At 39.4% G+C, this 72,089-nt stretch overlaps 3 protein-coding genes across 5 annotated transcripts; all 3 read left to right on the top strand.

Annotated features, from left to right (window-relative positions):
* Window positions 1-9,076: 9,076 nt before the first annotated feature.
* On the top strand, window positions 9,077-22,243 carry LOC143876989 (SH3 domain-containing protein 2-like). The gene is made up of 10 exons (XM_077378684.1): window positions 9,077-9,457; window positions 12,460-12,576; window positions 12,738-12,807; window positions 12,892-13,040; window positions 15,179-15,280; window positions 15,362-15,556; window positions 16,907-16,969; window positions 17,168-17,320; window positions 20,926-21,000; window positions 21,906-22,243. The coding sequence occupies exons 1-10, from the start codon at window positions 9,398-9,400 to the stop codon at window positions 22,029-22,031; spliced, it is 1,110 nt and encodes a 369-aa protein (XP_077234799.1). The 5' UTR covers window positions 9,077-9,397; the 3' UTR covers window positions 22,032-22,243.
* A 5,440-nt stretch (window positions 22,244-27,683) lies between these two features.
* Window positions 27,684-55,590, top strand: LOC143876988 (LRR receptor-like serine/threonine-protein kinase FEI 1). 3 transcript variants are annotated; one of them, XM_077378682.1, is made up of 15 exons: window positions 27,686-28,067; window positions 28,438-28,566; window positions 29,737-29,970; window positions 30,064-30,199; window positions 31,314-31,385; window positions 31,505-31,576; window positions 34,829-34,900; window positions 35,417-35,488; window positions 35,593-35,664; window positions 41,170-41,264; window positions 46,656-46,829; window positions 49,651-49,983; window positions 51,660-51,905; window positions 54,787-54,920; window positions 55,153-55,590. In XM_077378682.1, exons 3-15 carry the CDS (start codon window positions 29,835-29,837, stop codon window positions 55,369-55,371), a joined length of 1,833 nt encoding a protein of 610 aa, XP_077234797.1. In that variant the 5' UTR covers window positions 27,686-28,067; window positions 28,438-28,566; window positions 29,737-29,834; the 3' UTR covers window positions 55,372-55,590. The 3 variants fall into 3 exon arrangements, with proteins under 3 accessions (XP_077234798.1, XP_077234797.1, XP_077234796.1); XM_077378681.1 differs by lacking the exon at window positions 28,438-28,566; XM_077378683.1 differs by lacking the exons at window positions 28,438-28,566; window positions 31,314-31,385 and having other exon boundaries at window positions 27,684-28,067.
* An 11,817-nt stretch (window positions 55,591-67,407) lies between these two features.
* LOC143876987 (Major facilitator superfamily protein) lies at window positions 67,408-69,405 on the top strand. The gene is made up of 2 exons (XM_077378680.1): window positions 67,408-67,900; window positions 67,996-69,405. The coding sequence occupies exons 1-2, from the start codon at window positions 67,651-67,653 to the stop codon at window positions 69,063-69,065; spliced, it is 1,320 nt and encodes a 439-aa protein (XP_077234795.1). The 5' UTR covers window positions 67,408-67,650; the 3' UTR covers window positions 69,066-69,405.
* The last annotated feature ends 2,684 nt before the right edge of the window (window positions 69,406-72,089 follow it).

The raw sequence follows: 72,089 nt of genomic DNA, 5'->3' as shown, positions 1-72,089 counted from the left end.
ACGGATCGGATATACCATTTACCAGATTCGCATCCACTAAGAGCCGGATATCTCATAAACAGATTCAGATAATATTCGCTTGAAACGGATCCGGAAAATATTCGCTTTAAACGGATTCAGATGCGGACAGTAATCGAATTTTCGAATATCCATTTACATCTCTACTTGCAGTGTAAAGAATTGTCAAGAAATACACTAGAATGTGGTGGCCCGGGGAAGAAAAGGGGGTGAATATGTCATTTCCCTTTGTTCTCCCCCGTTTCCTCTTGGGGACACCCCTATAGTGTATTTTTCACAAATAGCAGCCGAACCCTTTTTTTTCTTTTATCTTTTTATTTGCGCCCATTGTAGTGTATTTATGTGTACCCTTTTTAAAGTACAAGGGGGATGTCCAGCGAAGAAAAGGGGGCAAATAAATCATTTTCATAAATATAGACAAAATTGTTTGAGGTCCACTTATTAAGACAATCTAATCCATTCATCTATCTTATCTACACCTTATGATCTTTGCTTGTATTAAAACCTCTTAAGAGTAAATTATTTTATAGATATTAGAGGAATGATAGAATGAATGGCGCCTTTGCAAAAACCAGCTTTAATGGCGTCCCTATTGGCCAATTTCAGCAAAGTGCGTTTATGATGGCGCCAGAAAAAAAGTGGATGGCTCTATAAAAAAGTGGAAACAGCTTTGACTCTTGCTGAATATGTCACTTCCCTGTGTTCTCCCCCCTTTCCTTCTCAAGACACCCCTGTAGTGTATTTTTCGCAAACCGTAGCCGAAGCCCTTTTTTCGTATCTTTTCTTTTATTGGCGCCCACTATAGTGTATTCATGCGTACCCTTTTTAGACTACAAGGGGGTGTCCCGGCGAAGAAAAGGGGGCAAATAAATCATTTTCATAAATATAGACAAAATTGTTAGGGGTCCACTTATTGAGACGATCTAGCTGATCTACACCATATAATCTCTGTCTATGTTAAATACTTCTTACGGGGAAAGAGTTATGTAAAACCCTTTCAAAGTAAATTATTTTAGGGATGATATTTTCAACCCCGCCCAGTACCCATTCGCTCCTCTCTAACGTGATTTGACGTCAAAAAAAAGTTAAAGCTGCACACTGTTCATGTTATAAGGGGGTGAATGCGGACTGCAGAGAGGTGAAAATATCATCTCCCTTATTTTATAGATATTAAAATACAATACATGATAATGAAATGAAGTGAATTTGTATGTTATTAAGAACCACACTATAATCTTATCTAGAACTTTGAACTCATGGAATTACGAAAGGTAAGAAGAAAAGGTCGAGATATGTCACATATGCACAATCGGATTGAGTAGAGCAGGCGCTAGTCTCGGCTTCTTGCAGATCAGTTGTGTTAGGTCTAAAATTGGTAACAGGTTATGGTAGGGCCGGAAAGGCTGATCTGGACCTTAAGGGCTGATCTGGACCTTAAGGACTGATCTAGGCTGAAGGACGGCTGATCTGGGCCTGAAGGGCTGATCTGGGCCCGAAGGACTCATCTGGACCTGAAGGGCTGATCTGGGCCTGAAGGACTCCCTGAAGGACTCATCTGGGCCTGAAGGACTCATCTGGACCTGAAGGGCTCATCTGGACCTGAAGGACTCATCTGGGCCTGAAGGGCTGATCTGGACCTGAAGGACTCATCTGGACCTGAAGGACTCATCTGGACCTGAAGGGCTGATCTGGGCCTGAAGGACTGATCTGGACCTGAAGGGCTGAAGGCCCAGATCAGCCCTTCAGGTCCAGATCAGCCCTTCAGGCCCAGATGAGTCCTTCAGGTCCAGATGAGTCCTTCAGGTCCAGATGAGTCCTTCAGGTCCAGATCAGCCCTTCAGGTCCAGATGAGTCCTTCAGGTCCAGATGAGTCCTTCAGGTCCAGATCAGCCCTTCAGGCCCAGATGAGTCCTTCAGGTCCAGATGAGCCCTTCAGGTCCAGATCAGTCCTTCAGGCCCAGATGAGTCCTTCAAGCCCAGATGAGTCCTTCAGGCCCAGATCAGCCCTTCAGGTCCAGATGAGTCCTTCGGGCCCAGATCAGCCCTTCAGGCACAGATCAGCCCTTCAGGCCCAGATGAGTCCTTCAGGCCCAGATGAGCCCTTCAGGCCCAGATCAGTCCTTCAGGCCCAGATGAGTCCTTCAGGCCCAGATCAGTCCTTCAGGCCCAGATCAGCCATTCAGGCCCAGATGAGTCCTTCAGGCCCAGATCAGCCCTTCAGGTCCAGTTCAGTCATTCAGGCCCAGATCAGCCCTTCAGGTCCAGATGAGTCCTTCAGGTCCAGATGAGTCCTTCAGGTCCAGATGAGTCCTTCAGGTCCAGATCAGCCTTTCAGGCACAGATCAGTCCTTCAGGCCCAGATGAGCCCTTCAGGCCCAGATCAGTCCTTCAGGCCCAGATCAGTCCTTCAGGTCCAGATGAGCCCTTCAGGCCCAGATCAGTCCTTCAGGCCCAGATCAGCCCTTCAGGTCCAGATCAGTCCTTCAGGCCCAGATCAGCCGTCCTTCAGCCCAGATCAGTCCTTAAGGTCCAGATCAGCCCTTCAGGTCCAGATCAGCCTTTCCGGCCCTACCATAACCTGTTACCAATTTTAGACCTAACAAGTTGGTTCCACAATGACTAAATAAGGCGCGAGTCTCAGCCTCTTGCAGATCAGTTGCTTCCACAATGACTAAATAACCTACAACTATTATTAAAAAGGTGCCAATTTAACCTTTCATTTTTATCATTAAAAAAAAAACAAAGAAAGAAAGAAAAGAAAAGCGACAACTCATTGGGTTCCATGAAAACATTAGACATAGAAACATATCTTTTCATGAATTAGAGTCATAGGGTGCCAATGGACCTGATTGTCCAATGAATCTCAAGGATCTGAACATTAACGAGCAGGATTTGGGCACTGCACAACTGGATTTGACCATGCCTTTTGGATCCATATATTAAGGTCTGAAATTATTTCAGATAGTGACCCACAGCCACAACATCTGATGGTGCGTCCCAGATCCGAATAGATGGTGCCAATGTACAGAAAGACCGTTCATATTCATTTATTTATATATTCATGGGATCATTTTCGTAAAATTTAAAGGCCCTAATCAAAGCCTCAAACAGCATTACAAAATTACCGCTTTTGGTTTCATTGACAATTCTCCTCTGGGATCGGGCCTGTAGCTCAATGGTTGAGGCTTTGTTTCTCAGCCTTGAGGTCACAGGGTTCGATCCCAGGTTACATATGAAGAGAAAAAAAGTTCTCCTCTCCTTCTCCTGAATTTCTTATCTCTTCCCTAACCATAGACCTATTTTTTTAGTTAGGAAAGCTGGGATACAAGTACTGATCTAAGACCTAATTGTGTATGATACAAGTAGAACACTCCAATGGACAGTCTAATTCGAAATGGATCCTGGCTAAAAGCACTCCGAAAAGGACCAACCAATAGGGAATCTGAATGGGTCTGACTGAAGACAGGCGGATACGTAAGTGGATCCATTGACCACTAGTTAGTCGCTCATAGTGGGTACTAACCCTCTTGGATGTATAAAATGTAAACAAGATACGCTACCATTTCATGTTCTAGTGCTGAACCATCACAATCGCTTTGGGCCTTGTCGTTTTGGCCATGTTTGTTTTGGATTTTGAGAATCTATTTTGAGTCCAAAACTTTATAATCGTAATTTTGAGTCCAAAACTAATTATTGGGCTCAAAATTGCATTTAATTTTGAGTCCAAAACTGATTATTGGACTCGAATTTGTGTTTAACTGTAAGCCAAATAATCAATTTTGGACTCAAAATCCAAAATTAACAGGGACTTTAGGAATCAAGAGCTACTTGTCTATCATGCAGAAAAATTGGGCCGGATGGACAAGCCTACAAGACTCAAAATATACCTAGAGCAGGGCTTGCCCAACTACAACATCGGCGTTTGGCCCCGCCTTGGATGGACTTCTAAATTCAACTAGACTGAAAGTAGGAGTCACCACCGCTGTCTTTTTTGCTAACTGTGAGGAGAAGCTTCGCTTGAAAGAGTGACAGAAAATGAAAATTGAAACTGATCGTAGTTTCTGAGCCTTGCCTGGGTTAGCGCTAAGAAACATTTCTTTCCATTGTCACTATAGATGATTGTTGACCAACACATGTGGTACTCATGTAAGTGATCCTACCCATTCATCTGATGGGCCCTATTGTAACCACATTTAACGATTAAACTAAAATATTAGAATTGAACGTGTGTGATCATGGGATGAATGTGATATTTGAATCATGTGGAGTGACGTATGTACTAGATTAGAGTTCGACAAAAAGTTAAAAAAGTGTTACCCCACCATATATTTTCTACCTTTGATAGTCCGTGCAAAATTTAGCATAAAGTTACTTTGTATCTCTTGTACGTGGATGATAAAGACGCCCACTAGCAACTTAGCCTGCAAAAATGGTGTCGCCCTAATATTAAATACTTATTTTTTGGGGATTTGCCGGGGTCCGTCTCAAAAGGCATTTTGCGGAATGTTTGTTGCATGAGAGAGCAGCCACCTCATGAATAATGACAAAACTGTTCGAAAGTGAGCATATGTGGCTGTTCTCTAATGCAACAAACGTTCCATGAAATGCCGTTTACGATGGACCCTAGCAAATCTCTGATTATTGATGTATTATTATAGAAAAATGATATGGGCACAACCATGTATTGACATTTGCACTAACTCATCTTGTCGTTTATTATTTACTGAACAGTCCGAGCTCATTACAGTTCCCAACTAGCTCTCGCAAGCCAATTCAGAGAGAAAAAAACAAGCTGGGTTTGTGAAATTATTAAAACATGGGGTCCTGTTATCAATTCGCTCATTATAAAGCTAGAAGCCTTTCGTGCGTGATGACGTGGTCGACTGTGACGCGACCATTTTCAAACTCGGTTACATCACCTCACCGTGCTGGATATGTTAGATTAGACATATATCTTCATCATAGGGGCTGTCAACATAAAAAGATTACCTTGATAGGCAACATCGCAGAAAGCCATTTCGGTCCCACTTTTACATGAAACAGTAGGCCAGTAGCCACCTATGATGTGTTAAATTAATAAGACAAAATCTGCTAAAGGGTGAGACCATGTGACTAGTGTCTGGTGCAATAGTGGGCTGCAAAATGAGTTTATGAAAAATTGCCCATGGAGAAATAGAACTGACTAATCCTAATGCAAAGGGTCGAGAAACTCAACGCCGCTAATCCTGAACAATTGTGGATCCGGGGATGCTACTCATTACACAACCTCATAAGAATGATCTCATTGTTATGGATGCTATTTAGGGCCCGTTTGGATGTTAATAAGATTTTGATTTGGATTTCTCACATTTGCAGCCCTTTTTGTGTTGTGATTTGGATCTGGATCAAATCCTTTGTTTTTTTGTGTTGTGATTTGAATCCGGATCAAATCCTTTGATTTCCAAATCAGACAGTGAATAAAATCAGATTTCCAAATATGCTGTGGAAATAAGTAATTGGAAATCCACAAATTTGGCAGTTTCCTTCACCCTCTTTGCTCCTCAACCTCTCCCCTCCAGTAGGAAGTACCCCCTTCCCTCTCTGTCTCCCTCCACATGAGCTGGCGGATCTATTCATTTTGTATTCAAAACTCAAATCCAAATCCAAATACAAAATAAGAGGTATCCAAACGAGCCCTTAATTAATGATTATATAATAATAAGAGATTTGCTAGGCAATTTTACATAACATAAAAATAAATAAATGACCATGAACGATCATAGTTCAATAGCTAAAATAGTCCTGAAATTTGGAGAATGAAAGTTGGCCAATTTGGAGAACGATACTAGTTCAATGGGTAGAGAACCTCATCTTAATTTGAAGGGAATTTGCTTCTTGGAAGTCATTATGTCAATGGAAAAGTTGGCCAATTTGGAGAATGAAAAGTTGGCCATGAACCTCCCCCAATAAATAATGTCTCACACAAATTCGCGAATAAAGGGATCTGAGCTTTGTCATCAGGAAGTGGTTGTGAAAATGTGAAAGAAAATTCTTTCGTACTCTATTCCTTTACTTTTTGCTTATCATATTGAGTTTGCTTGTATGGAGGCTAAGGAGTCTGTGGACTCACACGATCCGATGGATCTAAAGGATCTGAATAGTTAATGGACAGGATTTGGGCATAGTTTATGTATACGAACAGTGTACACTAGATCCATATCCTAAGGTTCCAAATTATTTCGGATCCCGGCCTAGACGTAGTGACAAAATTCGTAGTGTCCTAAATCTGAATTGAGGATCCCAATGTATGAAAATTTAAAACCCTTACTCAAAATGACAAATAATATTTTATGTTCTTTCTTTTCGTTTCAACGACAATCCTCCTCCTCTCCTCTCCTCTCCTCTCCTCTCTCTCTCTCTCTCTCTCTCTCTCTCTAGAGTTTCGTTCTTCCTTCCTCCCTCAACTCGAAGTAGGATAAAAAAATCACTCTGAAAATGATCAGACTGGAATTCTGTTTGGATGCCACATGCCTGGCATCCTCAAGGATTTCCCAAATAAAAAATGCACTTTTCTTTAACTTCATGATGCTTGGCTGCCAATTGACCGTCAAAATCCTTGGAGACCACTGGACAAGTTTCAGAGGTAATAATTGCATGTCTGGTTGACGTGGCATCAATGTCCCCTCCTTATACTTTCCAAGCCAAATTTCTCAAAAAATGGAGGAATTTGGCTTGGAAAATTATGCTTTTGCTCTTTCTCTCCTCTTTCTATATTGGTAATGACACCCCCCTCCCACTGCTTTACGAGGTTAGCAACCAAACACTACTTATCACTATTCTACAAGATAAATTCTATGTAAATCAAATGTTTATCTCCTCCCTATTGACTACTTATACCACTAATTTACAAGGTAATTACACGAATCCAAATGAAAACCCTTAGGGATTTGAATGGATTGTAATTAACCAAACTAAGGCGGATCTGATCAGAAGTGGATCCATTGAAACTCCTAATGTAGGCCTACAAGCTTTTTTGTTCAGTCTTATAATTTTTTTCCTACCAATGGAGGACACACTTTTGAAAAATTGTTAAAGAGGGCTGATAACCCCTTTTTGAGAGTTTGATAACACCATTTAAAGGGTTAATAACCCCCTTGTAAAGACTTGATAACCCCCATTTTGTCCCTCTCTGACAATTTTTCAAAAGTGGGTCCCCGTTGGCAATTCTTGTATTCTGAAGTCTCTCATTGGCAATTTTTCCATAAAACTAAAAGTTTGCATCACCCCAAAAGAACCTTGCATAGAATATTGTTTCCTTTCTTTTCATTATTTTTTAATAAAATAAAAGGTGACAACACAAAAGCAAATGACAACAATTATCAATTATTTCATGGGGAGCTTAGCACAACCAAAAATAACTTAGCAAAAAGAGAGAGAGAGAGAGAGAAGGCAAGGATTACTAACACCAGTGACCTTGTCCTTGAGATGGTAGTGAGCCAGGGATCACCTATTTGGAAACCATTAACCGAGAAGGATATAAAACTATTTATAGCTATTATTTGCATCTAAGATTATATTTAAAATTATGAGTTCTTATACAATGAACTCGTGATGAATATAGTCGAAATAATGCAGTGGAACCTACAAATATAGGTGATCTAAACCATTCGTTTTTAAGATCCTGACAAAGATAAGATACACCGTGTCTAGAAAACCTTCTCCAATCTATGGAGGTTTCTACACTGGAGAATTTTAGACCTCTACAACTTGAAAGGTTAGGGTCATCCGATGGAGAACATTTTTGGAGCATGAACCATCTAGGTCGGCTCCAACAAACGGGGCGAGTTGCCAATGAGTCCACCTAGCCGAATCAATGTTTGGACCTACACCAAGGTTTTTATGCCCATTTAGAAATTAAGTAGGATCTTCTCATATCATGACATAAATCTTAGTTCTTGTTTGGATTGCAGGAAACATATTTCTGATAGAAAACTCTAAGAAAATTTCTAAATTTCAATAATTTGGTTGGAAATGATATATAAATATGACATATTTTGATGTATATCATCATAAATTGAAGGACATCAGGAGACAAAACTTGGAACTGGTTTTAGCTTTTTCCTCCTTTATCAAAAACAGAAAGAAAGATGGGGACTGGTCAAGCGTGCGTAGGCTTAGATCGTGTTTGTTTTGGATTCTGAGTACCGATTGTCAGTCCAAAACTGATTATTGGAATCAAAATTATTAAGCCCTATTTGTTTTGGATTTTGACAACATAATGCGTCCAAAACTGATTGTCTTTCCGAAACTGATTATTGGAATCAAAATTATTAATTTTGAGTCCAATAATCAGTCAAGGACTCATATATTCGGTTCTCAAAATTCAAAACAAGCCGGGCTAATTTGGATTGCAAGAAAAACATTTCCGATGGAAAAAATTTCTTCGAAAAATTATTTCTTTCTAAATTGAAAGATCTCTGTCACTCTGTTTGTGATCAGGGAGAGAAGAGTGTGGGCTTCCCAACCCGGTCATGACTTTATCCAAGAAGGGGTGAATTCATCACCGCCCTAAGATAAATTGAAGGTCTATCCCCGTAAAAATTGAAGATGGTTGGTTGGTAAGTCATCTATTTTGTTTTTTCTGTAAAATATTTTCGCAACCCAAAAGAAAGTGCGCTACTGATATTAGCACTACAATGTTTTGATAACGGGACTGACACAGTTTGTCTTCTGTTTTAAATGGCTGCTTAGAGCTTTTTGCGAATGGGAATATTGTAATATAGCTTTTGACCACTTGTTAAATAAAAAAGACAAGGTGAGTAAGTCTCATTATCAAAACATTGCAGTGCCAATATCAGCAGCTAGAAAGTAAAACTTTTTCCTCGTACGTGCGGCGGTATCTCCACCCCGTATAGTGGCGTGGGTGAAATCCCAAATAACCTTTTTATTTGCCTTTTTACCATCATCTTTTACCGACGTGCGTCATAAAACCGACCAACCGCCCTTCTCACGTTCCATTAGTCCACCTCTTTTTTCCAGTGACGTGCGTCTTTTTTTATTTGGGGGCAAAGTACGCACGTGCAAACATCTAGTATCGTCTTTAAATTTCCCTGGCGGTTTCACCCTTCACTTTCCACCTCTGGGCATTTGCAGCTTTTTAAGCTACAGGAGTCCTTCTCTTTCTCTCCTCTTCTGCAACAAGACCCATCTATTCCTTCTCGATTCCGTAGATCTAGGGTTTCTAAAAATTCTTAGTTGGACGGACGTGGCTGTAATTCTCTCCAGCTCAAATACTTCGCTAAATTCACCAGGTAGCCTCATGATTCCGCTCCGAGATCTTGCTCAGATCATGCCCTAAAAGAATCCAAAACTTAAAAGAAGGTGAAGCACAACAATTTCCATGGATGCCTTTCGCAAGCAAGCAAGTAAGCTCAGAGAACAAGTAGCGAAGCAGCAACAGGTGCGTGTTCTTACGGCTTGCCTCTCTGTATTAATTTTAAATTCTGTTTTATGTCTTGGGGACTGTTTCAATCTGTTTTCTGTCTTGGTGTTTATTTTCTGTGTTCAATGAGATTGCCATCTTGGAGTTTTTTAGGGGAGCCTTTTTGAGTTGATGATTGATAAAGAATGAGTTTGATGTTATTGTTCCGTTTCTTCGTTTTTTTGTATGAGATTTAGGTTATTTCCTCTTAATTAGGTTTGGCATGTGATTTTGGACAAGAATTATACTTGAGTGAAGTTTGTTCGAGATTTGAAACTCTTGTAAACGAGGATTCTGTTTCTTGATATTCGTCCTGTTGGGACTGGTGTCTTATTTGCACCCATGGAGGGAATCCTTGTAGTCTTCTAATGGAAGAGAGTGGGAGGGGAGGGTCTTAGACGGTTGGCGGGGGGGCGTAGATTTGGGAAGCCTAAGTTATATAATTGGGTTTGATCTTTTGGGCTGTGAGTGTTAGGCATAAACGGATTGTCTTAAGCGATTGAAGATTATCTGAGTATAATCTCTTGTGTTTGCTGCTCATATTTGAAGATAATTTCTATCCCATGGTTGTAGGCATATTTTCCAAACCATGTAAGCTTTGGTCTTCATTGTGCGGTTTGTAATTTTTTTACTATTTCAATCATATATGCTATGTGTAGTGTAGATTTTGTTATGCTTGGAGGATTATTACAACTAAGTGTTTTCAGATTCGTGATTGGTGCGATCATTGAAAAACAATCAAGAACGACAGAGTTTTGAAAGATTGATAGAGTCTGGTGGGAAGACAAAAATCTTCTAAAACACATGATGATGTTCAATGTGTTAAGAGTGTATGCCCTAAAATCTGGTCATTTGTGTACTGAATTCATTGTTATTTATAAAGAATTTTGTTTCATGACACGGGTGTCTTATGGAAATGTGTGATGTGCTTATTTACTTTTGACACATGTTCTTCCCTAGATAGCATTGTAGGAATGGTCATGCCCATGGATTCACAGATCCTAAGGGGCGAGGAGATACGACATTCCAGTTCTTTACAGACCTAAAATGTTCGTGGTTGGGGTTGAGACTGGACATCTCTTCCTGGACACAACCAGCATCAGACCTGTTTTCATAATGAGTTGGAGTGGCTTATCTCGGTCACTTGGGCTGTTGACCCTAAGCCGTAGAATGGTTCACGCACTGAATCTGATCATTTACAAATAGCTTGTGGATAAGGATATAGATAAGGCTATATTGTTACTCAGGACCCTTTATATGTCCTTAGACCTGAGGGGTCATAGTGGTTTGTGGGCATGCCTTATGGTTTTGGTCCATCTCAAAGTATTCCTGTAATGGGATCGCTCATGGATGGTATTGGGCCCTAGGATAACCCATGGGATCAATAGGGATGCCAACAAGGAACCCTCCACTTTGGTTGAAAGAGAAAAGTCGTTTAAAGTTTCAATCTCAGCTATGCCCTTTAAATATGACTGGCTAGTCAATTTTGATAAAGTTTTTATCAAAGGTGTTTTTGAGAAAACAGTTGTTTTTAAAAGGATTTGCAAATGCATTTGCGGGCCTAAGCTGATAGATTGGAAGGTATACCGTAGGGTGGGCCTATGGGGTAATTAATGTCCCCCCCCCCCCTAAGGGCCCAACCCAGTAAATATAAGATTGGAGGAAGGACAAACACGTTGGATGTGATTAGGGGTTTTTTATCTAATGGTCATCTTCAAGGTAATGTCCTGGTGGGAACCTCTTGCCTAATGCGATCGTAGTTGGTCTTGGGGCTCTACAAGATCTGATGTTGGATCCCTACATCGATCCCACTCTTAACTCGCTTGACCCATTTTGATCCGTTGGGAATCAGGGTCCCGGATTTATAGAATGCACAGACGGTTCAGATTTATTGTATTAATTACATGGAGGATTTACACTGTACTTATGGTGTATGTGTTTTGGTGCATACACGGTGTGTATTGATTAATTAATTAATTCATGGGATTAATTAGGGGAAAGTTTGAAATTGAAATTGGTGGAGAATTTTATGGAAAAGATAAAGAGAGAGTTTCTAATTTATGGGATATTGATTTAGAAAGAAATTGTTATTAAACTTATTTTTCAAAAACATTTTCCAATCAAATTGGAAAACCGAGCTTTCCTTGGAGGTCCAAGACTCTTTCGCTCCATTAAAGAAGGGGTTGGATGTTTTTGGCTAGCATTCCCTTTCGCTTTCCCAATTTTGTAGGAAGAAGTAGAGGAATTCGATGAGAGGTTGGAGAGAGAGAGGATTTGAGAAGCAGAGAGAGGAAAGATGCGTGGTCTTTGGAAGAGAAGATATAGACAGCTGGCGGGATGGGATGATACATTTAACAACAGCAGGCGTAAATGCATTAAAATGGAGATGACCGGCGGTATTTTTGGACCGATTTGGAGGGGCAAAGCAGGAGGTGGAAATGACGTGGATGCCTTGACAAAATGGGACCTATTTGGAAATTAATGAAGGGCATGATGTAAAGTGAGAACAGGGAACGAAGATTCTTACCTGGTTTTAGAATCTGAGAAACCCTTGGTCTGAAGTCTGAATTAAATTCTTTACATGTACTATTGTTATATGATGTAATCACTTTTGCCGGGGGCACTGTGGTATATGTTCTTAGTAGGTACCACAGTTGTGGTTGTATGCCTTAAGCCTCCAGGCCCCTCTGCTAGTGATACTTCATGGGTGGATATTTATTGCAAATTTGCAATAATCTATCAAGGATGGTCGGAACTAAAGATTAGATAATCATGATAAACTAAATATGGTTATGCCATTCATTTTATTTTGTTTTGTATTTTTTATGGATATTTGTGTTTCTCCAGTATTGTTTCATTTGTATTGCAGTGGAGAGAAATGCCTCCCCACTCAAGTTTCAATTGCGAAATATTATTTCCCCGTGTTTTCTTTTTAACTTTAGTTATATACAGTGACATTAAAGTTCATTATTACTAGGCAGGCAGTTCTGAAGCAACTGAGTGGACGTTTTGGTAGTGATTCTGTTCTTGCTGATGAAGCTGATCTTCAGTGCCATGAACAACTTAAAAGGCTCTATAGTTCTACAAGGACAGCAAAGGTATTCATCATTTCCTGTCTATTAAAGTTTTTTTTTTTGGAATGATGCTGTTTATTATGGTTATTTGATTGTAGTAAATGAATTTTTCAAAATGCAACTTCTTGTGATATATGAAAGAACTCCTCCACTGAGTACATGCCTCGAAATTATGTCTTATGTAGCATTTTCAGAGGGATCTGGTTCGGGGTGTGGAAGGTCTTATATCTGCTAGCTCAAAGCAGATGGGAATAGGTGCGTGCGATATTGGTTCTCAATCCCATCCTTTTCCTGTCATTTTCAAGGGCTGATCTGTACCTCTTTCCTGCTATTTTCTAGCAACAAAGCTAGCTGACAATTGTTGCAAATATGGAAATGAAAACCAAAGTGATGGCTCTTACCTTGCAAGGGCCTCTCTTCACTTTGGTACTTCACACAATATGATGGAAAGAGAGAGGGAGAATTTGCATAGGATTCTTGGCACTCAGGTAATAGTTTCCCCTATTTTTTCTTATCCAGGGAGCATTTCAACAATAATATGATATTGCATGCAGTGCTATCAAGATACTGACTTTGAGAGCACTTCATTAACAGGAATAGCTTATCTTTCAACATGCACACTTGACATGTTTATGCATAGATTGCAACCTGGAACCACTCTGGATAGACATGGCTATGTCCCGTGTTGAATAACATAAAAGGTTTAATACTTAAATCCACACCCAAAATAAAGCCAAGCTCATACCTCAATAATGAGGAGGAAAACAGAATATTGTGCTGCCTCAAAGAGAACACAAGATAGGAAAGAGCAGAACTCCTTGTATAAAATTTAATTTCCATAATTAATTTAAAGCTCCCGCAAAAAGAGTCTTACATTATATAAATGATTTTTCAACATCTAAAATATTTTCCTCCTTGGACACAAACTCATATACATTTCCTACGCACTAACTTTAAAAAACTTCTAAAACACCCTTAAACAAGGTAGAATTCTTTCATGAAAAAATAGGATCTTTCAAATAAAATGAATCCAAATCTCCCCTAATGATATTGCTTTTTGTTCTAAATGGTTTCTAATTGTAAATCAATCCTAATTCAACCTTCCTACCACAACTTAAACTTCCTCAATTCAAAATAGAAACTCTAAAAGCTTCAAACAACATAATTTTCTCTTAAAATGTGGACTTTCTAAAACCCATAAAAAAATTCCTCGAAACTCAAATAAAAATACAAAGTTAATGAAAATTTAGTTCCTTAACCGCCATCAGTCCTTCTCCAATTCATGGTTTGAAGGACCTATGATTTGCATTGCATCACTGGCCTTGCCAGGGTGGCTAGGTTCAAACATAAAAAACCCTTGTGACTCCATTTGATGGAGACCATCATGCGAGGAGGAAGAAGAAAAGGTGGGCTCATTAGGAGTGTTGTAGTATTTTCATAGGGTTTTTATGTTTTTTCATTAGTTACTAGCAATACTGGTAAAAGTTTCAATTGTGTGTGTGTGTGTGTGTGTGTGTGTGTGTGTTTGTTGGGGGGGGGGGTGTTAATTTGAGCATCAGCTCATCATCAGTTAGGAGTTTAATTGGGAAGTCTTGAACTCCAAATTTTATCATCAAATAAGAGGGGTAACGGCAAAATTCCCCGGCATAAAAAAGAGGAAAGGTGGGTTACACATGACGCTTATTCCTAAAAGTAAAAAGGATAAAAATAAAATGAAAAATACTTCAATCGCCTGTGTCAGATAAAATTACCAAAATCCCATACATCGCGGAAAAGGTCCAAAATACCTCATATGAATAAAAATGAGCGGAATGAAAACAGAGTCAAGGTCTTTTTCGACTCAAGAGAGCTCCTCTTTCGGGAGGACCCCTTACAAAAGAAGAGTCGAAACCATAAAAAACTCTCTTCGCCGGGAGATCCATATGATGACTCAAGAGAGTTCCTTTTTTGGGAAGATCCCGTACAAAAGAAGAGTCAAAACCATAAAAAATTGATATCTCCTTCCAGAGATTCATAAGATGACTAAGGGAGTTCCTCTTCCTCCTTCAGAAGGACTCTTACAAAAAATAGAATCAAGATCTTTTCTAACTCAAGACTCAAGAGAGTTCCTCTTTCGGGAGGACCCCTTACAAAAGAAGAGTCAAAGCCATATAAAATTGATATCTCCTTTGAGAGATTCATAAGATGACCAAGGGAGTTCCTCTTCCAGGAGGACTCTTACAAAAAATAGAGTCGAGATCTTTTCTAAGTCGAGGAAGTTCCTCTCTTGAGAGGAGCCTTTACAAAAGAAGAGTCAAACCATAAAAAATCAATTTCTCCTCTGAGAGATTCATAAGATGACTAAGGGAGTTCCTCTTCCAGAAGGACTCTCTTACAAAAAACAGTCATTTTCCGACTCAAGGGAGTTCCTCTTCCGGGACCAACCCTATTTCCAATCGGTGGCCTCTTAAGAACTGCTATAGGAGGTCTTATTCTGTATGGTATCTTTATAGTTACCACTCTTGTTTCGTAACAACATCAATATTGGCACCATAGCTCCATCATGGAAATCTTCACTTTTAAGATTTTCCAGTATTCTTCATATTTTGTATATTTTGGTTATAAAATCCTATATCTACATTTGTAGGTTTCTGAGCCTTTACGGGCAATGATAATGGGAGCCCCTCTAGAGGATGCACGCCACTTGACTCACCGGTATGACCGGATACGGCAAGAGGTTGAAGCTCAGGTATTATTTATTGCATATGGGTGTATTTGTTCGTATAAGACATGAAGATTAATATACTCCAAGTGAATATGCTTTACTCAGGCAGCTGAAGTTGTAAAACGCCAATTGAAATCCAAGGAAGCTAGCGCAGACAATGCAACTAAGCTTCAAAATGCAGAATCAAGATTGTCAGATCTTAGATCTGCTATGTCGGCATTGGGGAGGGAAGCCACCGCTGCTATGATGTCAGTTGAGGTTCAACAACAACGGCTTACTTTCCAAAAAATTCTTGCAATGGTATTGCATCTTGACACTATCCATGGATTCCCCGAAGGATATGATATCCTTGAAGGGAATTCAATCAAAATATGGATACATTCCACAATACAGTTTCTTACTGGTTTTTTTCCTAAATACTTGTATATTTTTGTAAAGGTTTCTTAATTTCCCACATTTCATAGTTGGTGGATGGGCATAATTGTAGCGTTCAAACAAAACTTAATAATGGTGATACTAAAACATTTATTATTTACAGTATTTATTTTTTATTTCCCATTTCTCTGTGGTGTTTTGTGATGTCTTAGTTCCATAATCATGCAGTGAGATCAGATGTCTTAGGGAACAAAGTATTCAAGTCCTAGGTACAAAGAAAGTTTTTGATTGTGAAAGTCATGCACTCACTTTTAATTTTTTTTGGTTGAACTGATGGATGCCTGTCGCCCAATCTTCTTTAGAAATAAAAAAATTCAGATCAGAGACTATTCCTCATCTATTCCTTCAATACCATTAATAAATTCTATTTATGCTTCTATTTGATGCACAATTGTTGCTGTTTATATGCTTTCACTTAAAACATCACTTCTCAAGGATAGATAACCATGCCTGGTAATAGCGGCAGTTAATGATAGTATTTGATCACCCTTTAAGACAAGTGTATGGATACATTTTCTTTAACTTGACCTGTACAATTGTGAATCATTTGGCATCATTATCTTGCATCATTATGATTTAGCTAGGTTTTTCCTGAATAATGTTCTTTTTTACTTCGTAATGTGGGCACACATATATCTCTTAAATTCATACTTGTTGGGAAAAAGGTTCCAAGAACTGCAGCATAAAAACACAATGGACCTGTTCATAACATTAAAGTGTATAATATTGCATAAATACCATGGCCTAAAACAGAACATATACAAAACAATATCAGGATAATAATGTGCAAAGGTTATATATGCTAAAGAACCAATATAAAATCCAATAAAGGTTTCCTTGTCATTTTCATGTTGACAAGTGCACCCGGCATGTGTTCAATAAGCATTTCGTACCAATTTGTTGTTCTAACTTCTAAAGATGAGTTGTCATGTTACATAGAGTCTTACTTTTGGTGTTGCTGCTTCTGCTGACTTCCTTGCTCTGAGTTGAGAAAATGAATATCTTCTGGAATAGTATGATACAGTTTTGTAACTCTCTAACACAGAATAAAGACCCTAATAAAATCATAAGGTAAAGTGAGCAACCTGATCCAAGAGAAACAACTATATTTTATTGAGTCTCATAGTTTCTGAACCAACCAACAATCACATTACTTATGGCTTTGCACATTTGCTGTATGGTAGCTGGACTGACCTCACATCTGCTCACCTTTAGGTTAATGCCGAAAGATCGTATCATCAGAGTGTTTCCGCAATTCTAGATGAGCTCCACACTGAGGTTTGTAGAAACCCACCCTCACTTTCCCAACCCAATCCAGAAAATAATAACAATAAGTGGATTTCTTGAAAGTGATATACCTTTTCTAGCTGATAACAGATACTGGTTTCGGGATATTTGTTTCTAAAAAAATTGTGTAGTTGTTATATAGTAGTTTCTCTTTTTTTTCCCTTTTTAAGTGTTTACTGTTGGAAATAGATGGCTCTGGAGAAGCAGAATATTGAGTTAGCATCACAATCAGAAACCAGAGACACAAATGCATATGTTCCACCTGCTGATGAGGATACCAATCCCAAAGAATCTGGTGAGCTTGGAGCCGCTACTCTCAAAAACATGTATTTCATTGCAAAGGTAAGGCCTGCCACAATAATTATGAAACCATGGTATGTAGAAAACAATAGCTTATGTAGCGATGATTTGCATGAGGTAGAAAGTATCTAAAGAAGGACCAAGGATATGCATTTGAATGCATGCACACACGTGCATGCAGACAAACACAATGACAAATGCCTAGCAGATTTTCCATGTTGACTTGGTAGGATTAAATTCATCACATTCAAATTTGAATCTTCTATAATTGTCCCTTCATCCGATGGACTGTAGTTCACTTATACGGTAAAAGCATAACCACAAAATTAACCCACTATGAAGGAGCAACAAAAAGCTCGGATTTTCGCCCGATTAGCTTGGTGGGCAGCCTTTACAAAGTCCTCGCAAAGGTTCTGGCGGATCGTATCAAAGTGGTTCTTCCTTCCATTATATCGGTCTGTCAAAGTGCCTTTATAAGCAACCGGCAAATTCTTGATTGTTCTTTAACAGCCAATGAAGCCATTGACTATTATCGGAGGAAGGGGGAAGGCGGCATTCTATGCAAGCTTGACATGGAGAAGGCATATGACCGAGTGGATTGGGCAGCATTAGATTTTCTCATGGGTCGTATGGGCTTTGGGGGTCGGTGGAGAGGGTGGATCCGGAACTGCTTATCGTCTGCCTGGTTTTCTGTCCTCATCAACGGATCAGCAAAAGGATTCTTCAAATCTTCTAGAGGATTGCGGCAGGGCGATCCTCTCTCTCCTTTTCTTTTCCTGATTGTGGCCGAATCACTGTGCAGACTGCTGAAAAAAGGAAGTGAGTTGGGGCTATATCAAGGGTTCCTTATTGGTGAGAGTAAGGTGGAAGTATCGCTCTTCAGTTTGCGGATGACACTCTTCTATTCTGTTCTCCGGTCATATCCCAGATTCTCAACCTTAAAGCAATGCTTCGTTGTTATGAGATGGTTTCGGGTCAAAGATCTAATTTCGCAAAATCTCGGTTGTTCGCGATCAATGTTTCTGAGAGCGATGCATCCTTTTTCGCCGGAATTATGGGGTGTGGTTTAGATGTCTTTCCAGCAACCTATCTGGGTCTTCCTCTTGGTGTGGGTCGACCGAAACACAACCTATGGGCTCCTATTATTCAAAGGATTGAGCGACGTTTGGCTACCTGGAAGCGCCGGTTGGTTTCCAAAGGAGGTAGATTAGTGCTTATAAAGGCCGTTCTATCCAATATGCCGATATATTTTCTATCTCTTTTTCAATGTCCCGCCTCGGTTGCTAAACGCATCGAACAAATTCAAAGACGCTTCCTGTGGGGCGGATCAGGGTCTTCCAAGGGGGTCTCCCTGATTAAATGGAGTATGGTCTGCTTGCCTACTAAAAATGGAGGTTTGGGTATCAGGAGGGTTCAGAGTTTTAACCAGGCCCTTATGGGCAAGTGGCTGTGGAGATTTGGCGAAGAACAATCCTCTTTGTGGGTCCGGGTCATTGGAAGTAAGTATGGTTCAGATCATGGGCATTGGGACTCTGTTGATAATTTTAAACTCAAAGGTCTCACGGTTTGGAGGGACATCTTGAAGTTGAAGTCGTTATTTGCTCCTGGCGTCCGATTCAGAGTATATAGGGGGGATCGGGTTCGGTTCTGGCAGGATTCTTGGTGTTCGGATGATCCTCTTCAAGTGATGTTTCCTGACTTATTCATCGTTTCATCTCAGAAAGAGGCCTGGGTATCGGAATGTTTTGCAAGGGAACATGGGAAGGTGGATTGGTCTCCTAAGTTTCGCAGAGACTTCTTTGTTAGGGAGTTAAGCTCTTACAGCGCCCTCCTCTCCTTATTGGATTCTTGCTTCATCAAGTCTTCGGGCGTAGATCGTCGGATTTGGATTTGGAATCCTTCGGGGATATTTTCAGTCAAATCTTTTTATAACCATCTGATCCCTTCTTTAGTGGAGCACGTGTCCTCCTCGGTTTGGAGACAATCTTGCCCTCCGAGAGTTGCTTTCTTTGGGTGGTCGGTTAGCTGGGGCCGCATTCAAACTATGGATTTTTTGAGGAAGCGAGGAATGTGGTTGGTAGATCACTGTCCTCTATGTTTATCCGCTGGGGAATCCATTGACCACCTTTTCATACACTGTAAGGTTGCTCGTCATATTTGGGGTCTTATTTTTTCTCGTTTTGGAATCAGTTGGGTCCCCTCCAACTCTATGGCTGAATTCATTCAGAGTTGGGCCTGGACTCCTTGGAAAAGGAAAGGCAGAACGCTGTGGAAGATGTGTCTCCTGGCCTCATGGTGGTTCTTGTGGAAAGAGAGGAATGCTCGTATCTTTGAAGGGAAGGCTAGATCTCCCTATTGGATTTATATTCAGTTGATAGCTGCGGTCATATCCTGGGCTCGAAGCCTTCCTCTGTTTCGTTTTGTTTCAGCTTTCGACCTCTGGGAAGGATGGTCAATCATATGCTTGGAATCGGCTACCAAAGTGAAAATCCTCCCCTCCTGGATTCCTCCTCCTCCGGGGTCCTTGAAACTTAACTTTGACGGATCGTCTATCGGCAATCCAGGAATGGCAGGAGTAGGGGGGTTATGTAGAATCCACAAAGGGGAAGTCCTCTGGGCCTACTCGGGGCCTATCGGAGTGGCAGACTCAAACGAGGCAGAGGTCCGAGCCGTTCATAGCGGGCTTCTCTCGATGCCTCGTCTGGAGTGCGACAACATTATCGTCGAAGGGGATTCCTTAAATGTTATTCGCTGGCTTTCGGGTAACGCTTCTCCCCCTTGGCGATTTTTGCCTCTCTTAAAGGAAATTGAGGACAGAGCCAAGGGCTCCTCAATAGTTTTTCGCCATGTCAGGAGATCAGCCAATGCGGAAGCAGACACCCTTGCCAAGAAAGGATTCTTTCGGGCCGAGTTTGAGTGCTTTGACTATCTACCTCCTTGAATTATTGCACTGCTATCTTTGTATTATCTTTGTTCCTTCAGGACCACCTCGGTTCTGTTTTTACATATATATATATATATATATATATATATATATATATATATATATATATATATATATATATTCTGTTGCCCTTTTCAAAAAAAAAATTAACCCACTATGGGTGGGTCATGCCCCCAAAGCTCTCCCTTCAGATAATTGTAAGCCTCTGATTTATAGAGATTTTCTCCTTGACTCTGATGTGCCATTTTCCCTGTTTTAGCTGCCGATTTACATGCCACAAATAATGAAATAAATGGGTTAGGATAATCCAGAGGGGGTGAGAGGGGGCATGAAAGACATTTTTGTTGTATGGATCTTTCCAAACTTGGAAACAATTCTGCTGTATTTTCAGGCGTTTGGCATTGATGATGTAGGTGACAGGACCTTTCCTTAGCGTATTGAGACTTCGTAGTGGCTGAACATTCACCATTTATATTATCCTGTTACTCGCCACAGTTTGGATGATGAGTGTCCTTTGGATCACACCAGCAGCCTCAACATACTGCAGTGGCTAAAAATCCATCATCCAATATATGCTTATTATTTTTTCTTCCGGGCTCTTCCTCCTATTGGAATATCATGAAAATACAAATCAATCTTGTCAGAGGTCCCATTCTTATGTAAATTGTTTCATTCTTTTTTTTTTCTTATTTTAATCATGCAGGTTCTACATTCATTTGATGCTCAAGCAGATGGTGAGCTAAGTCTCTCTGTTGGTGACTATGTTGTCGTCCGCCAGGTACTTCACATTTGCCCATGATTCTCGAGTTTGTTGCATGTGTGGTATCTCTTTTGCATTATTTACACTTAAAGATTCTGGTTATTTTTCTATGTTCGTGCTTTCTATTTCTGGTTATTTTTCTAAGTTAATGCTTTCTACTCCCCAGCTTTTTACAAACAGTTGGACATGTTTCAGTTTTTCTTTTTTTTTCCCTGTTCTATGGTATCCTTTCTATGGAAGGCACTGGACTGCTGTGGCTGATGAGGAGAAATAAAGACACCATACCATCTTGAGCTGAACTTATTAAAAAAATTAACAAAAAAGAGAAGGTTGCGTAAATCTCTGACTTACAGATGGGACATTAAGGCTACCTTGGGAGTTGGGAGCCATTGACTTTTACCGTTTCCTAACCCATTATAACCACTATTTTCAGATAATTATATATGACTTCTTGCATGCAAGATTATATGAAAATAATTTAGAGGAATCCAAAGAGACCCTTAATACTTGCAGTGGGACTCTGTTATCCTGTTTCTCTGTCCATAGTTGCAGTAATTCAAAGCGTCATTTACATGTGTATTGCAGCAAGATTAAGAATGCAGATAAGTTGCTTCCCTTGGCTCCTTGATTTTAATATTTTATATTCATGTTTGGAAATCTGTTGATCAATTTGGAACTTGGCTAAGTCAACTCAATTTAGGCAGTTTGGTCCACTTCATTGTCTTATGAAAATCAGCAAGTTCTTCATTGACTTGGGCTACAGTTGAGCTTTCAAGAGTTGTTATTAGCACTAGAGGATTTTTTTCCCTTTTCTTTTCTTCTGAAAAACTGTGTAATGGATATTAAGGAGGGTACAATTACTCTGCCAAATAGGAATTAAAATCTCTTATCCGCTATTTAATCGGTTTATGACGATGAAACAGGTTGCACCAAATGGATGGTCTGAAGGCGAGTGCAAGGGAAAGGCGGGTTGGTTTCCATCTGCTTACACAGAGAGGCAAGCCAAAGCTCCAGCTAGCAAGCTTATCGGGGCCAGCCCCTCCTCCTGAGATTATTTGTATTTGTATATGTATATTCCTCTAGAATTTCTCTCTGTGAGTAGCAAATTTTATTTCCTCATTACCATATTCTGTAAGCAAGCATGTATCTATAGTTTTTCGGTGGATTGCGGACTCTCTTGTGTAAAACGATGGTATTTGTCACCATCACCTGTTGCATGAAATAAGGGATGCTTGGGAAGTCTGGGCCAATTTCCATTCAATGTGTTTGTATGAAAGAGAATAGTATTGGTTCTTTCTAACACAAAGGTTGATGCCAATGGGCACAAATGCCATTTAAAATAGGGAAATGATATTCAAACTCATGTTTTACTAATGACACTTTTTCTCTCAATTTGTTTTACACATTTCAAACTATATGTTAAAAGGCTGTTCCAACTCCCAATACGCCGTCAACAGCCAATCGTGCAAAATAAGGAGAACTGTTATTATCGAAACAAGTGTGTGGACATCAATTCCCTTTAAAATATCATTTTTTGCTGGGGGATTTGGTAGGTACTCTTGCAGAAAGGCATTTCACGGCTGGCTGTTGCCTGAAATGAACGAGGCAAAATCTGCTGAAAAGTGAGCCCTTGTGTCAGCTCTCGTGCAACAGCCAGCCGCGAAATGCCTTCAAGGGCCATCAAATGAATTTTTGTGGTAGGACGTATTTATGTTGGGGTCTTACGACTGAATGGTTTAGATCTTTGAACAAGGTGGGTCACCTTTATTTTTGACAAAATTTCGTGCACATTTATTTATTAAAAAAATTCATTGTGGTCCATATTATTCCAATAACAATACCGTTCTTTTAATGGCCCCATTGTAAATAGGCCTTTCCTGAAAAATCATCTCCGTATGATGATGATCCTAACTCTCTGATTCGTAAAGATTGATTTGAGGGTTTGGATTATCCTATGGAGATGATTTTATGGACGAGGCCTCTTTACATTGGGGCCCAACAAATGAATGGTTTTGATCTTTGAACCAAGTAGGCCCAAGTTTTTTTTTTTAAGAGATATACTTTTGATGGGGTCCACCTTTTCAACGATCTAAACCATTTATTTTAGGCCCACCTTGGGTTTGCCCTCAAAGAGAGAGACGATAAAAGAGATAGTACTTATAAGTGGGGCCAGGCCCCACCAAAGTTCACGTTGAGAGAGAGAGAGTGGAGTGTGTGATGGTTGTACGTCTGAGAGAGAGAGTGTGGAGTGTGTGATGGTTGTACGTCTGAGAGAGAGAGAGAGAGAGAGAGAGAGAGAGAGAGAGAGAGAGAGAGATGTTGCTGTGATCATGGTTTTAAATTTCGACCGAAATCGCGGATTTCGGTCGAGACCGAAACCGAAACGTTCCGAAACCGAAATAGCCGAAATTTACAAAATTTCAGTCGAAGATTCGTTAATTTCGGCAATTTTGGAGAAATTTGTTAAAAAATATTATTTTTTTATTCTTTCACAAAGTTTCGATCGAAATCACTGAATTCGTTCGAAATTTCGACCCAAAAAACCGCTGTTTCGAGCGCATGTACCAAATTTCGACCGAAATTTTGGGATTTCAGCTGAAATTTCAGTTTCTGATAAGTCCGAAATTTTAGTCGAAACCGAAATTTAAAACCATGGCCGTGATGTACCGGTTGTGAAGCCACAACTAGTACAGAGGAGTGAATTTATCACTATAATTGGATATTTTATAGTATATGAATTTTGCTACATTTGAAAATAATGAATAGTTTTGATTAATTTTGGGTTGAAATGCCCTTTTAGCTAAAATCAGTGGTTGGACTGATTCAAAATGCATATTTGACTACATGAGAGAGAGAGAGAGAGAGAGAGAGAGAGCGCTTATAATAAAGCTATTTTATGGATTAGTTAGTGCCAAGCTTATACTAAAGCTGTTTTATTTTACGTGATCATAAAGAGCACATGTAACTTCTTATACGACTAGTTTTGATTATTTGCCAGCCTTTGGGACGCGACAGACAATAGTGCCATTTGGTTCAAATGGAGTGAGCCAAAGCCAGGCTAGATTGCAGCAATAATCTTCAGTCGCAAATGCCTTGCAGTCGATTAACACTCCCATCACATATGGGTTCTCTCTCTCTCTATCTCTCTCTCTATTATCGCCTTTGCTTCATTTCCATTTTTCCCAACCAGCTCCGGCCTTGACTGTCTGCACCCTACAAAAAGTATGATTCCACCATCACTTCTATTAAGCTTACCAAAACACAAACCATTCAATAACAAGAGAGTATTTCTTAGAAATCACACCATTTTTTCCAAAGTTACTGCAACCATACATGTACAAAAGCTAAAAAAAAGGTAAGCTAAAATTTGAAAAAAAAAACCATTATCACAAGGAGGAGCAACTACCCCCCCACCCCCGCGGCGAACACTACAATGCGCGAAGCGCACACAATTCTCTCTTTCCCTCGCTTGCTAGTGATGATTTTTGTTTCTCAAGCTGGGGAGGGCTATATTTATAAAGCCATCGGGTACATGAGACAACTCATACTTTATTGTGGGCCTTTGTAGAGATTTCAAAATTTTATAGGATAGTAATTAATATTTGAATTTTGTAGAAAAAGCCCATGAAGAGCTTATAGCCATTGTTAGCAAACTTGGCAATTTTGTTGGATCGTGTGGCCATCAGCCCTCGATCGGAGATCCGTGATGGTGACGACCATCTATGATCTTAGGAGCACGGGCCGCCATGGCCCAAACGAAAGTCAAAAAACATTAGAAACGAGTGAAATGAATAGCTAATCCAATAACGAAAGTTTCATAAGGGGACTGAAGCAGGCTACCATGAGACAAAAGATCTTCATCCCAAGATAATCCCCAAACACGTAGTGCACACACACATTTATAAATTATATTATATTTATTATTTTGTATTGAAAATTGATTTCCAACTATATGTCTTTATCAATCTCACAGAATGTGCATTGGGGACATTGGGTGAGAATGAGCCTGTCACGTCAGTTGGCGACCAGCTTGGTGTGGGTAACTTATCAGGAGTTGACAGCATCCCACCCAGCAAGAGGGTAGGTGTTGGGTCCTAACAGAAGCATGTATGAAAAACCAAGACAGTTGATCATGGAGAAGCAAACGTGGCTGGATTGTCGGCGCAAAGTTCTTCTGTATCAGTGCTTCACAGTGGCTGGGTCACATCACTGTCCGATCAATTATCTGGTGGTGACAAAAAGTTGGCCCCCACTTGATTCTACTACCTTCTAATACTCAAACCAACCGGGCCCACTCTGCGTGAATGTTTTTTACTATAGATTTATACAAGATTGTACATGATGCGTGCGTCAAGTCCAATATTTTTTCCCGACTTACCTGATACACGTGGTGAGTGGGTCGTTGCGTGTATCCGTAGGGGCTAGTCCTACTCCCGAAGGGGGTGGGGACATCCTACGTCATCAAAAAAAAAAATCCAATATTTTTTAGAAAGTGTAATGGGGTCCACTTTAGAAGATGATCCAAACCGTTCATTTGATGGGCCACATGATCACATCATAAATAGGGTGCACCCCGTACATCATCTCCATAGGATGATCCTTACCCTCCCATATGTAAAGGGATTGCACATTTTGGAAACCTCTACAGATCAGAGGGTTGGGATCATCCTATGGAGATGATTTACGGGGCCTATTTAAGTTGTGGGCAATCAAATGAACGGTTTGAATCATCCTAAGAAGCGAGCCCCAATGTACTTTCAGAAAAATACTGAACGTACTTTCAGAAAAATACTGAACTTTACGCACACACATCATATAAAATCTCATATTTATACATTTATAAGGCTGTATGATGTTCTAAATAGTCCAACAATCTCTCTACTTTAATCACAGAATTAACAGTGGAATATTTTAGTTTTATGAACCACAATCAAGGTGGTAATCAGTTGTTTTCCATTTTCTAATGTTTATAATAAGAAAATAATATTCGCACTCCACTGTTTGATGATGACAATCCACACTTTTTAATTTGCTTTTATGGTTGCAGTGGAGAGGTACAGGTGAAAAGCTATAAAAAAGAGACAATTGCCTCAGATGAAATGAAGAGAAGAAGAGGTCAAGCACCAACACAAAACATGTCTTAACATTTTTTTTATAATTTACTTTTCTGTATCGTTACTTTTCGTAGCTGTAGTTTGTCTTATCAAATTAAGGAACATGAATTCATCCTCTCATGTGATCACTCTTCTTTAATTCACTATCCCAGCACTGGAATTTGTTTGTTTTGTCTTATTAGTTAGTTGATCGGATGTTCTGTCGATCCTGTGAGTCGTTTGCGTTCTGCGTGCCTCGACGACGTTGGTTGCATTCTGTGTGCATTGGTGTTCACTGCGAGTCGTTCAGACTCTGATTGTGTCAACATGTCGTTCCAATTCTGCATGTGTCAACATCCCCAAATTTGACGTTGTGTCATACTGGAAAAGTCATCTCCATCTGTGTAATGGCATTAATGGCCAAAGAAGAAATGATGCTCCCCTCTTCTTCTCAATTGAGTGAAATCTAATTCGAGGAGACGGAAAGTTCGGTCGTCAGCAGCTTGAATTGAATTTCTAATTGTCTTCTTAGCACGCAATAACCACACACACATAACAGCTCACACGTTGCATTGATCAATCATGCCGAACGTCTTAACCAAATTAAGCCAACAATAGGCCACTGAGGACGGGGATGCAGAAGTGGGGTGGAATGTTATGGTCCTACAATGAGGGCCTAGGTATGGGACTAGGTGGGGGGTGGGCCCCACCTAGTATGAGAAAGACCTAAAGGGCCTACCCTAACGCACTAGGATTTTTGGCATATTGGCTAGCGGGGGGGGGGGAGATAAATGAGTTTTTGAGCGAGAAGGTATAAAAATACTATAAATTAAGAGGTAACAAAACTCCACTCAAAATAAGATTTATTTATTATTTTTATTTTTTTAATTCACTTCTCATCCTCTCTTCATTCATGTCTTTTCAAGTCTTTACTTAAATACGCGACAGGGTATTGTAAGTGGCAGAGTAGCCTTGTTGTCACGATCCACTGAGTTTCAGCCCTACGTCGCATCGATTCGTAGAAAAGAGAGAGTATTACTAGGATGGGTGACCTCTTGGGAAGTCCTCGTGCTGGACCCTCGAACTCATAAAAAAAAAGTCTTTCCTTTTCCCACGCTCCCTACCCCTCTCTCACCAGGTATTTCATGGAAAAAAAAAAATTTAATCATGGTTGCCAAACATGACCTCTCTGGGTAAAGCTATCCTCGCGTCAGAACAACCCTTTTAGTTACTGAATACGATAGAATTCAAAAACCTCAAAACCTTGTTTATCCATTAGAATGCAAACTGGCGACCCCACTTATAAAACAATTACACCCGTGATACCTTCATTAGAAAATTCATTTCACCTTTTAAAATTGGGAAGTGAAGCATTTTGGGAATTCTAACATCCTTTTAAAAGATAATTAGAAGAGTGTAAAATAATGGTCTGGGAATGTCAATTTCCTTATTTTAATTATAAAAAAGCCAAACAAATAATCTTCTTACGTGGCCAATAGGTAGTGATATGAGGCTAGTGTTTAAAGAATGGGAGGAGAGATAAATCTGACTTTTCAATTTTCATATCTTGTACTCACTCACCTGCAGACAAAAGTGCACCCTCCTTTTAAATATAGAGATAGAGAGTCAGGATTAGGCCATATGCAGATGATTTTCCAAGGCACGGCCTAACAAATGAACGGTTTAGATGGATGTAGGTGAGGAGAGAGGGAATTATTCATTTTCGTTTTTAATTTAATAGGGTCTCATCGGTCATTTGCCGCCACGTCGTCGTTCACTCGTGCAGGGCGTCGGGCTCGCCAATTCTAGAATCTAGCGACTACCGTCGGTGGCACGTGTGGAAGGTTTGCTCTCTCACGTGAGAAAAACCCTCATTCCTCTCATTGCTTGAAGTTCCTCGCCTTACTGCCAAATCATTACACTCTCTCTCAAGTCTCACAAATCTAGGGTTATTTGCATTTCCTGCAACGGGGTCTCATAGATCATATCAAGGTACGTGTTCTCCTCCACTGATGCAATTTCCCTCTTTTTATGTGATTTTTCGGCAGCTTCTCGGTGCAAATTCGTTCGAAATCATGAAATTATCGAAAATAACCCTCTTTTGGGCCTTCTGTCACTTTATTTTGATAATAGCTTTGATTTCGTCATTCATTGTTCTTCATCTCCTTGGATGTGTTCGTAATTCCGTCTTTTAATGCGTTAGAAGTGAGGATTCTGCGGTTTCTTTGAAGAATTTTATGGGAAATTTTGGTGACAGTTATAAAACGTTCTTCTTGCTGAATTATACAGCTTATAATTACTTGGGGATGTCATTAGGCTACAATTGTGTTTATTAAACTAATAATTGTGAGTGAATAAGCAGATAGAATCACTGAATTTTGAAATCTCGAGCAATGTGTATGCCATTTCTTTGAGGGAAACTTAGATGGGTCTCCCGCAGGGTTAATCAAATGGGACCGTGCTCAGGAAGCTAAATGCATCTAGACAGATCGTATGTAGAATTTAATCAATGTTTACTTTGAGGTCATGAGTTAGGTCAGCTCCCTCCAGAAAAAAATGCTAGTACAACATTGTAAAATTGAAAAAATAAATTATATATATTTAAGAGGAATGCTAGACTGACAGCCGCCCTCGTAGAAAACATGTAAAAGGGCGCCCTCATTGGTCAATACCCATTTGCAGTGGCACAGAAACTTACGATCATTACTTTCATAAATGGGTATTAACCAATGGGGGCGCCATTTTACCTGATTTTTGCAAGGCTGCCTGCCAGTCTAGCATTCCTCTATATTTAGTTATATTATAATGACTAAATAGAGATGCTAATACCCTTGCAAGGTACCTGTGCTCCGGCACTACATGTTTGATATGGATATTGAATTGAAACTCAGAAAATGCTAGAAGTAAGTTCATATTAAGAAGCTGTAATCATAGGACCTGAAAATTTCACCTTAGAAGAATTAATCCTGTAATGGAGAGGTTGTGCAGAAATAAGACCAGGAACGGAGCATGGGTTGGGGAAAGAAGATGGATACAACGAACAAATAATTTCGCCGAAATTGCACTACATACTAAAAAGTATTAAGGAAAATATGTATTAGGTCATAGGATGCGATATTGCGATGGGTAGGTGAAATAGGAATACTACATAAATATTGTACATTTAACACCGAAATTGCACTACATACTAAAAAGTATTAAGGAAAATATGTATTAGGTCATAGGATGCGATATTGCGATGGGTAGGTGAAATAGGAATACTACATAAATATTGTACATTTAACACCCCCCCTCCCAAAATAAAATAAAATAAAATAAAAATAAGTCAATAAATTTGAAGCCACATTAATTGTTAAGGCTCCATAAGTTTTGATCTAGCCTTAAAGTTTACTGAGAAATGATTTTTTTTACCTGCAGTGGAACTGTGGAATTATATATTTATGGTAGGTCGAATCTTTAGTCCATCATGTCCACTTAAAATGTTCTTGTAGAGACACTTTCATCTAATATTTCAATCCATAATTGCAGGATATTTTCGTCAATTTAGGTTTATAATCTGCATTCATCTGATAATTGTACTAAAGGTTTGAAAATATTCAGCTATACACATTCATATGCGTTATGATTGTCAAGGAACTGACCCCTTTCTTATTTTTTCCAGGAAGCTCAATTGCTTACTCACTTATGGTTTTGGTAGATGGCATCTCTCACCAGATAATGATATGTTTGAGCCAACATTTGTGAAGTTTGGCCCATCAGATGATTTTCAGTATCTTTATTATGCTTGAAAAGTGTCAGAATGGTTTTCCTTCATATGAAATTGCAAGGGCAATGCTTCTTTTCGTTCTGCTGGTTTATGTTCTGATAAATAAAAGCACTGCGATCAATCCTGATGGTACACAAACATAGTTATGGTATTTACAAAAAAGTTAACATGATCATTTTCTTGATTAATGGACATTCTGAATCTGAATTTCGTGGTTTCTAGGTGAGGCGCTTCTCAGTTTTAAGACGGCAATTGTTGGTTCAGATGGTGGTCTTCTTCAATGGAGACAAGAGGATCCTGACCCTTGTGGCTGGAAAGGAGTCACTTGTGACCCCCAAACCAAGAGAGTGATTTATTTGTGAGTCTTAAAATAACCTAAGGATTGACTTCACAGCTTTTTGGTCTTGGATTTAAGTTCACAAGAATATTTTACCTCACAGAGGTTTCCAACTGACATAAGTTGGATGTAATTTTAAATGATGCACTGAAAGGATTTCACGGATATAGCTGGTTTATATTGTATGAAGAGACCAATACTTCTGTGAACATCATGAATAAAAGCTTAGGAAAAAGGGGGAAGTAGCGTTTTGTTTTGATGATTTGCGAGGAAAACTGTAATATAGCTTGTTGAAAAGGGTATTGTGATGCATCTAAAGTATTAGTAACTGTCTGAAGTACATATTCTTGCTATCGATATTCTTTTGTTAAATAAGGATTGTCTGGATGGAAAATCAGAGGGAGTCAGTACAGTAAAATCTGGCACTGGTTTGACAATTTATGGCCATTCAAGTACCAAATTTACAAATGATTGCCAGTTATTCACTTGATTTTTTTTAATGATGCCCGTTATTCACTTGATAAAAGGCATTTCTTTTGCCATTTTTTTTTTGAATCGTAGCAAGATTATATTGAAAAACTAAGGGGGTCGACAGAGAATGTCAACCCCAAATATACAACGGAAACAAAAACAGGGAAAAAGAGAAGAAAAAAATACAAGAGGGCCACCAAGTCAAGGAGGCAGAAAAGAAAAAAACTCCATCAAAAGTCTATACTCTTCCCTAACTAACTGATCTCCCATGCTGTTAGCCAATCTTCTAACATGGTTAAAAGTTATCGATGACGCTTCAATTTTATCCAGCATCCCATCGAAGAACTGAGCGAACCCCCAAGCGGGAACCGAAGATCCCCTTAGCCAACGAATAGTATTAGGAGAATCTCCTTCCACTATTACTTTGTTTATAATCTCCTTATCTAGCTGCCGGATACCTTGGTGAACTGCTCTAACTTTGGCTTCACTATCATCCGCTACACCGATAGGCCCATTTCTTTTGCTTTGACACGATATGTCTTTACGATGGTGCATTTGAATTCTCTGGATTCCTTTCTTCTATTCTTGTTTCTTTTGTATTGGAATGAATATTTTTCATTTAATAGCTGTATGCTTAATTTGCATTTGATAACTTATATTTCAGGAGTCTTACTTATCACAAATTGAGTGGATCCATATCACCTGACATTGGGAAGCTAAATCACTTAAAGCTTCTGTATGTAATTCCTGAAGAGGATCCTTGAAATTTTGGGATCTCTAAATAATATTTTCATGATTGCTTATGTTATAAAATCTACGTCGGGTTATTCTTAATGCAATGCTTTTGTGCCGCAGAGCCCTTCATAATAACAACTTCTATGGGTCAATTCCTTTGGAGTTGGGCAACTGCACGGAGTTGCGAGCTTTGTAAGTTCCCAATACCAGCTTTCATATGAGAAATATGCTTTTGTAAATTTCTGAAAAATGTTAAATCTTAGTTTTCCTGTTAGTTTGGCTTTGAATTCAGGATCACAATTGCGGTAATATGGCTTCAAAGTTTTCAAATTAACTTGTGTTCAGGCCTACACGGGAATCTGATGCTTTCTTGGAATCTGATGCAACCATTGTTAATGAAAGATCGTTATAGGTCCCATAGGATATGATGGCTTCATAATCTATAACCATAATCTTTTTTTTTTGTTTGAATGGCAATCTATAACCGTAATCTTTATCTACATATTATTGTAATATGGAACTTTTTTGAAAATCCTTTTCAGTCTTTTCAGTTTGTTGATTCTTATAGTATTTATCAATTGAAGTTTTCTTGTTCTTGTCCGTGGTGATGTGAATATATGCTGTTGATTTTTGTAATGTCTTGCTTTGTGAAATAAATTATAGATTTAGTTTCTCGTTAAAAAAAGGTTATAGATGTGTCAGTATGCGTTGTGAAGGTAGTCCAAATTGTTGTAGGGAATGTCTTATTACATGGCTTCAAACAACATTCATTTGATTTTGCCCATTAATGTCATTGCTAGAGAATCATTCTAAATAGATGTGTATTAACATTGTAAAGGTCACTTGTAATTACCATTGTAACTAGGGGTAGACATGGTTCGGTTCCGTTCGGTTCTGGGTTTATGTATAATCGGTTCCTTGAAATTGGAACCAGAACCGAACCACATATCTGTGGAACCGAACCGAACAAGAACCATATATAATCGGTTCGGTTCTGGGTTTACCCAACCTTCACTAATGGCCCTGTTTATATATGAATTACAAGCACTAACAGTAACAGTAACAGGCACAAATTTGGGCAATGCAAAACTTATATGAAGTATGAAGAAGTACAAACAGGTGGGATAATCATGCACAAATTTTGGCAATGCATGAAGCCATGAACTACAAATTTGGGAAATAATCAGGCCCTAATATCCAAAGCAAACAGGCCCTCATTAAACCAATTCGGTTCTAAGTTCGGTTCTCGGTTCCGGGATCCCAAACCCAGAACCGAACCGAATTTTCACAGGTTCCCGGATTTTGGAACCGGAACCGAACCATATAGAAATGGAACCGAACCGAACCAAATGTGCCGGTTCGGTTCGGTTCTCGGTTCGAACCGGAACCATGTCCACCCCTAATTGTAACTGCAATGTGGTCTCTTAGTAGGACATTCTGTGGGCCATCAATCGTCACTAGCTAACAAAATGTCAACATGTTTTCATGGTGGAACCTTGATGTCTATGGAGTCTGCCGGTTATGACCATTATTGTTACTCCTACTGACCACTACACAAACTTTTGCCATTCAAACAACACTGGAGTGAGCAAAACCGGTGAATTGGGGACTGGCCACCCCATTAGGTCTGAAGATATTTATCATGAATTCGATCTAAATGACTGCACTGGGGTTTATTGATTCTTGTACGATTGTACCTAGACAGCTACTCAGATGTCAGAGTTTTCAGAAACTGTCCAGCAAAGCTCCCTTTTTATTTCTCAGCATGCACTGGAAAAGTGTCAAGATCCTCTATGCTCTTCAACTCTTCATGTAGTTTTTAACTTCAAAATAACTCATTCAGAAGCCATTTCAAAAAATAGCTCATTTAGAAGCTCTACAAGGTAGAAACTGGAACTACCGCTATAGTTATGTCTGGAGAAAATCCTAAAATCATATGTAAGACTATTTAAATCAAAGACTTAAAGCGCTGGGAGGTTTTACTCATGTTCTTGATGCAGATCTGTGTTCTCCATAATTGTTTCTCTTCTCAAATGCTGTCTCATTCATCTCACCTTCAATCAAAATACGGGGACATTGAAAACTCCCCTACAATAGGAGGGTGCTTATATCATGTAGCTGGATTAGCTGCCAAAGAATGGCGATGAGTTGCTAGCATAACTCATATGGATGTGTATGGTCTATCACGACGGACTTGCATTAAAGCCTAGGGAGCTGATTTGGCCTGTGCGTAATCCTTTCTTAGTAGTACATATTTATGGTGCCAAGATGTTACATCCGTCTTCTTATCTTGGATTTCAATTGGTTAGCCGCTAAGACTAGAATAAATTGAGTTGCTTCTCCTCTTTGTATTTCTGGTGGACCATCTCGGTTCCTTTTTCAATATATTGCCATTTCAAAATAAAATAAAATTGAGTTGCTTCTAAACCAAATGTAAGGAATTAGTGATGAATCTTGTGGACCCTGACTTTTCATGACGAACATGGCACCATTCCTCAATTATTGGATGTGCTTTGAGGATATTCTTTTGTGAACTACATGTTAGAAAAGGTTTTTAACATGTTGGATTGGAGAGGAACTTGCCCATCTTTGCAGTCCATCAACTAGACCTAGCAATTTTTACCTGTTTCTTTGCAGGGTTGTACATGGTTTGTTGAAATGTTCCATGGTTTCTCAGACAAGGCTGTACTGACATATGTCTGTGTCACAATGCAACGGATGCAAATATTTCAGCCTTTGAGACCAGCAATGGTCAAAGGAGTCCCCTGTAATGTCATAAAAATGTCCTTCCCATTGGATAAGGATATCCCACAGCTTTGTAACAAGCTTTTGATACTTCACTAGTGTGGTTTGATTGATTTAGGTGTTACTCGGGTATATAGGGAAGCAAGTCAGGTGTGAGTTAAACTTGCAAATTATGGTAAACCTTGTTTTAAGTAAGTGGTTAGAAATTGTATTCCAAGCATTCATCCTTTGTTGCTACTTAGATCATACCAGCACAATTGCACTAGATCCCATCAGAACTTCGAAATTAAGTGTATCTAAAAAAAGGCATTCAGCCTTTGTTGCTACTTAGACTGCTCTCTGCTCTCTGCTCTCTGCTCTCGTCTGCATCCTTTGTAAATTTTGCATTTCTGTTTGGTTTGTTTTTTCTTCTTCTGAAAAATTCATTTAAGTAAACAATACTAACCAGCAACACTTTTTAACGGATTTTCTGATGAGTTGGTTTGTTCTGTTCTTTGAATTCATAAAATGTTATTAAATATCTGTGCAATACTTGCAGAAATTCACTTAATTTCTAAATGTTTAGCATTTTTCATAGCTTGGTGTACATGTGTGTGTGCAAGCATGTGTTCTCACCATTTACCGGTAGTCTGCTCGTATCTAGAAGATCTGATTCTTTTATACTGCAGAAGAAACTTCATATCATATCCTGTTTTGCAGATATTTGCAGGCTAACTATTTAAGTGGATTAATTCCCTCGGAGTTCGGAAACCTTTCTGAGCTTAAGATCCTGTGAGTTATTCCTTTGAGCAATTCTTGGAGCATTATTTCTTCCAAAGTCTTATCCTTTGGGTGACATGCTGCTATATTGAAACTTAGTTGCTAGATACACCATTAACTCAATCTTCAGATTTCCAATCTAATATTACTTTTATCAAAGTATATAGATTTATTTTTCCATCCATTCTTTTGGCTATAGGTTTCCTTAAATTCATAAAATTTATCAGTTACAGAAGATCTATCCATTAGCTCAATGTATTAGTAAATTCTTAATTCTTTACTCAAATTCTTATTTAGTTACATTTGCACACAAATTTTCCATTTGTAATTTGTCACTGACAACGTCAGTTCTATTTCTTTCTATTTTGTTGGAGTTGTATTTCATATGCTTCTCCTAATACCACTTGATGTAGTCCATGTCATTTTAGTGACACTCTCTTTTTGTTATGGTAAACTTAATGGATTGAGTGCTATGTGTGAGCAACTTAGCAACTTTCATTTAATTTTATATCTCTGCTGCTCTGTCAGGGATATTTCCAGTAATTCTCTAAGTGGATCTATTCCTCAATCACTTGGAATGTTGACCAAACTTTCAACATTGTGAGTGGCCTAGTCTTGTTCAACACTTAACCATATCTCTCACATGAATAGTTACTTGGAATTTTCAGCTAAAAATTTTGACTTAGTTTTACATTGTGTTGAAGGAATGTGTCATACAATTTCCTGATCGGAAAGACACCAACTGAGGGTGTCCTCATCAAATTTACTGAAAATTCGTAAGTACTATTTCACTAAGTGCCTTTGTTTATACTTGATAGGGTTAGGTCTCTGAGACTTAGTTATGCTACTCTAAAATAAATACCACTTTCTGATATTGCTACATGTATATGCCACAATCAGATTATATCTCTAGTGGTGATAATTATAGTTGGCTTGCACTTGGTTCTTGAATAAAAATTACTGTGTCATCATCATGAGCTGCTACTTTGGCTATGAAACTGCTGCTTTCTGACTTCTTCGGGCTTGATATTTTGGTAATTTAGGAAAATCACTTTTATCCTTAGATTGCATGTTCAGAAGCTAAATGAACCTCAATAACGCTATTAAATTCGATAGGCAGTGCTACTACATACTCTATTATGTGTCTTTAAATAATTCTCTTCATCAATATGTTCTTACTTCTCGTATATGTTATAAATCTTATGTTAGCTTTCATTGAAAAAATTGTGGTTAACGTTTCCATAGACAACATCACATTTTATGTTGTCTCATTTGTATCAAGATATATATATATATATATATATATATATATATATATATATATTTTGAAATGGTAGAATGATTTCATTAGATAAGGGAGCGGGCCGAGGAGGACCACTCCCGAAAGTACAAGAGAAACAATAAAAATAAAGATACAAAAAAAAACTCTCAAGGAGGGAGGAAGTCAAACCACTCCAATGTCATACGACTAACCCCACCCCTAGCCAAAGAATCTGCCTCCCCATTGGCAGATCTCCGCACATGATTGAAAACAATAGCAGAGCCCGAGATTAGATCATCTATTTCATCAAAGATAGACGAAAATCTCCAAGGAGGCAACACCGCCCCCTTCAACCATCGAATTACATTGAGTGAATCACCCTCCACAATAATGTGATCCATGCTCTCTCTATCAAGTCTTTTAATACCATGATATACCGCCTTTACCTCGACCTCCGAGGCATCACATACCCCAAGAGGGCCAGAATAAACCCACACAACTTCGCTGCAATCATCTCGACATAACCCGCCTACCCCGGCTGGGCCCGGGTTCCCAAAACTCGACCCATCGAAGTTAATATTGAACATCCCAATAGGAGGAGCCACCCACTGCTGAGCAATCTGAGACCTAGCCTCCCTACTAAAGCAGACTTCTCTCCACCAGAGGGCAATAATTTTCATATATAGCCAGTACGGAGATTTAGCAACCCCCTCAAAAACTCTAGAATTTCTGTCTTTCCAAATCACCCACCATGTTGCAAGCAAACAAATTTTCCACAACAATTTTTTTCTTTCTCCACGGCACAAACTCCCAAATCCAGAATAGATAAAGATAAAACCAAGATATGCCAAGCCTCAGAAGTATATAGCTCCATATCTGAGGAGAAAATGAACAATGCATGAAGAGATGACCCACAAATTCACCATCATCCAAGCATAGGGGGCAATGGTCCACAAGCGACATACCTCGCTTCCTAAGGAAGTTAATCGTTTGAATCCGATTGCGACAAACCGCCCATCCGAAGATACAAACTCTAGATGGACAATGAAATTTCCATACCTTGGCTAAGATAGAGGATACATCGCAAGGCATCAAGAATAAATAAAAAGATTTGACAGTGAAGAAACCAGAAGATTCCGTAGTCCATACTCTTTTATCCAACCCATTCCTCTTAATATAGCACCCATCTAGAAGCTTAAGAAATTGGGATACCGACTCTAACTCCCTATCAAAGAAATTCCTCTTGAAGATCGGAGACCAAACCAAACTACCCCCATCGCGGACAAAACAATCACAAACAAAAGCCTCTTTATCGGAAGCTACACTATATAGATCCGGGAACACAACCAGAAGAAGATCATCCGCACACCACACATCACTCCAAAATTTAATCCTGTCCCCCGAATAAACTCTAAACCTAACACACTTGTTAAAAGCATGTGACATTTTCAAAATGTCACGCCACACGGTCAATCCTTTCTTCTTGAAGCGATTTTCAAGATTTTATACACTTGGAACTTCGATACCCAATCAGGTGAAAAATGATATTAGTGTGTAGGTAGGATAATAATATAAAGTGAGATTGATGAATGGAAAGTGGAAGATGGAAGAAGTGGATGAAGAGGGAGAAGAGTTGGGAGAAACATGGAAAAGAGTTATAGAGTTGTGGTCGTGGTGCAAACCGAGAGGGTTCGCGAAACACATGAGGATTTTAGGTGGTCATGGGAATCAAACTTCAGAATTCATATAATCATATCATGTTCCAGAAAGCAAATAAACAAACAGAAATGACTAATTTCAGCAAAGCAACCTATTTATGCTAGCCTTAAAGTTAGAACATCAATGAAAAGAGATTCTATAAAAAGCAGCCATTGCATATAATAGTCCCATTGCATTAAACATGACATTTAAAGGTCCAAATAAACTGAAACAAATCCTTGCGTGCTTTCTGTCCATAAAAATAAAAGATAGGGCTAGGGCCGAAACAAGCTTATTCTAAGTGAAATTGATAACCAAAACAATACTAATAGGGAGAGTTCGTTCCTACCATGAATTGGGGGGCTAAAAAGGTAAGGAAATAATGCCAAAAGGGTCTAGAAAGGGCTCGCCCGGAAAACACAGCAGCACCTTTACCCAAATATGCATGAAAAGAGATCAAGAGCATGGTGGAGAAGCCTGGCGACGTGATCCTCAAGCGGGGCAGCAGCAACCTCCAAGAAATGGTATGAAATAAGCAAGAAAATGGAAAGAAATGAGAGGGAGATCCAAGAAATAGAAGGAGAAAGATGGTGGAAGTAAACAAGAAGAAAAGGGAGACAAAAGGGTCGAAAATGATAAGAGAAGGGGGAGAAATACTAAGAGAATAAGAAGATAGAAAGAGAAGATAATCAAAGAGAAGAAGATTAGTGAAGAAGAAGCAAGGAGAGAGAGAAGAAAGGGAGGAGAACTCACTTTGGCCGTGAGTTGGAGGGGAAGAATTCACGCCCTAGGCATGGGGGAGGATAGGCGAGTGAGATAGAGGGAGAAAGAGACAAGGAGAGAGAGAGAGAGAGAGAGAGAGAGAGAGAGAGAGAGAGAGAGAGAGAGAGAGAGAGGAGAAGGATTCACGCCCTAGGTGTGGAGGAGGAGAGGCCGTCGGCTCCCTTGCTTTCATGATTTATGATTCTTAAAAAACTAGGGTTTTTTCTCCCACCATGCTCTATTATATCATATGTTATAAGGGTGGGCCCAATTTCCAACCATAGCATTCTTTTATAACTTAAGTGATTTAAGTTATAGCTAAAAGATTCTTCTACCCTTCCTAACAACACATGGGAAGATGGCCATAAGGGTAAAAGAGTCAACCTAAGGGAAATCTAATAAAATAAAGGGGAAAAGTGTATGCAAAGTGTGGACCCTATTTGATGTGGACATCTCCACATCTAGGTCTCAAATAGAAATAGAAAAATAGTCCATAAGCGTTAAAATAATAGCAAAACCTAAGAAGCACTGGTACTCTCCCGAGCCCCCTGCACCCGTGTCGGGTGCGTACCCGCTGTGTACCCTTTTTATTTTTTTCAAAAAAGAAGAAAGGTGGGTCGGGGTGGTTGTCGGGTGCACACTCGACACGTTTTAAACCATTTTTTAAGAAAGAAACCAAAACGGGGGGGAGGTGGCAGTTTAAAAGCAACTAAAAAAGACCATTAGGTCCCCCCCCCCCCAAAAAAAAATCTCCCTCCTCTCTCCCCAACCCATTTTCCAATTGTTTTTTTTTTAATTTTTATAAATATATAATAAAATATTAAAATATATTATATTCGGCGTACCCGCACCCGGTTTTTTTTGGAAAATCACGTACCCATGTACCTGTGTCGTGTCGTATCCGCATCCCGTGCCTGTACTCGTGCTTTTTAGAGCAAAACTAATGTGCTATGCAATAAAAGTGGCGATCCAACGCTGGTCAGATCACATCAGGTCGGCCATATATATTATAATGTATTTACAAATATGCCACTAAAATAAACCTAGTAATCCCTATATCTCAAAACTTTCCCTCAAGTGGCTGCAAAGATATCACTCATGCCCAACTTGTCAACTATATGAGACAATCGATTTGAAGCAATGCCTTACGTAAGGATTTTAGCAAATTGTGCTTGGTTAGGAATGTAAGGGGCACACATCAGTCGCTGCTTGAGCTTCTCTTGTATGAAGTTACGATCAACCACTATGTTTTGTTCGATTATGTTGAATGAGATTATGCGCAATACTAATGCAACCGTGTTATCATGGTACAAGTTCATAGGAGTGTATTTAGAAAATCCTAACTCAGATAACAGTCTCTAAAGCCACATTAGCTCACAGTCCATGATCCATAGATATTTGTATTTGACTTCTGCACTAGATTTGACAACTACTAGTTGTTTCTTACTGTGCCACCCCAGGTAATAAGGTTACTCCCGTCCACACCCACGGCAAATGAACAATAATATGATGTAGATCTCCTGTCTGTGACGGAACCAGCCCATTTGACATCTGTGTATGCCTCAACTTTCAGTTGTTTGAGATCTGAGTGCCACAAAAAGATTATTTTAATGGTAAATGTCACATGAGTTGTTTGAGATTTCCCAACGGCAGTTGTAGTTAGAGGCTTTAGCTACCATGTCAAATCAGTAATACTGAATCTGATTCCAAAATAGTCTTGTAATGGTTTTGGGTAAGAGTTTATCCTCTTGGTTGTTCATGTAATTGCTGTGTAAATTAAATTTCAAATTCATTACATTGCTCAATATCAATTTGATTGCACGGAGATGAGAGTGCAGAATTCCACATGTTAGTACTGAATGAATTGCTTGAAACACATCTAAAATATGTGGTGGGAGATTCATCCCATTAATATAATTGTATAAATGGCAGTGGCCCCTCCCTTACTTCTAAGACGAATGCTGAGAATCTGAGTCAGGTTGACACTTGTCACTCAACTAGACTACAATAAAATGTTCATTGTTTAGCCTTTGCCAGTTGCATCTGGACATGTTGTTAGACCAAGTGTTATTATACCTACGCAAACACACTTCTTCCTCATTTCTTGCTCCAATTTTTTTAGCAGTCAGTTAGAGCAGCTCAGGTTGTAAAAAGTTAAGAGTGCATTTATCGTTCTGCTAGAACTTAGAGGGGCATCATTTAAAATCTTATCCGTTCTTCAGTATAGCCACCATTCAGACAGACTTGTTTTTGGTTCATGTGCTCCTAATATGGTTCTTCCAACCATGCTGCATAGAAACGGAATTGTAGACATCTATGTTGATTCATTTATTTATTCGTTTTATGTTTAAATTTCGCATTCTGTAACTACGATGAGGATATCGAGTGTAATTAAGCCATGGTTGTTATGGGATATGTAACTTCCAGCTGTACCAGTGAATAATTAATATGAAATCATATTTAAATAAAAAGTATCGGATTACCTTGTTGAGCATAGATTCTTTAGGGATTTAAAAACCTAATTGATATTCATATATTCATTTGATGCACATGTCTGCAGCTTTCTCGGAAACAGTGGCTTGTGTGGGAAGCAAACGAGTATCACATGCAAAGATGAGTTTGAAGGACCTTCAAATTCTCCATCACCAGTTTCAGGTACTTTGGGTTTATGGAAAATAGACATGAGTGCTTATCTTTTACTTAATGTGGGGTCATGCTCTCCAATTTGGTTTCAATATGATTTCCCAGCAATCATTTAGAAACCGGACATTATAATGTTTATATGACCTTATCATCTTTAAATTCAAAAGAGGTTTTGGTGCACCTGTAATCCTTTTTCCGCCGGGTCATGGGAGAATTTGAATAATTATAAATATTGCAAATACAAATTAAGCCTGAAATTGTTCATAATATTCTCTAAAATCTCTCATCTCTCATCTCCTACTAAAGCTAGATCATTTTACTCAATCGATTGGTACCCCTTATCATTATTACTATCCCTGTCATCAATATCATCAGCATTGATGTCCTCTTCTCCCTTGCCTGCAATAACAACAGGTTGTTATTGCCGTGGCACGCACTTGTTTCCAACCTAAATCCTCTTTCTTGAAAACAATAGGCTCCTCTCTTACCCAGAATATCATAACATCAAGGTTGTCTAGGCCGATGGGGTATGTCTTGACACGCACGGGTGAACATCAATTAAAAGTACTATACTGCAAAAATATATCTTTCTGAAAACTTCAAGTTGTAGTAGACAAACACTATAAACATATTACTTTACTAGGATCTAGCTTCATTCGCTTACAAACTGTCGTAGCCATGTTGAAGTCACCCGAGTGAGAGTGATGCAGATTTTAGGCCAAATAAGTGGCATATTTGCTCATTAGGACTTTTAGGGATTTATTTCCGTATTATTTAGTTTCTAGGATTTTTATTTCCATGTTGTTAGTTTCTAGGATTTTATTTTTCATGTTATTTAGAATTAGGGAATTAATTTATTTTCCATGTATTTTTATTTCAATTGCCTATAAATAGGCCTCATGTATTAGGGATTTTTAAGTTTTTGGATGGTTGATTGATTGATTGAGATTTCTTCCCCCTAATTCTTCTCTTCTTCTCCTTCCAATTCTCATCTCCTTCTCTTCTTCCCATACTCCTCTTTTCTCCTCTTTCTTCTATTTCTCTTCCCAGTCCTACATCAAATTCGGTATCAGAGCGAAAGATCCAAGACGCTTCAGAGTCATAACATCAAAATTTTGCGGTGAAAATATTGAAGAGACGATCAAAGGAAAGGTCAGCCGCACCTTCTTCATTAAAAAAAAAATCAGTCCCCAACCTATCCATTTCTTGGCCCAATTTACCATAAAAAAAAACAGCCCATCAGTCCTATATCCATCTCTTGATCCACCATCTTCACCCTTGCCTCTCACCATCACCACTAACCCACTTTTCTTGTTGTTGCATCACAGCCTTTGCTGCCTTTCGCCACCTAACTTGAGAATCAGGATTTAAGCCACCCTTATTTCTTTCTTTCTCAATTGTAAATCACTTGCCAAGAAACCCTCAAACTGATTAACCACCTCCTAGCATTCACATCCCATCCCAAACATAACCCAATCCCTTAACCGAGAGCCATCATCATCTTTTCGGGTGTGTTTCCCGGACGCATCTTCTTCCTCACAGCAGCCCCGCCAAGTTTCCACAAAGCTTCTATTTCCCCTTACCTTTTGTCGCCATGGAAAATAAATTAATTCCCTAATTCTAAATAACATGGAAAATAAAATCCTAAAAACTAATAACATGGAAATAAAAATCCTAGAAACTAAATAATATGGAAATAAATCCCTAAAAGTCCTAATGGGCAAACATGCCACTTATTTGGCCTAAAATTTGCATCCCTGAGGCTTTGCGATACTTCTCAACCGAGTAGCAATGACAAGTTGCATACCTTCGTCTAGTACCAATGTATTAATGCAATCCACTAAGCCTTTGTTGATCTCTCTATGCTTGGTGATTGGACTGAAAAATAAAGCCAGAATAAAGAAATAACCCAAGGTTGCCAGATCGGGAATCGAAAGCGGGAATCGATAGCTCCCAGGGAAGAATCCTGCTCAAGGTTGCCGGAGCGGGAATCGAAACGGGAATCGAAGGCTCCCAGGGAAGAATCCTGCTTCCTTGAAATAACCTGCTACATGAAGGGATTATAAAGTTGTCGATCCCATCTTCTCTCAATAACTCTCTAGATGAGCATGTACTCTGACTTCTTATTCTTCAACCCCTCGTGGCTTCTTTGGCCTTATTGACAGCCTCATGCAAATACCCCATGTTAGGTCTATCTTGGCGGTATATCAAGCAAATCACTCTCACCAAAGGATCCCCCAATACTCAAAATGAATCTACTCTTTGAGCAGAAAAAAATATTCAAGACTATTGCAATAACTTGAAATTCAAATGAAATTCCAATGTATTTAACAGACACTAAAGCATTCCCAGCTGCATCATCAGAATAGAGGTCTGCTTTCTCGGGAAATGCAGATAGGAAATAATCGGAAAGAGAGACCGAAGAAAAGGAATTCATTTTATTCCAGGTTGATGGGTCAGGGAGAAGAAAAGAACAGCATAAGGATTTGATTACAGTGTTCACTCTGGAAGAGCCCTTGGTCTTAACAAGAAGGAAGCAGGCAGTAGCATGATAGCAAACAGCAAAGAAAGCTAAGTGCGCAGAGAGAGCAGCATATAGCGCTGGCTAAGCTCATGTATGACATACCTACTAGAAACATAGTCGTCGGATGTAGGCAATTATTGCTGAGCTTTCTTATGAAGCATAGGATTCTTTATGATCAAGAAGTTAATTGCAAACGTCCAAGCAGGACGACACAATTCTTTTCCTTTACTTCCTCAACAACCCTCCAGGGTTATGGATAAACCTTGTTATCCTGCAAGCTCAGTCTTTGGTGTTAGCAATAATTAGAAACTCATCCGGCTTAGCTGAGTTTTATAGCATGAGATCTATGCAATGAGCTGCACACAGGATCCAGTTGAAAGTACCATATTCCACCTCCAACTTTTTGCTTGCAGCTTTGCTTTCTGTAAAAATGGTATTGGAAAGTTCAAATAAAGCATTGGCATTCTTCACTGCGCATGATTCATCCGCATATATAATAAAAATAACACCTTTGGGGCAATAAACCAAGAAGTTAATAAACTGACATTGCTTTGTGCATCTCCAATCATCGGCTATGAACATACAACCACCGTATTTCCGTGAGTATTTGATATTAACCAAATATTGTTGTATCTCATGCACTGTTGTTTTTTCAATATTGCACCCCTCAAGTCATGGAAAGATGGTGCTCTATACGCCTGCTTAACGACATTTACCACATCATACATTGGCTGCCAATAGGGAGACTTGTTGGCAATGAAAGAAATTGACTTCATAGCAAAATATGCCAACTACTATGTCAACCCAACCAACCATTTCCTCCGCACCCAAAGCACTTTTTATGCATGGTTGAGCTACAAGAGTTGTTCGGAGGAGGGTAAAAAATGATCTCAACCCCTATCTCCTTTCTTTCTTTCTACTCACTCCTTTGGGGAATTTTTTCTTTGCCCTTACTACATCGCGATCTAGATACTAAGGGGGCTAGCAATAGTAACATCTTATCATCTACCCACCCCACCAAGCATACCATATGAAATTCTCTCTAGAATGTTTTTTCATTCTCTTCTAAAATCTTCCCCATTTTCCATTTGATAATTGCATCAACCTTCTTACAAGTTGTTAAATCACCCAAAAACCCGCTAGATGTTCTTTCAGTCAGATGATACCTCCACCTAAAATAACCTTTTGCCAAAAAATGAAAATGGTTTTATTTCATTGACCTGACACTGACATAGCAAATGCCCATGGCGGGGTCATCTGATATAATGAGAGCAGAACTGATGAAGGTGCTCCTCCAGAAAGTTTTGAGCTCATTTTCGGCAATATTTAAGGAAAGTGGAAGGTAACTCTTAAATAATGGAAACAATCCTAAAATATTGTACGTCTTTTCGATCACTGCTTCGATGGAGGGCAAATAGATTACCCTGTTTGTGCAGAATGCAATAGAAGAAGAGGTAGAATGAGAAAATTGCGAGAAATCCTCGTCGTCAAGCTCTATGTAGGCCTTTAGGAAAGAAATGAAGTAATGAGGGAGTTTGATGTGTTATAACTCTCCCATATGTTTGGTAATTGTCAAAGACATCAATGCTTCTCAAACAGGTAGAGAACAGCCGCTACGAGTAAACAAATTGGAAAAAGAAAAAGAATCACTGCAAAAACGAACTTTCTTGAAAAAACATGAATTTTGGTGCTATTCTTGGTGGAATGGCTTGATCCAGCCAGAATGACCCGAACCGACCAGAAGGTTGGAATTCCTGGAATTAGTCATGGAATCTTTCGTTTGAGTTTTTGTTCCGTTTTCCATTCCAAAGCATAACATTTCGAGAATTTCGTCTAGAACAGAATTAATAACTAAGGTCCTATGGGAATCTTTTTGTTGAAAACTATTTTGTTGCAAATGAAGTAAAGGGTTTGCACCTTGCAAGAAACACTATTTTGTTTGAGTGCTACAGATAGTCTGATTAGAGGAAAGGTCCTATTTATTTACATGGTCTAAAAATATAGGTACGGTTTAATCATGATATTTCTTGTATTTGTCCAGAACCAATTTTTTTTCTAATTTTGCCTGAACGCTTTATTAGATTTGCCAAAGTCAACTTGGTTCTGGCCCCACTGACTTACCTGAATCAATTAAATGCTTCTGATTCAATAATTGGAACAGTTGACTCAACTTTACCATGGGCAAGTTCTTGTCTGAGTACGAGTTTTGAAACAGATTTGAGCATAACCTTCTAAAAATCTCTGAGGGTTTTGTATTGGAATTGAACATTCCTAGAAGATGGAAGAGGAGTAACAAAACTTGTCTAGCATGATTTAGTGTTACCTATTTATGTTTCTAACTTTCTGAATTTTTCCAAGAATTTATTTTGTTGACAGTTAGATAATGCAGGAAGTAAGCTTACTGCAGTATGCTTCCTATTTTTTCTTAGTACTCCATTTTGTTACGATATTCTATATTGCTTTGTTATATCGTAGATGAGAAAAGTTAAAAAAATGACATTCACACTCTTGGTTGTATGAACCCGAGATGCTATTCTGGATTTTTATTCATTTCATCTTCCATTCTTTGGCTGAAATAAACTTGGAAGCACGAACGATGGCAGTGCTTCTATGGTGGATCAATCTTTATTCAGAACTATCCAGTAACCTTTAGCTTTTCAGTAGGAGTTATGTACTCAGAACCTTTATGGTCAGCATCTTAAATATTACTTGGAATTCTAACACTTTTCTTGTCAAATGAAAAATTCCTTATCCGACTGAAATATATTGGCTCCAAGAAACTCCATTATCATGACTAACCTGATGAGAATCTATGATCAGTAATATCTATTTTATGATACTTCTTCTATTTCACTTACCTTCTAAATATTTTGCATCAGAAAATGAAGGTGCTAAGAGAAAGTCCGGAAGGTATTCAACGAGGCTCCTTATAAGTGCTGTGGCAACAGTTGGGGCTTTACTTCTGGTGGCACTGATGTGCTTCTGGGGTTGTTTTCTGTATAAAAAGCTAGGAAAGAGTGATAGCAGGGGTCTCCAAGTGGATGTTAGTGGAGGTACGGGTCACATTAGATATTGTAAAAACTCTAGTTGGAAGGGCTTGTTTGGACAGATTGGTTATCCATCGCACGTGCGCGCGCGCACGCCCACACACACACACACTATATATATATATATATATATATATATATATATATATATATATATATATATATATATATATATAGAGAGAGAGAGAGAGAGAGAGAGAGAGAGGTGTATCTACTCGATCGAGTATATAACTTATCTACTTCGTCGGACAGAAACATAGTGGGCCCACATTGTTTGGGTGATCCAAAGCATTCATTTGATAGGCCCTCACATAGATAGGGTGTGCCCAAAAAATCAGCTCCAGAGGATCATCCTAACCCTTCAAACTATGGAGGTAAAAAATTGACAGATTTGTGAAGGCTTATACGCGTCCATTTTAACCTCCACAAATCAAAGGGTTGGGATGATCCTATGGAGCTGATTTTTTGGGCACACCCTATCTATATCAGGGCGTATCAAATGAATGCTTTGGATCACCCAAATAATGTGGGCCCCACTGTATTTTAAGCCGACGGAGTAGATAAGTAATCTACTCGATCGAATAGATACACCTCTCTCTCTCTCTCTCTCACACACACACACACACACATATGGCTTAGTGTTCCTGCTTGGTTGAGCAGATAACGTTATATGCTCAGTCAGCCAGAAACATAGTGGGCCCACATTGTTCCAGTGATCCAAAGCATTCATTTGATGGGCCCTCACATAGATAAGGTGTGCCCCAAAAATTAGCTCCTTAGGATCATCCTAATCCGTCGAATTGTGGAGGTAAAGAATGGACAGATTTGTGAAGGTTTATACCCGTCCATTCTAACCTCCACAAATCGAAGGGCCTGTCCATTTTAACCTCCACAAATCGAAGGGTTGGAATGATCCCGTAGAGCTTATTTTTTGGGCACACCCTATCTATGTGAGGGCCCACCATCAAATGAATGGCTTGCATCACCCAAACAATGTGGGCCCCCACTTTTTTTTGGCCTATATATATATATATAGAGAGAGAGAGAGAAGAGTTTCTACACACTAGTGTAGATAAGTCATCTACACACTAGCTTAAAATACAACGGGGGCCACATTGTTTGGATGATCCAAAGCATTAATTTGACGGGCCCTCACTTAGATAGGGTGTGCCCAAAAAATCAGCTCTATAGGATCATCTTAGGGTGTCCATTTGTGGGTGAGAAAATGGACAAATACTATTTGTCCACAAATCTGCCCATTTTTTCACCCCACAAATGGAAGAGTTAGGTTGATCCAATGGAGCTGAATTTTTATACACACCCCATACATGATGGGGCCTTTCGAATAAATGCTTAGGATCACCCAAAAAATGTGGGCCCACCATGTTTACTTCACTCGAGCGCAGGAACTGTTTCCAAAAGTGGAGGGCATAAATGGGCAGATTTGTCGATAAACAGTGTCTGTCCATTTTTCCCTCCACTTTTGGATGGGTTAGGATGATCGTATGGACCTAATTTTTGGCACACACCCTATCTATATAAAGGCCTTCCAAGTGAATGATTTGGATCACCCCAAAAAATGTGGGACCCATGTGTTTGTGGCACTCTAGCTCATACTATATGAGCTCAAGCTCACGAACAGTTTTCCCATATTGTTCAGATCACCCAAACATTGTGGGCCCCCACTGTTTTTTTGGCCGACGGACTAGATAACTTTTCTAGTCGGCCGACTAGAAACACTTTCCTCTCTTTCTCTCTCTCTCTCTCTCTCTCTATATATATATATATATATATATATATATATATATATATATATGAGAAAAGTGTAGCTACACATACGTGTAGCTAACTTAGCTACACCAACGGCTTAAAATACAGTGGGCCCCACATTGTTTGGGTGATGCAAACCATTCATTTGATGGGCCCTCATATAGATAGGGTGTGCCCAAAAAATCAGCTCTATAGGATCATCCCAACCCTACGATTTGTGGAGGCAAAAATGGACGCGTAAAAACCTTCACAAATCTGTCCATTTTTGCCTCCACAGTTTGAAGGGTGGGGATGATCCTATGGAGCTGATTTTTTGGGCACACCCTATCAATGTGAGGGTCTATCAAATGAATGGTTTGGATCACCCAAACAATGTGGGCCCACTGTATTTTAAGCCGTTGGTGTAGCTAAGTTAGCTACACGTATGTGTAGCTTCACTTAACTCTATATATATATATATGAGGAAACTGTTGGTGAGCTAGCTTGCCCAATCACATGGGGGCCCACTTTGTTAGGATGATCCAAAGCATTCATTTGCAAGGCCTTATCATAGATAGGGGGTGTACCAAAAATCAGCTCCATAGGATCATCCTAGCCCCTCCATTTGTGGAGGACAAAAATGAGGCAGATTTGTGTCTGTCCATTTTTGTCCTCCACAAATGGAGGGGTTAGGATGATCCTATGGAGCTGATTTTTGGTACACCCCCCATCTATGTAAGGGACTTTCAAATGAATGCTTTGGATCATCCTAACAAAGTGGGCCCCCATGTGATTGGGCAAGCTAGCTCACGCTCACCAACAGTTTCCTCTCTCTCTCTCTCTCTCTCTCTCTCTCTCTCTCTCTCTCTCTATATATATATATATATATATATATATATATATATATTCACCCCCCTTTTAACGTGATTTGACGTTAAAGTTACCCACTGTTCACGTTATAAGGGGGGTGAATGCATACTGCAGTGGGTGAAAATATCATCACCCTATATATATAGCACGTGTCAGTCTCCTCAGATTAGTCATTAGGATGTACCCTTACGTGGTATTATTGTTTCAGGTGCATCCATTGTAATGTTTCATGGGGACTTGCCCTACTCCTCAAAAGATGTCATTAAGAAACTAGAGATGTTGAATGATGAGCATATTATCGGTTCTGGGGGCTTTGGAACAGTGTACAGGCTTGCAATGGATGATGGGAATGTCTTTGCGTTGAAAAGGATTACAAAGACAAATGAAGGGTTAGATCGCTTTTTCGAAAGGGAGCTGGAAATTCTTGGGAGCATAAAACATAGATATCTAGTGAATTTACGTGGATATTGCAATTCGCCTTCTTCAAAATTGTTAATCTATGATTTCCTACCTGGTGGAAGCCTGGATGAGGCATTGCATGGTTAGTCTTATTTCTCTTTTTAGTAGAATCTATTTCTTTTCAGGGATCTACTTTCTTTCTTACGTCTTTGCATCATATTGGTCCTAATTTGGGCCTTCATAGTTATATAGAGGGCAAGGGTTTTAAGTAATATTTGAAGGGCTTCTATGCATTATATTGGTCCTAATTTGGGCCTTCATAATTAGATAGAGGTGCGAATTACATGCTAAACACCTATACAAAAACATATTAGCTTTAAAATGTTACTGTGACATGTCATACACATAACTGACCGATATTGATGCAGCATTCAGAGAAAAAATTGAATTACCATTTTATTTTGCTTTTTCAGTGTTGTGTGTGTGTGTGTGTGATGGATGGCATTGAGATTCAAAGCATCAATCAGAAGACTGTACAGTTAGATAAGATGAATGACATGGACATTAACTATATTTATACTGAAGTGTATTCATTTATTCATTTCTCATTTCCAAGGCTTCTCTAAATTTCATACATTAAAATGTTTAACAACGCCATCTGAACGGTGGGCAGACTTCACTGTTTTGTATTGTGAGTTTTCCCTGTACTCTGTGGTTGACTTCTACAAACTCATCGTTTGCTTTGAATTTTCCATAAAGAGAGTAGTAACTTTGATAAAACAGTCAAGCTGCTCAATAACTTCACCATATTGTTTGAAATTCATCTTATGCTTTGAATTTTATATAAAGAGAGTGATAATCTTGAAAAGCAGTCATGCTGCTCAATAACTTCATCATTTTTATTTATTTTTGCCTTGGAAAATTGTGCACCTTACAAAGCAGTCGTCCATTAGAGTTGTCCAGCAAGGAAATGCCGATGCATACTAAATTGGCACAATGATTTATGGATTCTTCTAAACAGCCATTTTAGCACTGTAAATATTTAACTTCACCTAATTACGTAAAATGCTAATAGGGGCAATAATTAATGATGGACCCCATCCTTCAAATGTGGATAAACATAAAGGCAAGTAACATAATTTAATCAAAACATAAATATAAACCACCCGAACTAACTCAACTCTTAACAACATTTCTATAACAATTTAGATTTTTCATTATATACACATTATAAACCAGCTATCACACAAAAAAGTGCCAAATATTTTAATTGAAAAAAAATAAATGGGAAATTTATGAGTCCTTTCTTTTGGTGTTATGTCTAACACTCTTAACCCATTTTGTATTTTGACACTTGTACCCCGTGAATGTGCAACGTCACTTGGGATGGTCATGCAGTAATGGTAAGTTCCTTTTCTTTTCTTTTGTATGAGCACAAATTTTTAAATTTTTGCTTACTTTTGAATTCCATAAACGCAAGATAAACAGTGGAATTCTCGTGATGGCTGCTGGTGTGCTGACGATATCCGAGCACCTAATGAAAGATGATGAGAGTTGATCGACTCCCGCAATGTCCAGTATTAATGTATTTCATCTTTTTCCTGCTGCCAGCGCCCAGTCAGGCTACGGCTGAGTCATCCCGTGACTGATGTACTGATAGATTTGCATCCGTTGAGGAAAATGAGACGTGCATGATATGGAAATTGGATGTCACTATTGTTTAGTATTTTTGGAATATGCATTGCAGAATCTTGCTAGTTTTACTACTCTTAGTAACTATGTAAATAAGTAAATAACCAAAAGTTTTGCATTGAACAGAAAGATCTGAACAACTGGACTGGGATTCCCGTTTAAAAATCATTATGGGAGCTGCGAAAGGACTGGCTTACTTACACCATGATTGTTCTCCTCGAATCATACATCGTGACATAAAGTCAAGCAACATATTGCTTGACGGAAATTTGGAGGCCCGTGTATCTGATTTTGGACTTGCCAAACTGTTGGAGGATGATGAATCTCATATCACGACCATCGTTGCTGGAACATTTGGTTATCTGGCACCAGGTATGCTATGTAAAACTCAGCATTTACCCAGATTTTCCTACATAAAATTTGCAAGCGAGTCTCTTGTGCAAGTCAAGTTCCCAGAATTTAGACTGCCACTCTTTTTCCAAGACCTAGAAATTTGTATTGTTCTCCTTAATCCTTGATTTGTTTACATATGCTGTTGAAGTTCTTTAATTTATTGGTTTTCATTTTTCTTGCTTATTTTCTTTCAGTTTTTTTCTCTGTTGCTTACATTTAATTAGTTTTCTTTTGAAACTTTCTCAGCCTCTTCCTGTCATTTTGTAACACAAAGCCATACGTCCTTTTGCACACACCTAACTGTTAAAAATAGCACACGGTTTGAGTATGGTGCCTACATAGGTATGTTATGGTGTATCACTTAACTAATGGTGGCCCTATAATCAGTGTAACTTGTGCCATTATATGATCTAGTGATTATGGTTGTAACTCATTATGAAATATAGTATACAAATGCCCACGAATTGCTCAGGGTTCTCTCCCCTCCCCTTCTCTTCATCTTTCACCCTTTTTTTCTTCACATTAGATTATGATCACTTTTAATGTTATCGTAGCTAACGTTATCAAAGATTCAAGAGGAGATCTTATATTCTTCCAAGGAGGTCCATATCAATTTTTGAAATCGTAAGGGCCTTTTGCGACCAAATCTGAGACCTTACTCTCATAGTCTATTCTCTTTTCTCTTCTTTAGGCACTCCCGCTATTACTCGAAGTTTGAAGCATGCATGATTCATTGAATATGCATATTTTCTCATAAGATTTATTAGATTTGGTGGTTATGTATGCATGTTTCTGATTTTTCCTATTGTCTAAAAATTTTTCTTTTCTTTTCTTTTTTAATTGTATGCTTGGTTTATTAGTCTTTCTTCTTTCTCATTTATTTTCTTTGTGCTTCATGTTTATTTTGCAGTTTCATTCGATGTATGTTCATTTTTAACTCTCGTTGAGCTTGATGTACAACATCTAAAAGTGTGTTCCATGTATCTAGTGGTCTATGTGCCCATTTTTTGTTACTTTTTTTACTTACCCTTTTTTTTTGGCAATTTTCATGGCTATTTCATTTTTTTGCATATATATATATATATATATAGAGAGAGAGAGAGAGAGAGAGAGGTGTTGGTGCGCTACGCACCATTTTTTTGGTGCGCTTAAGTGGTTATAACGCCTCCCATTGGTTCGCTTAAGCGAGACCCAAACATTTAAACGAATGGGAGGCGTTATAACCACTTAAGCGCACCAACACTTTTCTCATATATATATATGAGAAAAGTGTAGTTACACATACGTGTAGTTAACTTAGCTATACCGACGCCTTAAAATACAGTGGGCCCCACATTGTTTTGGTGATGCAAACCATTCATTTGATGGGCCCTCACATAGATAGGGTGTGCCCAAAAAATCAGCTCCATAGGATCATCCCAACCCTACGATTTGTGGAGGCAAAAATGGACGTGTAAAAACCTTCACAAATCTGTCCATTTTTGCCTCCACAGCTTGAAGGGTTGGGATCATCCAATGGAGCTGATTTTTTGGGCACACCCTATCTATGTGAGGGACTATCAAATGAATGGTTTGGATCACCCAAACAATGTGGGCCCACTGTATATATATATATATATATATATATATATATATATATATATATATATATATATATGAGAATAGAGTTCCTAAGGTGTCACCTCATATAGCTTATATGAGGTGGCGCTTAAAAATATAAGGGGCCCACTTTGTTTGGATGATCCAAAGCATTCATTTGATAGGCCCTCACATAGATAGGGTGTGCCCAAAAAATCAACTTCATAGGATCATCCTAACCCTTCCATTTGTGGAGGTTGAAATGGAAGGGTTAGGATGATCCTATGAAGTTGTGTGCGCGAGCTTTATTTATTTGATATTTGATAGTCTTTGACCTAGACATAGGTATATCCTTGTGCTTGTGTACTTTTTACCTTTATATCTTCTGTCTGTTTTTTTTTTGTCCTTATTTCTGTTCTTTTATTTTCCTGCATTTGTTATTTTCTCAATAACAAATATATTTGATGTTGATTGCTTGATTTTCTATTTTTTCTTAGTTTTTGCTATTGTCATACCTTTTAAACTTTCTTTTTCTGTGCTATACTGGTCCAATGTATTACTCATCATTAGTGCCTTATTATTTTGCTATTTGAAATTTGGAATATGATTCCTCAATTCCTCTAATACTACTATACCTTAGTCTATACATGTGCCTAACCCCATCTTACCAATCAAAAAAAAAAATAGTCTATACATACAGACTACAGTGTACTACCACTTTATACTATGACATTGTTGTACTTTTGTGAAGTCTACCTACTACAATCATAGTTCTGTTAGTGTTTATGGACTAAAATTGTTCATTTCTTCAGTTGTTCAATTGCTTCTACACCCCTAGTTCAAGCAGAGTAATTAAAAGCTTGATGGACTAGCAAATAAGGATGTTTTGATAGGCTCATGAGCATATTAGAAACATTATAAATCACACCATAGTTATCGTAACATAGAGATTTGTTAAACAAACTGTGAAAAATCATTAAAAATAGAAAGTAATTTTGAATTGCAAGATGTTTGGGAAATTTTTTAGTCTCTCCCCAAAATCGGGTGGGGATACCGTATGTCATAATAAAAAAGTTTGGGAAACACTTTCATTAAACATAAGCTCTGATATACCTAGATAATTTTGTTTCAGGATCCAATAAAAAATAATAATTGTGTTTCAGGACTCATTTCTATGTCATATCCCAGCATAAACTGTTTTAAATTGCAATATGTTTGTTTGATATCTGTCAAAAGAATATCTCTTATGCTTAGTGTTCTATGTGGATCATCATATATGCAGAATACATGCAAAGTGGAAGAGCAACAGAAAAGACCGATGTGTATAGTTTTGGAGTCCTGGTGCTTGAAGTATTGAGTAGAAAGCGTCCCACCGATTCATCATTCATTGAAAAGGGACTTAATATTGTTGGCTGGGTATGTCTCCTTAACTATTCAGACTGTTGTCTCTAGTTATATAATCTCGTACATCTCTTTGTATTTTTTCTTTATGTGGTGGTCTATAACGAGACTTGATGGTGTCTAGCACGGTGGAATAATGATGAACCAAGAAAAATCATTATCTCTATGAAGAGAATCGGATGAGTCAACTTCTGCCTTCTTTCGCAACTTATTTTATGTGTTCATGTGTCCATCTGTTTCCTTGCAGTTGAACTTCTTGGTTATAGAGAACAGACAAAGGGAAATAATTGACCCACACTGCGAGGGAGTGCAAATACCAAGCCTGGACGGATTGCTTTCGGTCGCCATTCAGTGTGTATCATCCAGCCCTGAGGATCGACCCACGATGCACAGGGTGGTGCAAGTACTTGAATCCGAGGTTATGACTCCCTGCCCAAGTGATTTCTATGATTCAAACTCGGATTAAACAGAAGAAAATTTTCAGTGCGCAATGTTCCCTTTAACTGCTGGTGGTCATGATGAGAATGGAGAAAATGGTGCATGCTGCAAGAGGCTCAAACTTTGCACTGCATTTTTCTTCTTTCATTCTTTCATTCTTTTTGCAGATTCTGATATCGAAATGCCCACTTTTGTTGTCCTCATTTATCTCTAAATTAATCCAACATTGCTCATCAATAGAGGGAGATAGAGGATGTAAAAAATGTGAGAGCTCTGCTTATCGTATCCTTCTTCACACGTGTTTCATCTGTGCATGTGAACAGTTGCTTCCTCACTTGTTCTTCTCCAGTTCCAAAATTTTATGTTCGCGATTCCGGCAAATACTATGAGTACCTACAACTTCAAGGTTGAGATACAGAGACCAATTGAGCTATAGGCCTAACCTCATTATAATAAAGTGAGGCGTGCCTTCGTTGAGAGTATTACCTTTCATTGCTAAGAATTGTCTATTTGGCAGGCCTTACTAGAGATTTTATATGATGAGTGGGTGTGCATGCACTGTCAGGCAGCAGCGCATGATATTTGATTCAAGAGCAGCCCACTTTTTCCACTTTTGAAGGGGATGTCATGCAGATTTTAGGCCTAAATAATTTGCATATTTGCCCTTTAGATTTCTAGGCATTTATTTTCCATGTTATTTAGTTTTTAAGCTTTTATTTTTCATGTTATTTAGAATTAGGAAGTTTAGTTTCTTAGGAATTCTTATTTTAGTAGGTTTATATCTTTTAGGTTGTTATTTGCCTATTTATAAGCCTCTTTAAAGCTTATTTTGTAACTTTGATGATTAATTGAATTGAGAGCTTCTCCCCTAGATTTCTATTCTTCCCTTTCTTCTCTCTAATTTCATCTCTTATTCCCCTATTCTTCTAATTCTATCCCCTTTCGTCTATTTCTCACACCTTTCTCAATATTCTTCTAATTCTATCCCCTTTCGTCTATTTCTCTCACCTTTCTCAATTTTCCGGCAAAATCAAGTCACGTAAGATCAGCCCCTTCCCAGTCCCAAAACCCAGTCACACTAACCTGCCCCTTAAGCCTCATCCGAGAACCAATTTCCCTACCTACTTTTCACCACGCCTCTGCTGCCTTGAAATTCAACAGCCCCCTCACCCACTTACAACAGCCACCAATTAGAAAACTAGAAGCCCTGCACTCATCTTTGAAACCATTACCAGCACCTAAAACAGCAAACTATTGTTGTTTCCATCACCCATCTTTGAAACCCTTTCTTCATCATTATTGTCCCCACAAAACTTGAAAACCCTTGCTGCCCAGACCCAATATGCCAGATCAATCGAGCAGCACCCTAAGCCTTTCAAACCCACACAATAATTCCTAACCTTAACCTAATCACAAAAATCATAACCCTATCCGATCCTCCTTCCACCATTCAAATCACAGCAGCCCAACACCACCTCTAGCACCCTCTTTCACCACCCAAAATTAGCAACCAACACAACCAAGCCGCCTCTAACTAGCCAATCCTTTCATCAAAACAGAGATCTTTTCACCAAACCCTGAACTGAAAAAAGAAGAAGAGAGAAACAGTGAGGGACGAGAGCAGCCACCACCGTCGCCAACGTCCCTTGCCAGAGCTCCGCAACCATTTCTGCGCACCACTTCCGCCCCCGCCGGAGCTCCTCAGACCAGCTCTTGTTCTTGTTAAAGAAGGAAACCCAAGTGGGTTTCTTTCCATTCGAAGAACAGAGAAGGGAAACATTCGATTCCTTTTTTCTTAATAATATAAGGAGGATTATATTAATCCCCTCATTCTCCCTTTGCACACCCCCTTCCATTATCAAATAACTATTTATCAACCTCACTTTCTTATTTGGGCACCCCCATTACTTTTGCTTAAAGTGGTCACGTGACCCCTTTTTAAACAAAAGACCTATTACACTCCCCGCTTCTCTACTGGGCACCCCGTTACAAATTAGCAAAGGCGAATTAAACCCCTCTTCTTCCAGTAGCCCCCCCCCCCCCGGGGCCAAAAAAAAAGAGCAAAAGAAAAAAGAAAAAGAAAATTCTTTTCTCTCTCATATATTTCTACTTTTTCTCTCTCTAAGCCGTTGCATTTTCTCTCTCCTCAGCTGAGCCTTTTCCGCTCAAAATTGGGCCTCGACCTCAACGCGGAAGTTGTTCGTGACAACTTTTAGAGCGCATCCAGCATATTTTCAGCAGCGGACAACAATCTTCAGCACAGTTTCAGGAGCCATCTCAGCCATTGATCGCGCCCCTTCTTTCGATCATCAGATTTCACTTATCCGATTTCAGATCCGTGACAGACGTTGTGCTTCTTTTGACATAACAAACAGATCATACAGTTGATTTCATTTATCGATGCAGATCTCAATGGCTTCGCCTTATGTTCCACATTTTTATGGGTACGACGATCGATATTTGCAACACCGTCATTACCGCTATTATGAGGATGCATGTCTACAGTGGATCTATGCTCTAGACGTATATCATGAGTCATGTTGTAATGATCATCGCAAGACTATCTCTCGAGCCAGAGATACTGTACTACGACAAGCCCAGTTTTTCTGGCTAGAGATTGTGAGGGCGCGTCGAATTGCAGGTGCACCTCCATTCAGTCGATGGGAGGAGATCCGTTCTAAGTTTATGAGAAATTATGCATATTAGTATGTACAGAGATTGAACCGCGAGCGAGCAACATCTAAACAAAGATTGATGCATGAAGAGGCTGCTCGACGAGAAGAAGCTGCTCGACTTGCACAAGAAGCTGAATTTCAGGCAACATTGGAAAGGATAGCGCGTGACTTGCATGAGAGGAAATTGGTACGCGAACGTGAAGCTGCAACCCGCCGCCAACAAGAAACTGAAGTCTTCGCTCGCTTTGAACGAAACATCGCAGTCCGTCATGCACAAGTAGTCGAAATTGAAGCAACGAAGAAATTTCCTAACACTATTGACAAGCCAACCACAGATGATGCTCTTGGTCAGACAGATGATATTGTTGATGAGATCATTGTAAAGGTTGAGCCCCTGATTATGTTAGATGCTGAGTCAGAGATGTCAGATATAGAGCCAGAGAGTCCAGTGATTGTTGAGGCCGACGTCGACGAGCATGACGATTTAGGGATTTCTGCCGCACCGATTGCCGAGCATCTAGCGAGCCAGCTTCATTCTTCTGAGGCAGATATTGTGGCAGCTCCACGTGAGGCTGATCCATTGCTTGAGTCTGAGCCGAGTGACCAGATCATTGAGACATTACCAGAGCATACACACCGATCAAGATGATTATGGAGGTCGAGCCCGCCAATTTCAGTGCACAAGATGACCATCTTGATGCTGATCATGGATTGATACTGTCCATAGCTTTTTTGCCGATCCAGGAGGAGTACGTTGCGATCTTCCCGGCTAGTTTATTTCTCCAGATTTTGTTCGCATGAGTCTACATGCACACTTTCTTTTATCTTCTTTCGCCGACCTTGCAGATCCTTCTCCCGATTGTCTCAAGCGTTAGACATCATGATTGCTTCCGCTGGATTACACGTTCTACTACTTCAGTAGATTGTTTACATCTTTGACCTAGGTGGAATAGAACTCGAGGGTGAGTTCTTTTTCAACCGGGGGAGAATGATGCAGATTTTAGGCCTAAATAAAAGGCATATTTGCCATTTAGATTTCTAGGCATTTATTTTCCATGTTATTTAGTTCTTAGGCTTTTATTTTCCATGTTATTTAGAATTAAGAAGTTTAGTCTTTTAGGAATTCTTATTTTAGAAGGTTTCTATCTTTTAGGTTGTTATTTGCTTATTTATGGGCCTCTTTACAACATATTTTGTAACTTTGATGATTAATTAAATTGAAAGCTTCTCCCCCCGATTTCTATTCTTCCCTTTCTTCTCATCTTCTTCTTCTTCTACTTCTCCATAATTTCATCTCTTCTTCCCCTATTCTTCTAATTATATTCCCGTTCGTCTATTTCTCTCCCATTTCTCAATTTTTGTTCACGGTGCTGTATCAGGATGCTGTTGGATCAAATATCAAGGGCTGCTGCCCCTTACACTTGTATGGACCCCACTCATCATATAATTTCTTGGCCTCACTATGGATCTCATATCCCTTATGACCCAAACATTAAGTTAATCATCCAACTGTAAGATAAAGTAATGGGTATTTTCTTAACATGGAGGGTAAACAAATAATATATTGGCTTCCGCATGTTCAAAAGCTAAAAAAACACATTATTGGATGTTGGGTTTTTTCATGGTTGGCGAATTTTTTGATGTAGGAGATCCAAAGCAAGGCCTAAGCACGATTAGGAAGATTGGCTGCAATTTGAGTGGGACCTCCCATCCTCTCCTTCCACTTATAGGTGGTAGTACGTCCTACAGCCACCCGAAAAGGAGAAGGAACTACAGTGATATTGAGTAGGTATATTACAGCGATCGATAGAATCCCCATAAAAAATACCGCTAGATCGATCACTGATGATTGTCAGATAGACGACTTAGATCATCCAAAGGTGGGGTCCTGTGCCGTTGTGGGAGCACCTCATATTATTACAATGAGGTCGGGTAGCACTTTTTCTAGATTAGTCACTTGTTCTTGAGTTTTGAGAATTGCCGGGCTGACTCTTTCTTGAGTTAAATAAGTCCTTCAGATTAGGTACATTATGTTAATTAATGCTTGCCCCGATGCAAAACTGGCTAAAGAAACATGAGCATGACAAATTTCTCTTTCTTAATAAAGAGAATGACCAGGCAAACAGTCGCTAGAACATCACGGGACCACCCTCATGATCTTTCTCTCATGCAGAACCGATTTACCATGCTTCGGATAAAGGACTAGGGCTGCAACCCGGGTTGGGTTTTGGAGAACCCAACCCTACCCGAGAAATATCTCGGGTCGGGTCGGGTTTTTTCACGTTGACGCAATTTTTTAAGGAAAACTCTTATTTGGCAAGGCAACTCAACTCATAGAAGCAGAAATTACACTCACATTGCACTTGAATCAAACAATGATGTAATTACACTCACATTACACTTGAATCAAACAATGCTGTAATCAAACAATGTTGTAATTACAATCAAACAATGCTGAATCAAACACTTGAATCAACTCAACTCATAGAAGCATAAATTACACTCACATACTATAACAGTGGGTGCATGGGTTTTAACTTTTAACTTTTAACTAACAATAGAAAAAAAGGTACATACTATAACTTACGTAACTCGGGTCGGGTCGGGCCCCTTCAAACCCGGCTCGACCCGAAACCCATGAAACCTGAACCCAACCCAGGTTATTTTCGGGTCGGGTAAAACCCGGCTCGAGTTGCAGCCCAATAAAGGACTACAAAAATTTAGGCTATTTTTGGCAATCATTAAAAAAATTCCATGGAATATTTGTTTACCAAGTATGAGAGAGAGAGTGTGTAATTTATGATCAATTGAAATTCCATGGTTGCCAAACATGCCCTTTTGGTTTACATTTTATTGGTAAAATCCTAAATGAGGCTTTATGGATCAAGGGGGCTGAGATCATGATATCAAAGGGTTCTCAACCGAATTCAGCCAGTCTTATGGTAACCAGGAAATGAATATGATCAGTCCATGTGGAAAATGGTTGTTGCCATTTTCTTAGCATTTTCATTCAATAAAAGAATGAACGATTGCAAGCATCATAAAAAGTGTTTAAAAGGACATGACATTGTAACATGTAACTCATTTCTAATTGGAAAAGAACTGAACCAAAAATTTTAAACTTTTTTTTTTTAATTAACAAAGTGTCCACCTCTTGCTGGTTTCTGTAAAGGCCGACCCCACCAAGGGTCATTAAAGAGTCTAAATTTGGTAAATCTTGTCTGTAGTCCCTCTTGATCAACGGCCTTACAACCCTGATCTAAAATTTAAGTCTTTTTGGGCCGTCGGATCCGTGCTTACTATAAATAGTAAGTCCGCACTTACCATAAATAATAACTCCACGCCTACTATATATAGTAAGTTGGCCGAATTTCTCATGGGAAAGTGGGCCCATTTTTCGCATAAAAGATGTTCCAAATTAAGTGGAACTTTAAATTGGTTAGGATGTTAGTCTTTTAATAAAGTAAACAACTTACCTATTAATAACCAATAAATTAGAAACAAAATAGAAATAGATAGATGCTATTAAAACAAGGAAAGAAAGAAGTCTAATTGGAGAAGGAAAAAGAGGGAAGAAATCATATATAAAGTGTAATTCAGGTTTCCCTAAGGCTCTGTTCACTTCTTTTCCCTGGTGCTATTTTCCTTGGAAAACGGCCTTTTTTTTTCCTGACAAGGCCTTGACAAGACAGAATTTCTGTATTCACTTCTTTTCCAGGGAAAAATATTATCATATGTGAAATTTCTTATCTAAAAGCTGAAAATGACGTGGAAATTGACTTTTTCCCTGTTACTCGAGATTTGGTTTCCGATTAAATATATCGGAAAGAGGCTTTCCAAGGTGACAGTCTCCCTGGATTCCTTTTTCTTCTGCCATGTCACCTGGAAAGGAAAGTTCCCTCTAATGACTAGCTTTTAGGGGTGAGTTCTACCCGGTTAAAATTCCCTACATCATCAACTTGGGTCTCACATTTTAGAAAGGGTGGCATAAATTCCCATGTAATATCCATTTTCTGATTCAGATATACTGTAATCTTCTCAATACATGACGTATATAAGTTTTTCCCTTTTCAAAAAAAATTTATTTTTCCCTTTTCAAAAAAAATTCCCATGTAATATCCATTTTCTGATTCAGATATACGGTAATCTTCTCAATACATGACGTATGTAAGTTTTTGTCTTTGAAAATATTTGTATGGTTATTAATTGGAGCTAAAGCAAAGCAAAGTTATCTAAAAAAGCCATTAAGAACGGAAAAAGATTATCAGTGGGTTACAATGCACAATTAGCAAACAAAAGAGACTGCTGATCGGATGGTCAGATTCATCTAGCGTGAGTTCTGTCATGGGCAGTGGCGGAGCCAAAGGGGGGCGAGGGGGGCAATTGCCCCCTCTGAAATTTAGGTTTTTTCCCGAATCGATAGCTTATATTTGATTATCGTAAAGTTGCCCCCATTGAAATCAGCCAGATTTTTTAAGGGGTTGACGTACTTCATGTCAGAAGATTCAATGATGATGATCGCCACATACACTGCTGCTGGGTGTCCCAAGTAATCCAGAGGGGCAAATATATCACTTCCCTTTAAAAATCACTAAGATTCTCGGGGCCATGTTATGCATGGGTGTAAAAAATTTTGCCCCAACCATCAAAACATGAGGTGTACATAGTGGGGCCACTACATCGAAATATGAGGTGTAAATTGTGGACTCCACCTTATGCATAGGTTGGGGAAATGGTGGGCCCCTCCTATCAAAACATGAAGTGTAAAATGGTGGGCTCAACATGCTATAACAACCATTATTTGCCCCCTGGAGCAAAATCCTAGCTCCGCTCTGGTCATGGCCCTTCTTATGGTGGGACCCCCAAGTGAATGGCATGGATCATACGGTGAACTCGGCCATCTGCGCTTAGTGGGGTGCTATCACTGAAACAAGGGAGTGTAATCCTTTTGCACCAAACAAGGGGGTGTGCCAATGTCAATTTTCATAAATAACACATTTGATCACTTTAGCTATCTGTCTTTATATCTTCTCAGCATGCTGCCGTTGTTGCTTGATACTTACTCTTTTCCTTTAAAAAAGAAAGAGAAAAGTACGGAATGGTTGCTCATGTTTTGAGGAATTACAGATTACGGGCACCCTTTTAAAATAAGAATGAAACACGGTTTAATCTTCAAAATTGGGTGGTGAAAAGACCATGATGCCCTTGTGACATCGACAAAGTCCTCCTTTTTAATTAATGCCTATTAAATTAGTGCGCTTCACGATGCTTCTTTTAGTTCGTCTGAATGTGTATTTGAACCGACAGAACCTTGGGTTTGTTTCTATCTTGACCGTCAGAAATAACTAGAGATGGATGGAAGCTCGACGCATGTTGGAAAAATTTTTGGAACGCTGAAGTTATTGAATACTTTTTAGAACGCTGATGTTATCTTTTCTCACTTATCTTTTGGCTTAGAACGGTAACGTTATTGAAGAGAATTTATATGATGTCCGACCGTCAAAATCAAACGGGCTAGGATGCAAACCACCTGGCCCTTGGATTTTGACGGTCGGGCACCATATAAAAACTATGTTATTGAATATATCTCTTTTGGCTTAAAATCTTTTCGCTTATCTTTTGGTCCTCATTATTTACGCCGACGTACCCCATTGTTTACGCTGGCGTATCCATTATTTCTGCCAGTGTACCCATGAATTCCGCCGGTGTACAACCTGTTTCCGCTTACACCCTATTTCTACCGGCGTACCCCATTATTTACACCGCGTACCCATTATTTCTACCAGCATACCCATGAATTCCGTTGGCGTACACCCTATGTCATCTTGCACCCTATTTACGCCGGCATACCCCTTTATTTATGCCGGCGTACCCATTTATTCATGCAGGCGTACCCATGAATTCCGCCGGCGTACACCCTATTTCTGCCAGCGTACCCCTTAATATTCCGGCGGCGTCCTATAGAATCTGGCGGCATTCTCAGTCAAAAGAGACATGAGAAATAATAAAATATTCAATAACGTTGTCGTTCTAAGCCAAAAGAGACGTATTCAATAACGTTACCGTTATAAGACAAAAGAGAAGTGAGGACCAAAAGAGAAGTGAAAAGATTATAAGCCAAAAGAGACGTATTCAATAACGTTACCGTTCTAAGCCAAAAAGGAAGTGAGAACAGATAATGATTGACTTTGGGTTGTCAGCGTTCCAAAATGTTTTCCAACACGTGTCAAGCATCCATCTATCTCTAATTATTTCTGATGGCCAAAATAGAAACGAACCAAATATTATGTCGGTTCAAATACACATTCAAACGAACCAAAAGAAGCCTCGTGAAGTGCGCCAATTTAAGAGTCAGTAATGAAAAAGGAAGATTGTCGATGTCAAAAGGGTATCATGGTCTTTTGACACCCGATTTTGAAGATTAGCATGTCTTTCGTTCTTGTTTTAAAAGGTGCCCGTAATCCGTAATTCCTCGAAACATGAGCCCCATTCCTTACTTTTCTCAAAAAGAAAAGTTTCAAAAGGGAGAAAAACCGTGAATGAATGAAGGAGGATATGCGAATAAAAAATCCATACATATGAATATGACAAAATCTGAGCTTATGTGGCTGCTCTCTCACACAGCAGCCCGCTTTCAAAATGCCTTCTGCAATGGTCCCTAGCAAATACCTTATTATAGAAAGCACCCTACAAAATTTATTTAGGCGATTGATACCGGTCCTACCATGTTTTAATAATTGCAAAATATCGGCTTGTCTTTTCTATTTTAATTGGCATTTTTAGGGCTTTTTGAGAACTGTAATAACCTTTGACAGCTGTTTAAAAAATGAGTTTTTATATGATGCCCGAACCGTGAGATTCACAAGGGCTAGGTGGCCCTTGTCACTTTGACGGTCCGGCATCATATAAAATCTTTTAAAAAATATAGGGATGTTTTGGCAATTAGTCCCTCCCTAGCAAAATAAATGCTAGAACGTCCTTAAGAATTGGGTATTATTCAATCAGTCTTATTTAGAAAATTATTGCCAAAAGTTCTTGAGACAAACCGGCGTAGTTTTATGTATTAAAATTTATAAAATGATAAAATTGCCCTAACTTTTCAATGTTTTAATTACTTTCTTGTTAGGCAAAACTCTCAACATTTTACCTTCTCCATTTCGATTAAAAATTTCATTTCATTTATTACCAAAGATTAAAGAACCTAGTTAAAGATCAGAAATTATACACCGGCAGTCCAAAAAAACAATGGGGCCCACATTGTTTGGGTGATCTAAACCATTTATTTGTTCGGCCCCAATGTAGATAGGGCGTGTGTGCCCATAAAATCTTCTCCATATGATGATCCTAACCCTCCAATTTCAATATAGCCCCAAGCGTACATGGGGCTACCCTGTGGACCGCAGCCTTATAGGTCTTCCTGTCCGGCGGCGGTACCTCGAGCCATTTTCAAAGCAATGTGGGGAGCACCCCGGGTTATGAGTGCTACGTTCATGGTAGATAAGCAGGCGGTCTATTCGCTTTCCTTTCGAATAGCTGCCCTCGACCGCTTTAGGGGCTTCTGACGTCCAAAACAAAGTATTCTCCCCTTGCCATGCTTCAACCAGCTACTTTGCGGACTGCTCTTGCTCTTACTACTCCTTTCTGCTTCTGGCTACTTGCCTGTCCCACCGTCATTGCCTTCCAGCTTGATATCCCGTTTCCCTTATCTCGTGCAAAAAAGTTTTCCTAACGACTCGCTCCACTAGCGCCGCAATCATCCGAGCAGAGATATGATACAAGTCATTCCTACATCCGGATACAAAGAAGCACTCTGAGAATGAAAAGCATCCACAGTCAGAGATGAAAGACAACATTCCCGTTAGTCTCGACTCTAGGGATAATGTTTTCGCTATCTTTTTCCAAGAACCACCTAATGTGAGCCCCAATTATGAACAAAGAAGATTTTACGGGCACGCCACAATTAAAGCATGTACTTTGCTTATTGGGTTTTGGAGCTCCATTGCAAATGATGCAGCGCCCACTTATTCTGATAATGGCGCTCTTGACACTATTAAATTGTATTACAGTTGCAAATGATAGCCATCTACAAGACGACAGCTAATTAGAAAAGTGCGTAACAGTGAAACGAGAGCCATTAGTAACACATGCACAGAGATACATCATGGCCTATCAAATGAATGGTTTGGATCAACCCAACAATATGGGCCCCACTATATTCATTACATGGGCCTTGACATAGATAGAGTGTGCCCAAAAAAATCTTCTCCGTAGGATGATCCTAACCCTCTTATTGGTAGAGGCTTCTACACTGTGGCGGCCATTTTAAACCTCTGAAAATTGGAGGGTTAGGATCATCCTAGGGAGAAGAATTTTGGGGCACACCCTATCCATGTCAAGGCCCATCTAATGAATAGTTTGGTTTTTTTACCCCAACAATGTGGACCCTTCTGTATTTTGGGGTTGTCCGTGCATGTACGGCTGGCCACCATATAATTTCTCCTATTTTAAAACGTTAACCGCAAGATATGTAATGGGTAATTTTGTCATTGTAATGGAGAAAACTAACAACATTCTGTTTACGGGACTTCTTGGCAACAATGGAAATGATTTCAGCACAACTATGTTTTGATATATGCGCTTTAGATAGTAAAAGACAAGAAACATGAGCGTCTTGTATCAAAACATGGTTCCTTAATTCGGAGTTTAAAGCATGGTAGTGCCAACATCACTAGCCTTTAATTAAACCCCCCTAAATGACCATAAGAACCTCATGCTATTAAAACTGACACATTTTTAAGAGGAACTTTTGCACATGAATCCTGAATTCGGATAGTATATACGAAATCATCATAAAAAATCATGATTTAGGAAAGAAATTGAGCTTTTTGAAAAAGAAAAGTCCCTGAAGTATAGCATACTTCAGTTACTCATCACAATTTTGTTGGTAATAATACCCTTTTTGATAGCCCCAACAACATGTGTCTATGCTTAAAAATCTCTTAAATTGAGCAATCCATAATTTAGAAAGCATTCATGTAAACAAATTCAAAGTTTTTCTGTGAAAGAATCATGATTCTTGAGGGACTCAGGTTAAAGGTATCAGAAATGATTTAGGGATTTGATAGCGCAGAAGGCATTTGGTGGATGGCCTGGGAAATCCCTTATTTTTAATGAAGGGCTTGGTTAAAGATTTAGAATCATCCAATGAAAGGGGGACCAAGTGCAAAAAGTAACAATTTTCATTCACCTGATCAACGTAAATGTGTAAAATAATTTTAATTAAATTGATAAAAGATAGTTATAAAAGTTGGATACCGACAGAGGAAAAGAGAAATTAGGCTTTTCAAAAAAAAGTAAGAATACATGATGATACCTTGGCTAAACTTTTGAACCTTATTTCGTAGAAACCGGGACCATTCACTTTAGATCTTCTTCTTACATAACCCCCAACGTGGCACCGGACAAGAACTCCTCCTCTTTCTTACTTTCTTTTTTTTCTCTCGTTTAATACACTAAATAAATCTCCTTCGTCTCCGCTTCAATTCAAGAGCCAGAGCCAAATTGGGTAAAAAAAAAATCCCAAATTTGGCACCCAGAACCAGAACGCGTCAACAGCTGTGTGAAGACGAGAAATGGGTTGGTCGGACGAGAACCCCATTCGGCTGCTGCTTGGATTGGGGTTCTGGGTTCAGGGATTCAGGTGCCTGCCCTGGATGGCCATCAATTTCTTCCTTAAAGACGCTCTCAAAGTGGCCCCTTCCACGCTTCAGCTCCTTCAGAACTCCGCTAATCTTCCCATGGTCGGAAAGCCTTTTTACGGCGTAATCTCCGATGCTGTCTACATCTGCGGCGAGCACAGGATCCCCTACATCGCCATCGGAGGTAAAGCACAACCCAAATCTCATTCCTCAATCCATTCATGAATTGTATTGTAGCTAAAAATTATAATTAACATTTTCTTATTGCTTCTCCTCCAGTTCTATTGCAAGCAATCTCATGGCTATCAATCGCCCTCATTTCCCCATCCACCATCTCCATCTTCACAATCACCCTATTCCTCCTCCTCGGAAACCTCGGCGCTTCGATCGTCGAGGTGGCAAACGATGCCCTTGTCGCAGAGACGGCAAAGCAAACCTCTATAAACTCCAAATCCAATTCCAAAAAATCCCCGTCTGGCGAGCTACAGTCCTTCGCCTGGATGTTAACCTCAACAGGCGGAGTCCTCGGAAACCTAATCGGTGGAATCGTCCTCAACCGATTCTCCCCAAAATTAATGTTCCTGGCATTCGGTCTCATCCTAGCCGTCCAATTCTTTGCCACAATTTCCATCAGAGAAGAATCCCTCAACCTCTCAAAGAGCAGCTCATCCAAATCGACCGGGATCAAAAACCAACTCTCCCAACTCTTGACGGCGTTAGAGAAGCAGCCAGAGATATTTTACTCCATCGCATGGTTCTCAGCTTCTTACGCCGTGATCCCCGTCTTAACGGGCACCATGTTCTACTACCAGACCCAGTTCTTAAACCTCGATTCTTCAGTGCTCGGGCTTTCCAAGGTGTTCGGGCAAGGGGCTTTGCTTCTCTGGAGCGCCATGTATAACGGGTGGCTGAAAACGGTACAGCCGAGGAAGCTGATATCGGCGTTACAGGCAACAATAGCGGTGTTGATGGTATCGGACGTGTTGTTCGTGAAAGGGATTTATCGGGAAATGGGGGTTTCGGATTCGGTGTACGTGGTGGTATTTTCAGGATTGTTGGAGGTTCTTTTTCAGTTTAAAGTGCTGCCCTTCAGCGTGCTGATGGCGAAGCTGTGCCCGCCCGGATGCGAGGGTTCTCTCATGGCTTTCTTAATGTCGGCCGTGGCGCTGGCCTCGATCGTGAGTGGGTATTTGGGCGTGGCCCTGGCTTCGTTCCTTGGGGTTTCTGCTCACGATTTTTCGGGCCTCCCACCAGGGATTCTAATACAGGCCGCTTGTACTCTCCTCCCGCTCTACTGGGCGTCTTGGATACCGACTGACGTTAGGCCTCCCGGTAGAAAAAATGATTGAGAGGAGGAACAGGGCGGGGTTTTCTGGCCTTTTCTTATCTTGGTAACGACACCAAGTTACCTTGTCTTATTTGCTTTAAGCAGCTGCCTTGAGCTTGTTGGGAATTGTAATCAGCTGCTTGAGGGGATATAAGACAAGGTGAATTCGTCTCGTTATCAAAACTTGATTCTACCTATATCAGTATCCTTTATTTTATTTTATTTTATTTTTCGCCGACAAAGTTTTGCATGTTTGAATCTTCTACACCTTGTATTTGCTTTGATTGTATTATGAAGATATTTTTTGCAATGTCCATCTGGTGGGCCCTCAGTAGAGTTATAGCCTGGCCTATTTTGCAAAATATCTTTCATGGTTCGGCACAAATTGGGTGTTTGCTCCTTTGCCGGCCTGTCGTAGTCTCTACTGTAATGAATCCAGACCTAAACACCGTAGTGTGAGGAACCCAGCAATGAATTGAATAGCTTTTTCAATTTGTCTATAGTGTATAGATATTTATAGATATTACAAAGATCTATAATCCCTTGATTAGGGGATTTCATACAAGAAAAATGGAAATCTATACATGCAATCCTCCTCTATATAAGGTATGTATGAAAAGGGCAATAGTCTATATAAGGCATGTTGCATATGTGGTATGGCAACATGCTATACTAGGCATGTATGGAATGGCAGCATGCTACAAGCCACAAGTAAGCTGCAATTGCCCTTAACACGTAGTAGGGTACTAGGGTCTTAAGGAATTCTTCGATTAGGAGCTGACCAATAAGGACCGGATAGTGACCCAGACATAGTTGGATCCATTGATAGTCCTAATAAGATCGATGGGCTTGGCTCGTTCAATATATAAATATCACTCATTTTCCTGTTTTAGTTCTACATTTGTCAATTGAATGGTTGTGATTGTCGCTCTCGTCTCAAGGCTTTGTAGGAACTTACTCTTTACAGCTTTATCGACCCCTCCTATTTTTCTAAAACAGGAGTCATTTATCAATGTTGGTAAGCACTGTATAGCATTCAAGTTTAAACCCAAAACGAGAGAAGACTTGAATCGGTAGAGGAGAAGAGGGTTGTAAAATAGAGTTTGCAATTGTTTTAAAAATATAATTTTCTCCTTCTTTAGCTAAAATTGGTCAAAATCAAGTGTAGTATCTATGAGTTTAATATCTGATGCGGGGCCCTTCGGGTCACCTAAACTTAAATCTCGGCTGTTATACTCACTAACATGTTTTGATAATTGCACTAGCTCACCTTGTTTTTTACTATTTAACCAGCTGCCAATGGTTATCACAATTTCCAAAAAAGCTCTCTCAAGCAAATTAATAAAGAAAATACATAGTGAGTTTGTACAATTATCAAAATAGGGTGGTGGCTGTATCAGTAGTCTCAAAGACATAACAAAACATGACATCTTTTTTTTTTTTTTGATCGGTAATTTGGGGTTAGGCAGACCCCCACCAGCTATATTAGAAAAAGGAAAATTTACAATCTACAATCTAGGATAGATCATTCCCGATACATCATCAGAAATAATTTTTGCAAGTTCCTGCGGAACCAATTCAAGAGAAATTGAGTCTCCTTTACAGATACAGTTGGGTTTGGATAAGAAGTCAGCTGCTCTATTGCCTTCACGCCAAATGTGGGTCAGCTTCCAGCTCTCAAAAGAGATGAGCATGGATCTAATTGATTCGAGTGTTGGGATTTTCCGCCATGGGCACGGCCAAAGCCCTTCAGAAGGATGGTTCTCCAACCCCTAAAATCTGCAAGGAAGACAGGATCCTCTCTTCCCCTGCTCCCAGATTTTCTGAAAAATCAGATTCTCCCCAAAAGATTCCTTCATCGCATAGGTTCCCTTGGCACTCCTCGACGCCCTTTTCCGCAATATCCGATGGATCCCCCCTTCTCCATAGCCTTAATCTCGAAATCAGTCTCTTGGAACCTATGTCTGAGTCCCATGTTCAAAAAGGAACTCGAAATCACAAAATCTTTTCAAAACCTGCCAAACCCGCTAGTGCCGTTTCACCAGCCAAGAAACCCTCTCCCATCAGGAGCAAAACCTATGCTCAGAATGATTCTCTCACCACGGAGGAATTTTCCCCCCCTCCAGCTCCCCTTGTTAACCATTTTTTTCATCTTTCAACTCCTGGGTCAGATCCTTTGCCTAAAAACTCACCCCAAATCATCCCCACCCCCTCAATCCAGCTAGAAAATTTCCCACCCCTTGTCACTGGAATCCAAATTTCTAATTCCCCACCTCAGTCTGCCATTAACATCCCCGCCCCGCCACTCCTCCCCACCCCGCCCTCTGAACCTAATGGAAACCCCTGGAAAAATCTTTTCATCAAAGCAAAGCCTTCAACATCAACCAATCTGAGAAGAGCCTTTCCAAAAGAGCCTGGACTCACCAAGTCCTCCATCGATTTCTCCATGGAAGAAGTCAGCATTGGCAGTAACAAATGGAACCATTGCCTCGTCGGATTCTTCCTGGGAAGAAGGCCATTTGTACAGCATCTTCAAGAAAACCTGCAAAGGAAATGGAACCTTAAGGGTAACATACAGATCTCCACCCTAAGAAATGGCTTCTTTCTCTTCCGGTTTAGCTGCGGGGAAGATTGCGATCAAATTCTCGAAATGGGAGGACACACTTATGCCAGTAGACCCCTCATCCTCCGTCGATGGTCTCCAGGGCTACCTCTCGAACAACCTGAACTATCTACTGTTCCTATTTGGGTAAAACTGCCTGGCCTCCCCTTACAGTACTGGAACAATGAAGGTATTAGTAAAATTGGCAGCGTGATTGGAAATCCCCTCTACATGGATTCCAAAACAGCGGATGAAACCAGGTTAAATTTTGCAAGGATTTGCGTTGAAATCGAAGCTGGGGACCCTCTCCCAGATTCTATAGAACTACATTCTCCCTTTGGAGTCGCAACCCAGTCATTTGAATACGAATGGAAACCTCAGTCTTGCAATCTCTGCAAGATTTTCAACCACTCAACTGAAAAATGCCCTGTTTCAGCAAAGACC

Source organism: Tasmannia lanceolata, unplaced genomic scaffold (assembly GCF_043159265.1).
Source record: "Tasmannia lanceolata isolate RefF3 unplaced genomic scaffold, GAP_Taslan_0.1 ptg000005l, whole genome shotgun sequence".
Lineage (NCBI taxonomy): Eukaryota > Viridiplantae > Streptophyta > Magnoliopsida > Canellales > Winteraceae > Tasmannia > Tasmannia lanceolata.
Note: the sequence above shows the minus strand (reverse complement) of the source record. Positions and strands in the feature narration are given on the sequence as shown.

Excerpts from the sequence above, each read along its gene's own strand:
- LOC143876989 (XM_077378684.1), top strand. The coding sequence starts at position 9,398 with ATGGATGCCTTTCGCAAGCAAGCAAGTAAGCTCAGAGAACAAGTAGCG. Across the intron at positions 15,557-16,906 it reads TCCAAAAAATTCTTGCAATG|GTTAATGCCGAAAGATCGTA; the intron begins GTATTGCATCTT and ends GCTCACCTTTAG. Across the intron at positions 16,970-17,167 it reads TAGATGAGCTCCACACTGAG|ATGGCTCTGGAGAAGCAGAA; the intron begins GTTTGTAGAAAC and ends TGTTGGAAATAG.
- LOC143876988 (XM_077378681.1), top strand. The coding sequence starts at position 29,835 with ATGATTTTCAGTATCTTTATTATGCTTGAAAAGTGTCAGAATGGTTTT. Across the intron at positions 31,577-34,828 it reads TGCACGGAGTTGCGAGCTTT|ATATTTGCAGGCTAACTATT; the intron begins GTAAGTTCCCAA and ends CCTGTTTTGCAG. Across the intron at positions 35,489-35,592 it reads TTGACCAAACTTTCAACATT|GAATGTGTCATACAATTTCC; the intron begins GTGAGTGGCCTA and ends ATTGTGTTGAAG.
- LOC143876987 (XM_077378680.1), top strand. The coding sequence starts at position 67,651 with ATGGGTTGGTCGGACGAGAACCCCATTCGGCTGCTGCTTGGATTGGGG. Across the intron at positions 67,901-67,995 it reads CCCCTACATCGCCATCGGAG|TTCTATTGCAAGCAATCTCA; the intron begins GTAAAGCACAAC and ends CTTCTCCTCCAG.